The following is a 72,089-nucleotide window of genomic DNA, read 5'->3' on the forward strand; positions in this document are numbered from 1 at the left end:
ATGATTATTAAGTCTGGTTCCAGTGCATTGTCAGGCCCTTGCCACCTACTTTATGGTAATCCGCTTTATTGACCATGAAAGGATGTATTAAATTTTGTGTATCATCATAAAATGAAGTGAAAAGCCAAGGCTATTGAGGTATGGTGTTTTGATTTTCTCATGGATGCCTTTCCCGTTCAAGAATGCGTCTTCACACTTGAGTTACCGTGTTTGGGAAAATCACATGCTGTTACAAATCCTCTCCTGGCTTCAGAGCTTGTTCTGAAAATTTTGTTGAGCACAGTATCTTGTGAGAACACATGAGCACAGTCAGGTGCCTCCGAGTCTCGGCCCATCCCAACCCTCACCCGAATGACAGAGATATCACTGATGTTCTCATCTGTGAATTTATAGGAAGTTATGAGTCACTAGAAAAAAAAGGTATTGATTTTCAGTAAAGCTAAGTTAAGCTGAATACACTAGATATTCTCACAATTAATCTATATTGCCTGTAAATTAGAGCATCAATTGTTACCATCTGCTAGTTACAAGTGAGGTCAAACAGCCAACAAACAGTACCAAGCAACACTGTGGATAGTCCTCAATAGCAGGCATGGCTGGGCTGCTGATGACCAGTCAGAATAAAGGTAGTAACAGTTCCCAGCAAATTGTTAAAACGAAAGAGTAGTTATTTTGTATGATCTTTAACAAAATAAATTTGTAGAAATAATATAGACACTATTAGGTCACTTGGAGCCACACTGACCCTTCCTTCCTTCTTCCCTCCCTCTCTCTCCCTCCTTTTCTTCCTCCCTTCCTACCATGCTCCCTTCCCTTCCCTTCCCTTCCCTTCCCTTCCCTTCCCTTCCCTTCCCTTCCCTTCCCTTCCCTTCCCTTCCCTTCCCTTCTTCCCTTCCCTTCTTCCCTTCCCTTCCCTTCCCTTCCCTTCCCTTCCCTTCCCTTCCCTTCCCTTCCCTTCCCTTCCCTTCCCTTCCCTTCCCTTCCCTTCCCTTCCCTTCCCTTCCCTTCCCTTCCCTTCCCTTCCCTTCCCTTCCCTTCTTCCCTTCCCTTCTTCCCTTCCCTTCCCTTCCCTTCCCTTCCCTTCCTTCCCTCCTTCCCTATCCTTCTCTTCCCTCCCTCCCTTCCCTCCCTCCCTCCCTCCCTCCCTCCCTCCTCTTCCCTCCCTCCCTCCTCTTCCCTCCCTCCCTCCTTCCTTCCTTCCTTCCTTCCTCCCTTCCTTCCTTCTTCCCTCCCTCCCTCCCTCCCTCCCCATCCCTCCCTCCCTCCCTCCCTCCCTCCCCATCCCTTCCTCCCTCCCTCCCTTCCTTCCTTCCCTCCTTCCCTCCTTCCCTCCTTCCTTCCCCTCCCTTGGAGACAATGTCTTACTGTATTGCTGAGGTTAACCTTAAGCTTGCCATCCTCCTGCATCAGGATTTGACATGCAGAGATTACAGAAGTGTGCCTTTGTGGCTAGAAGTATAATGTGCTTGAGTCAAGTGTTCGGGAGGTTGTTTGTGAGATATGCAGGAGGCCTAAAGCACAAGGAAAACTTCAAACACAATTATCCCCCTATTATGCATCACAACAATGTGCGCTTTTGTGTGTATTCTATGAGCTGATCTAAAGTTCCCATAATGTAAGCCATATCACTGCAGTAGGTACTGCATGGTGGTGGGGAGGTCCGATCTCTTCCCTTTACACATGAAGGAGAAGCTTATGATGATTAAGTGATGCTCACAGTGTTGATGGCTCGACACAAGCCCAGAGGAATGAGTCCTCCCATGACACCGTGACTATAACCACAAGAAAGGATGATTTAGAAACCCAACGTCCCCACAGCTCATTCTTCAAAATGAGGTCTGAGGTAAAAGAGTATGGAAAAGTTAACGACTCGGAGCTTTTTAACTTTTTTAAGTCATAGTATCTTTTTAACAATTGCATGTGTCAGTTAAAAAAAAAATCACAGGAGCCTGACTGCATTTGTACCCATCTTGTGTCAGCTTAAGTTCGCCAGCAATGTCACCTCCATAATAATCTACAGCCATCTCTTGGCTTTCTTCTAGAAAACATGGCTCCAGGCAGGGAAAATGATTTGTAGTCCCAGGAGGCGACTGCAGAGGAATAGATTTCTCTTACAATAGCCCCATGACAAGTACTATGTGTTAATTTCACAAAACACCTTGCTGACATAAATGACCTGGTCTCAGGGGCCCTTTTAAATGGCCCTCTCTTGGTACAGTACCACTGCTCAGAGCATACAGCTGAAAGCAGGAAGAAAAATGCTGCTCAGAGGTAGTTGAATGTACTCGTGTGGAAAAAAAAAATACTGGTGACATGGTTTCTTATTCCTTCAAAAAGGTCTGGCCACTGGCAGAGCTTCATCACCAGTGATATCTGTAAAGCACTGCAGAAAGACATGTGTACTGCTTCTTCATCATGGAATGACTTCCTCCAGTAACAAGACAAGCGCTCGTCTTACAGTGCTCAAATCAATGCTGATGGTCTGATGTATCACACAGAAGTTTCCCTGGCAGCTCTACACAAATGCTGTCAGCAGTAGGGACTATTAGTACCACGTGTAAGTCCATGTCACATGTAAATGGCCGTGACAAACCTGTGTATCTTCCACAAATGTAAATACCAACGACGTTGCAACAGAGCTGTCGACCAAGGCCTTCCAATTCAGAAATTGTAGGTGGCACAGAAAAATGGAGAGGTTTTAATTAGAAATATAAAGTAATTACAGTGTCAGAAAGTGGGAAGCAGAAGGACTGTGGGATCCACTTCAGGATGCTGTAGCGTTCAGAAGCAAGCTGGCAAGCCAGAAGAGTGATTTAAGAGCTACACTCATGTAGCGTGTCCTTGCCTGATAAATATAATGACAGCACACGTAAAGGACGACATTTTTCCAGGCTTCTGAACAGATGCAAGCACCTTTTCATGTAACTCGGCGTAAGTCTTGCTGCGCATGCGCAAGAGTGAGCATGGGCTTCTTTTGCTTTGGAACGAAGACACAAACTTCAGCAGATCTTTTAAATTAAGCTTCTCTGCTTTTTCCAATCCACGTCTTGGTGAGTCTTCTGTGCATGGAGGAGGTTACCAACGTGGTTGATACATCACGTGCTGTCCTGTAAATGTAAACGCACAGTGAAATGTCTATAGAAGCCATTTGGCTTCTCCGGCTGCCGCCTTGTTTTACGCATGGGTCTCCCTCCTGCTTCCAATTTGGCAGTGAATGTCAGAAGATGAAAGGGCCTGAGTCTCCTAGCAACAGGTAGGGTTTGCATGTATCAATCCTTAGAGGTTATTTTAGGATTCTGTCTGCTCTATTGAGTATTGATGACTGTGGCCAGGGCATAAGCAGAGGGGTGTGTGTGTGTGCCTGTCTGTCTGTCTGTATGTATGTATGTATGTATGTATGTGTGTCTCTGTGTTTATAAACTCATGTATATATATATATATATATATATATATGATATATATATTTATATATATAATTTCATATATAATGTATGAAGTTGAGTTTACATAGTATATAAATATATACATAAATATATGCACAGACACACACACAGAGATACACAGACACATATAAAGAGACACACAGAGACAGACACATATAAAGAGACACAGAGACACACACACATATACACACACACAGACTCACAGACACACAGAGAGACATACAGACACACAGACACATACACACACAGAGACTCACAGACACACAGACAGAGACACACAGATACACACAGAGAGGCACAGACTCACAGACACACAGATGCACAGAGACACAAAGACACACAAAGACACACAGACACACACACACATAGGCACACACACAGACACAGACACAGACACATACACAGACACACAGACATATACTCAAAGACATAGACACTCAGACACACAGAGACACATAGATACACACACAGGCACACACACAGACACCCACACAGACACACAGACATATACCCACAGACACAGATACACAGACACTCAGACACATACCCTCAGACAGACAGACAGACAGACAGACACACACACACACACACACACATACACACACACACACACACACACGAGAATGCCCTGAAAAGGTAAGAGCATATCCTTGAACTCCCGACTGTTCTAAAATGCTAGGTTTGCAGACCTTGTTTTGTGTGGAGTTGGATCTAGCCAGCTATCTACCTTTCAGGTTTGCCTCTCTGAAGGGCTCCACAATCTCCTTTCCACTGGTTATCACCGCACTGAACCAAAGGGCCAGACAGACAAGTCGACGTCATGCAATCTGACTTGAATATCATTGAATATATTCAATCTCACCTTGGATATCATTTCACTGTTACTTCACCCCGAACTTGAGCCCCCTCAAAATTCAGCACAAACATAGCAAATCTGAGCTTAAGGAACTTCCCCAAAGAATAGAATGTTTCACCTCCTCTTAGAATATCCTACATCTCGAAGAGCTTTCTTCTAAGACAGAAGATTTGTTTACAAGAGGAAACTGCTGAACCACAAGATCCCGCATGAGAAGTTTGAAGCCTGTCATGCGTGCCTACTTTGCTTGTCTGTGCGATAGCTACTGTTCCGACATCTTATAACCCAAACCTCACACGCTCTGCTGCTCCTGACCACAGCAGAACCTCATAGTCCACAGTGGAGCAATAAAGCAAGTTCTCCCTTGTGCTTGTCTTTCCATTCCACAGCTCCATGGCAAAGCCTGGGGTATAACACCATGACATTCATGTCCATAAAGGCTTGGCTTCATGGGTCTTTCCTGACTCTCCACTGCCCAGCATTCCCACTGGGGAAGCTCCTGTTCCCCCTTAGTTTCATGGTGATCTCCTGCATGCTCCTGTCCTCTCCAGAGCCTGTGAGGTGCTGATGCCATCTCTTTCATGCACTTTGGTTTCACTTTCGTGTCATATCTCACCTGTCACCCCTGGGACCTCACCTTCCTATCATGGTTGTCCTAGAGCGTGGCCTCTGCCTGAAGCTATTTTCTGGAGTTGATACCTCAAGTTCAAAACAGAAAGAGATCACATGGTAAAAATTATTATATGCCACACACAGGAAAAGAATTCACAAGGATAGATAAGCCTTTAAATGGTTCTTTTCAAGGGGATAATTCTATAGTGTACAAACTTTGTTTTCTGTCTTATTCTGTTTATGAAAGTATTTTTATTATTTCTTTGGATGTGTCTATATTATGTATATGGATGTATACTATATAGAAGTAAGTCACATAATGCCATGGTGTGCTTATGCATATCAGATATATGGGTAGGGCAAACAAAAGCCATGGTGTGCCTATGGAGATCAGAGGATAATATTTTTCAGCTCTCTCCCTTCACCTTGTGTGAGGCACGGTCACTCTTGTTTCCGCCACACTCAAGCTTAGTTCACCCATGAGCATCTGCGCTGGGGCTGAGTTGTCTCTACATCCTATCATCACGGTACGAGTGCTGGGATTACAGTTGTATACCACATCCATCTTTTTATGGAGATTGGACTCAGGTTGTCAGGCTTGCCTGGCAGCTAGTGTTCTTATCTGTTGAGCCATCTGGCTGGCCTTTGTTTATGAAAATTCTAAATCTATCAAGAATGGTTATTTCTCAATGAACAAGTTTCAAGTGACTTTTATATTTATATTCATATATAGTGAAATACATTGTCTATAACTGAACCATTAAAATGTTTCACTGCCGCTATTTAACGGCATTCATAAGCATTGCACATTTTTAACTTATAAAGACACCAGTAAAATTTTATAAGCCCATCAACCCAACTCAACAATTGTCAATTTGCTTTACTGAGGCTCATTTCATCTTTACCAAAGCACTTAAAGATATGGTGTTATTCTTCCCCTAAATCCTCAATTTTTCAAGTGCAAATATGGTGGATTTTTTTTTGCATAACTGTAATGCAATCAGAAATTTTAAAGAAAGAGCAAGTAATCCTTCAATGTCATCTATTATACACAAACATAATTTATCAATTCTGTTAAAATTGTCTCTTCAGCTGATTCTCTTGAAATAGGATCAAAACAAGATCCACACTTGACAATTAATTGATGCATCCTTCAAACCTGCTTTAAATAAATCCATCTCCCATTCATCTCTTTTTTTTTTTTCAATTCCTTCTAATAATGTACTTGTTACAAGAACAAAACCCTGACTCTGGAGAACGTTCAGTGCTCAGGATTAGTTGATTCTCCTGGGCTCACTTTCTTCTCCATCACCTATAATTTTTTTTTTATATATGAAAGTAACTTCTGGAATTATAATTAAGTTTAGGCTCAGTGTTTCTGGTAAGAATGGTATTTTCGATAGTGCTGCATACTCCAAATGTGTCCTATCAGAGACCTAAAATGTCTGGCTATTCCACGTTGAGACACACAGAGACTCACAAGTGGTTTCAGGTGGCGACAGTCTGCTTCTGTGTGCCAATGCTTTGCACACTCTGTGACCTGACGTCTAGACCTGCTAACGATACTGGAAGTTAAAATGTAACACCACAGGGCTTCTAATGTTAATTTTATACTGACACAAATGCTCCCGTTTGCAGGCGGCCATGTCAACTAAAAATAAGTCAGTTATGCACTACTCTTACTTATCCCTGCCAACGCTTGACAGCGGAGCACACTACATGACATCCGTGTCCTTCCGCCTGATCCCGTGGCTGGTTGGGAGTTTTGACCTCAGGCTGCATCCAGCATGGTGAGAATATCATGTAGCATGCCGTTAGCTTGGGAAAAACACCAAAATTCAAACCCTGAACTATAGTATCTACTGAATTCAAAGTTTTTCTGCAGGAATGTAAAATTCAAAAAAAAAATGTTAGTTGAACCATTCTAGTTGGTGGAAATCTGTGCCTCTTTTCCTGTTACTCTACAAACTTTGATCTCTAAAGTGCTAATGCCATTTGTAGTTCCATTGTTCTATCATATGTAAGATGGCTTACCATAGGGAATTATTGGTATTAACACTTATACCACTAAGTCAAGTTCAGTATGGGTTTGCAGCTCTATGTGGCTTTAGAAAGAATGATTTCACAAACTGGATACCCAGAGTCACTCACTTTACTTAAAATGCTAAGTTAATCTTAATCTTCTTCATTTTTGTCAACTTTAAACTTCATTTTATCTGATATTTAAAACATAGAGGTATGTAGTTATGGTGTATCACATAACATTTTTAATTCATGTAAATATTGTGTAATATCAAATGGGGTTAATACCTATCCTTTCAAGTATTATCATGTACTTATGAAAGTAACCTCCAAATTTAGTTTTTCTAATTTATTGGAATATTGTTGCTTTTTGTTAACTATAGCTAACCTACTGACAATAGATTAAGCTTATTACTCCTGACCACAACCTGATACCCATTGATCAAACTTCTCCATCCCCGTCCATCCTCCCAGCCTCTGTAACAATCATCATGTGACTGCCTGATTCTATGAAGTCAATTTTCTCAGATTTCACATATGAATGTCATGTGACTGTCTGATTCTATGAAGTCAATTTTCTCAGATTTCACATATGAATGTAATTAACCAGTATTTGCTTTTCTACACCTGGCTTATTTCACTTAGCGTGATGATTTTCAGTTCTATTTATACTTTCATAAGTGGCAGGACCTCATCTGTCATGGCTAAATATCATTTTATTGTGTATACATATGTACTGTATTTTCTTCATAAATTGATGAAAATTTATTTTGATTGTATATCTTGGCAACTGTGGATAATCACTTCAACAAACATGAGGATATAGATACTTCTTAAACGTATGAAAAATTTTAATTACATGTATTTGTTTAGAGGGGCAGGTGTATGCCACAGTGAATGTGGGGATGGTGAAGGACAGCTCACAGGAGTCGTACCTCTCCATCCTATGGGTCTTGTGGATCAAATTCAGGTCATTGGACTTGCTGAAAAATGTCTTTACTTGCCGAGCTATTACACCATCCCATACAGTTTCCCCCAGCCCCCACCTTGGATATATATCCAAGCTTGGAGTTGACTGTGACTAGCAAAGAGGTTCTCTCAGCTTGTTGCCCTGGGAAGGCCGTGAAGAATGTCAGGACATCTATAACTCTGGGTGACCAGCATGAGTTTGGTTTGGGGGTAGTTTTTCTTCAACATGTTTTTTCGTATTGTTTTGTCTGAGACAGGGTCTCACAATGTAACACAAGCTGGCCTCCAAACTCACAATCCTCCTGTCTAAGTCTCTATCTGTGTATCTTTGATTAGAAGCAGTCATAACCACCCCTCACGTCACAATGTGAAGAAATAACAGGCTCTTTCTCAGAAGTGTCAGCTCATCTGACGTTATGTCCTCTACGGGTTGGGTGTAGATGTTAAGATCAGTCGTAGGCAGAAAACCATCAAAATACAAGAAGCAGCTCAGTTTTCACAGCAGCAGCCGACAAGACTCGTAGATCCTCGTTGCTACAAGGCCATCCTTGGTTTCTCTGCCTTCCACCTCATTGCTCTGTGGTCTGTCAGGTTACTGTCATCAGCTGCCACATTGCCAGCCACAGACAGCATGCACCATATTCTCATATTTCTGTACACAAGAACTTTTAAAAATTATTTTATTTATTTACATTCCAAATGTTGAACCTTCTCCCTCTCCTCCTCCTGGAGTTCTTTACCCTATCCCTCATACCCTTTGCCTCTGAGAGAGTGCTCCCCAATCCACTGACATACCCCTTGCACATCCCCCTTCTTTGGTGACCCTGGTGCATCAAGTTTCTATAGAACTAAGCATATCCTCTCCCACTGAGGCCTGGCAAGGCAGTCCTCTGTTACATATGTGCCATGGGGCCATGGACCAGCATACTCTTTGGTTGGTGGCTTAGTCTCTGGAATTTCTGAGGGGTCCAGGCTGATTGATATTGTTGTTCTTCCTTTGGGGTTGTCATCCCCTTCATCTCCTTCAGTCCTTCCCCTAACTCTTCCATGAGGTACCCTGGCTCAGCCCAGTGCCTGATTGTGAGTATCTGCATCTGTTTCAGTCAGCTGCTGGTAGAGCCTCTCAGAGGACAGCCCTGCTATGCTCCTGTCTGCAAGCGCAACATAGCACCAGTAATAGTGTCAGGGTTTGGTTCTCCCCTATGGGATAGACCCCAAGTTGGGCCGGTCACCAGATGGCCTTCCCTTCAGTCTCTGCTCCATTTTTGTCCCTGCATTTCCTTTAGACAGGAACAATTCTGGGTCAAAAATTTTGAAGGTAGGTTGGTGACACCATTCCTCAACTGGGGGCCATGTCTATCTAATGAAGGTGGTTTCTTCAGGTTCCATCTCTTCACTTTACTTAAAATGCTAAGTTAATCTTAATTATTTCATTTTTGTCAACTTTAAACTTCATTTTATCTGATATCTAAAACATAAAGGTACATAGTTATGTTACGGGCATTTCGGCTAAGGTCATTCCCATTAAGTCCTTGGAGCCTCTCACATCCCAGGTCTCTGAGATTTTATAGAGGTTCCCCACCCCCACCCCCACTCCCTGAAGCTACATATTTTCATTCATTCTTCTGGCCCTCTGGGCTTACTTTCAAAAGCAAATTCAGAAGGAAAGTAGCTTTATCTTTAAGAAACCAACAAATTACCCTTTCCTGTTACCAGGAGTTAATAAGGTTATGCCCTGACAGCAAGTGGCACACCATCTTTGGCCTTGTAGCCTGTGTGCAGTGACAGTTCAAGGATTCTGTTTGGGGAAGGAAAGGAGAGAAACGTGATGACGTTGGTAGCCCGCCCATTGCCATTAAGAGAAAAGACTCAAGCCAACAGAAGGAAGTCAATGTAGATTCTCCTTCTTTGAAGCTTTCAGTTAGGAAAACCAGAAAGGACTCCAAGTCTCAGGGTTTGAGTGCACATTGGCCAACTTGTCATATTTTGCCACCAGCTCTCTGGAGTTCTTGGACGTCTGCTCCTCATTAGTCTTTTAAATTCAGGTGAATCTCCACACAGTCCAAAGAATCCCTTCCAGAAGAGAGAGACCATTTCCTGCAATGCAATCATCTCAAGTGTCACAACACTTCTGGTCTTACAAGAAGGTGCATTCTATCATTTTAGAGCCATCATCACCTTGATTCTCTGATATGGAAAGACACCCACACGTCTGCTCCATCCTAGGCAAATATTTTCTCCATCCCAGAGAAAACGTTTTGAAGATTTTTTTTCCTAAATCAGTACATTCTGAGCTAGTGATGTAAAGGGATGCCAAATGACAACTTATACAAGAAGAGGCAGGTAACGAGAGAGTTACGACAGCAGTTACCAAAATCTCCAGTGAGGGATGTGAGCCAAAGCAGAGCTGATTTTGGTGAGAGACTCAAGAGACCAGGTGTTTCCTGCTTCCAGGCAGAGAGCTGAGCCAAAATGACACCAAGAACCAGGGCAGCCTTCTGAAGGTATGAATGTGTCATTTAACTTAACCATCAAGATGGGTTCACATTGTTGGATTAAGTCATGCTGACACTCTTGTAAAAGAAGACACTCTCAATCAACTATGGGAAGGCAAAATTATAAACATTCTCTGTTGTGGCAACATGGTGTTGAGATAAATGAACTGTGAGAGTCACATGACAGGACATGATTGTGGAAGGTAAATTCACCTGAAACTTCTTACCTCATTTACCTAGGAAGAAAATTAGAGTGTAAGAGATCAAACAAAGGAGTGTCAACCCAACATCCTTCTCACTAAAATACTTATTTAAGGCTATTTCCTGGAGGCTAAAAAGAGATTGGCTCTTTGGTTAGTTTCTTGCAGCTCTTGTTTTTGACATGAAGTGATGTCCTGGCCCAAAGGATGGTCTCAATGTCCACCCAAGAAGTCTGGAGTATTGTGCCCTTACGGGTTGCTTCCCTCATTCATAGCAGAGGTGGCTAATAGGAATGAAGTATGTTTAAGTTGTGCTACTATTTATATCCATGTAAGCCCACAGGTAATGGGGATAAAAAGGAGAATTTGTATATTAAACCCGATATGTAGTGTGAGCTATGTCTGGCTCCTTCATCTGTTTTAAGAACACCGATAGTAGTTTCAGTGCAGAATCAAATTATCCATCAACTGATGGCATGAATATCACTTACCTTGGCTTTGACACAAATTTAATTTTTTAAACTAAAATACATAGGAAATTAAGCGCACAAAGGATCATTCTGGTGAGAGCAAAGTCTTTGTTTCCTGCAGTCGTGGTGGCAGCCCTTGCAGCGGACGGACAAGCTATGGTTTTCAGACTGAAATACTACAGATCTCATGATCGCAAGTGGTCTGCAGATGTCAGCTGTTTGGTACATGATGCCTCCTGAAGACTATTTTCAGATCATTGAGTTCAAGAGCTTCTTGATAGATACAGCAAGTGGTGTTGAGTGTGCTGATACTGAGTTTAATTATACATGCGATGTCTGAACATACCCGGGATTCACGTAAGAAACTGTAGCTCTGTAGAGTATCCACACTGCACTCTCCCTGAAGCCTTTGTGTGCCGCCGCGAAAACTCCCTGAGGTCCATGACTAATGTTCTGTTGCCCCTCGTGATGACTGAAATGTGCGAGGTAATGCCAAGAACAAATGAATGACTCTCGGCCAACCTTACTACAAAGGAGAGATTCTGAGAAGTCACGTGATGGCCAGAGTATTGCTCACAGCTGTTTTCTCACGTGGTGCTGCTAGACTTGTCCCTGGAAGACTGGAGCGGCACCTCCCAGACGGTGACTACTCCATCTTACCGTGGGGCTCTAACAAACCGATCTCATACTTCGTGATTTAGATTGAGGTCAGCTGACCCATGGCACCCTCTTGGACACAGGGCTAGCACAGAGGAGAGAGGTTCAAAACTAAGGCTTGACAGTGATAGAGATGAAGCTTCCTACCCTCCCGTCTGGGATCTGAAACAATTCCTCAACGTCTCTAAGGTTCCAGTCCTTTAAAGGCAGAAGACAAGAATAATGATAGCATGTGTTCCACGAAGAGTTTATAAACCAAAATGGTTTAGTATGAGAAAGTACCAAGTACTGTGCTTCTTCTAGTACTTGGTGCTTGGTAAATGTTTACTAAAAGATAGCTACCACTCAGTGTTGCATATTGGAGGCTAAAGAGCAGGGTCAGTTTGGGTTCTGCTTGAGACTTAGTTATCTGATTTGAATAGAGAAGATGCACATTGCCCCAACCCAAGGGACAGTCAAACAGGGTCTGGAGATCTCCTGTGGAGAGAATGGGGGATAAGAAATGCAAAGAACAGACAGAGTCAAGAGGTCTGATCAAGCTGACAAATTTTTATTATTCCCACACAGGTTATATACCCACAGCAGCAGGGTATTGGGTAAGGGAGGAGGGGGGGTTGCTTTGTTTCTGGGGAATGCACCTGTTCCCAAAAGCAGGGTATCCACTAGCTAAAAAGTTCAGCAGGAGGAACAGAACAGAACGGGTTGCTAGGTACCTGTCCACAAGGCCTATAGCTATTTGTTCTTAACTGGGGGTCGTACTTTCCCACAGAGGCCAAGACTTTGTAAGTAAGCACTTATGGCTGACAAGGCAGTTAACATTCAAGCAAGATTGCTCCCAACATCTCTAGGTTGCTCCCAACAGCACAAGTACAAATTCTAAAACAAAGTGAGAAAATCCTGTGTTGTAGCATAGAGGAAGTTATGATACAAATGTAGACAAAGGAAAGACCAAAGAATAAACACATGAGCAAAGAAAGAATAAACAAGGCAGAGGGTAAGGTGAAGAGTGAAGAATGAACAAGTGAGCAGAGAAAGCCAGGTTCAAACCTTGGTACTGAGCAAAGAGCAGTGTGCGAGTAAGGGAAGCTGCAGAGTCTTTCCTGAGCGAGAACAGGGAGCAAGGAGAAGGTGTGTGTGGGGGGGTGGGGTGGGGGGGAGAGACAGAGACACAGAGAGACACCCAGAAAGACAGAGACAGAGACACAGAGACACCCAGAAAGACATAGAGACAGAGAGACAGACACCCAGAAAGACAAGACAGAGACACAGAGAGACACCCAGAAAGACAGAGACACAGAGAGACACCCAGAAATTCAGAGACACAGAGAGACACCCAGAAAGACACAGAGACAGAGAGACAGACACCCAGAAAGACAAGACAGAGACACAGAGAGACACCCAGAAAGACAGAGACAGAGACACAGAGACAGAGACACAGAGAGACACCCAGAAAGACACAGAGACAGAGAGACAGACACCTAGAAAGACACGGAGACAGAGAGAGACAGGAAGAGAGAGAGAGAGAGAGAGAGAGACAGAGACAGACAGAGACAGACAGAGACAGAGACACACAGAGAGACAGAGAGATAGAGAGAGAAGCCAGCTCAGTCTCCTCTGACTCCAAACAGATGAGAACAAGAAAGATGAGAACAGAGAGAGCAAATGTTTCTTTTACTTTTCCTGTGAAAGTTGCTGTTGCATGTTAGAATAAAACAACAACGGCAGGAAAATGTCTACAGAAAATTAAACCGTTTACACTACAGTCCTATGAACACCCATTTGTGACGCTTGGGCAGTGGATGAAGCTAGCGAGAAGATTCTGTCCACCCTAGAAGACATTGAAGCAGGAAGACACAGTAGAGTTGTCCCCAGTGAGGTGTTGGGAATACGTTTTGTCTCACATTCGAAGAACCAGTACATAGAGCCCATGGGAAAGAAGCACGGTGGGAGCTGGCTGTCTTAGCTGAGAGACTCTGAAGGGAGCTGACAGTGGAGAGACATTTAGCTGCAGAAATAAAGCCTCCAACCCCAAAGGAGAATTTCCACACAGCCTGGCATCCGCTGGGATTGTCTATACTGTCACAAGAGACAAACATCAGAGGGATACTAAGAACCGTGACTGGAGTCCCCCACTTCCACGGTCCGTGTTCTCAACGCTACACTCTTCCTTGTGTGTGTATAATGGGAAAAGACATGATGACAAATTTCAGGTAACTAAAACTGATTAAAACTCACAACAGCAAAGCTATGGGTTCTGGAAAACAACAGATGAAATGTTGATGCATAAGATTAAGATTCTATAAAGGGGCTGAAGAGATGTCTCAACAGTCAAGGTCACATACTGCACTTCCAGAGGACCCAAGTTTGGTTACCAGCACCCGCAGCTGGTAGCCCACAACAGCCTGTAGCACTAGCTTCAGAGAATCCATACTCTCTTCTCACCTCCACAGGTACATTCACATACATGGCATTGATACACACACGATTGTGCACATGTATACACATGTAAATGTACAGAAATGCATGCACATGCATATGCACATGCATGCACACATGTACACATATACACAAATGTATACACATGCACAAAAATGTACACATGTGCATACACACATGCACATGCACACAAACAGAAATGAAGGATAAAATATATGTTTAGAAAGATTCCACTTACATATTTCTTTCTCCTTTCCATATCAGCACTAGCTCCTTTGTTCCATGTCCCTATGCTGACCAGGATTCAAGGTCAGTTTTATGCTGTTGTCTCATTACCACTCTTTGTAAATTGGTTCCAGTCTTCCCCATTGGAACCTCTACTTGCTATGCTCCTCCCTCATTCCCTGGCTGTGCTCCTCACTCCCTAGCTGTGCTCCTCTCTCCCTCCCTAGCTGTGCTCCTCTCTCCCTCCCTAGCTGTGCTCCTCTCTCCCTAGTTGTGCTCCTCTCTCTCTCTCCCTAGCTGTGCTCCTCCCTCCCTAGCTGTGCTCCTCTCTCCCTCCCTAGCTGTGCTTCTCTCTCCCTCCCTAGCTGTGCTCCTCTCTCCCTCCCTAGCTGTGCTCCTCACTCACTCCCTAGTTGTGCTCCTCTCACTCCCTAGGTGCTCCTCTTTCCCTAGCTGTGCTCCTCTCTCTCCCTAGCTCTGCTCCTCTCTTTTCCTAGCTGTACTCCTCTCACCACCTAGCTGTGCTCCACTCTCTCCCTAGCTCTGCTCCTCTCTTTCCCTAGCTGTGCTCCTCTCTTTCCCTAGCTGTGCTCCTCTCTCACCCCCTAGCTGTGCTCCTCTGTTGTTTAACTCCATTACCTGACATTCCATGGAAAGCCCCTTTCTGTGACACAACCTTACAATGAAGAGGCTTCCTCTCACACACTGTTAGTGGAATGGACTGTTTGTATTTTCCCTCACTGTCTTCCGTGCAGTACCACTCACAGAAGGTATTAAGTGGACAAAGCGTACGTCTCCAGATGCCATTCACTATGGCTATTCCTTTGGTGTCAATCTTTGCACAGGAATAAACAGACCCTCTTCTGCTACATGTGGTGTCTCTTTTTAACAGTCCCTCACCTCTCTAACAGGAGAGTCTTCCTCAATGAAGGGCATATTAATTGATTATCCAATGCCAAATGATCAGCCCTGAGAACATACACGCAACCAACATTATGTAGACTGAGCAGAGTTTCTTAGTGTATCTGTATGTACATGTATATATACACATATATCATAGATACATATGTAACAATAATGAACACTGTCAGCATTTCTTAGTTGCTTATGGTTCTTTGTGTAGGGTCTCCCTCTCTGTCTCTCCCTGTCTCCCTGTCCCCCTCCACATGTAGACAAGAAAGAGACAGATCTCTCCCTTACAAGGCCTCTACAAACCCTGATAATCTCGGTGTAAGAGGAATCATGGCTTCTCCTTTTACTGGACTTTCAGTGACAGACTTCAGAAGCGAAATACACGGAACTATGGAAACTCCTGCGATTCTGATAAACCTTTAATTTTGAGCACTTGTATAGAAAATACAAGCTTTCTGTTGATAAGAAAACCTTATAAAATTTTTATAGCCCCAGTACTCTCTTTATATTGGTCATTTAAAGAGGCTTCATTTCAAGTCTTTGAAATAGGCACTGGGTGAGAATGTCACCTACATTCGAAACTGCGCCTCTTAATGCCATAAGATTTGATGCTGTGTCCCGGGGCAACCACCTGTTCCTCTATTCCACGCTTATGTTTATTTACACAACTTCCCGCAAATCCTTTCCTAGGCACTGTTTTAGAACAGTGAATTAAAAATGAAAAAAAAAAACAGAATAAAGTATTTTCAAAAGTACATGATAAAATCAACTTATTTAATATTGTTAATTTGCTGTATATTCAGCAAAGCTGAGAGGTGTAAATGGAATTGTAGGTTTCTGTGAGTATCACGTTAGAAGGAAGATGCTCTATCTTGCCTTTGACCAATCCTCGGACATGACAATTGCTCCAGGTGGAGCCACAGCCCTCACAGAGATCCTTCCACCATGGTAAAATCCCACAACAATTCTCGAGCAGAGGAGATTTAAGGAGACTTTCTCTTTGCTTTCTGCTGCAGTTGCTCAGCATTCCTCCCTATGGCTTCTGCTTGAGTTGCTTGGGGCTTTCATTGTTGCTCTGCCTCGGGATAAAAGGTTTCTTCCTCCTCCATGTCTCTCTTCTTTCCTCTTCACCTCACTATGCTTTTGAAGAAGAGCAGACAGAAACAGGGATTTCAATAAAGATCGGCATTGTGTGACATCTCTCCCACTTAGAGAATGGCTTTACATCAGTGGTTCTCAACCTGTGGGTCACGACTCCTTTGTCAAACCTCTATCTTCAAAAATATTCACATTAGGATTCATAGCAGTAACACAATTACAGTTATGAAGTAGCAGCAAAAATAATTTTATGGTTTTTTGGGGGGGCATCACCACAACACAAGGAACTGTGTTAGAGGGTCTTAGCATTAGGAAGGTTGAGAATCACTGCTTTAAATATTTGTGTATTCTCTGTATTCTGAAAGATTAGGGTTTAAATAAGCCTTGGTTCAAGAAAGGGCTGAAGTAGCCGGTGGACTGAGGAGTAAAGGTGGGTAGAATGGCTCTCTGGAAAGATGGGGAGAGTGGCTCTCTGGAAAGGTGGAAAGAAGGGCTCTCTGGAAAGGTGGGAAGAGTGGCTCTCTGGAAAGGTGGGAAGAGTGGCTCTCTGGAGCAGGTACGTACTGTAACAAAGCAACAAGTAACAAAGCAGCCTGGCTGCTGGGAGGTGCCAGAGGCCACAAAAGACAGGGTTGCTCCCATGTTACCTGCTCTTATGCAGCTGCTCCAAGAAGTTACCTAGAACAGAAGGCGGTTTAGAAACTCAATTCCAACCTACACCAAAGAAAGTATAATGCGTCTCAGCAATCACTTGCATGTCAACAGTGACACAGAAAATGGAATAAATAAAATAACCAGGCTTTGATGTGGTGGGCCCTAGTAAACCTTTGTCATAAAATCACAACAGGGATTATCATGTCTGTCTGTCTGTCTGTCTGTCTGTCTGTCTCTCTGTCTGTCTGTCTCTCTCTCTATATATATATATATGCACACACACATACATATATATCTATACATACATATATGTATATATATATATATATTTCACACACATACATACATATATACATATATATGCATGTGTATATGTGTGTGCATATATGTGTGTGTTCTTTGAATAAAGAGCCCTAGTGTCTTCCATTTAACCATTTTTCACATCTATCTATCTATTGTATCTATCAGTCATATCTGTCATATCTAGCTGTATATCTCTCATCTATCTATCCTATCTCTCTATCTATAGTGGCTATTCCTAGTTGTCAACTTGACTATATCTGGCGTGAACTACAATCCAGAATTGGAAGGTTCACCAGTGATCTTAATCTGGAGGCTGGGAGATATAAGTTTCTGACCTGGATCTTGGCATGAAGAGGCATAGTGGCTATGAATCCCAGAAGATTAAGACAAGGAGATCTCCAAATTCAAGGACATCTGGGATTAAAGGCATGGTGGCACACATCTTTAATCTGGGCTACACCTTCTGCTGGAGGCATACATAAGGACATTGGGAGAGGGAAGATTTACTCACTCTTCTCTCTCTCTCTCTCTCTCTCTCTCTCTCTCTCTCTCTCTCTCTCTCTCTCTCTCTCTCTCTCTCTCCCTCTCTCTCCCTCTCTCTCTCCTTCACCTGCTTGCCTTGTGGGACTGAGCAACTGCTAGATCCTTGGACTTCCATTCATAGCTGCTGCTGACCATTGTTGGGAGTTGACTACTAAGTCATCAATAAATTCCCTCCTTCCTATATAGAGACTACCCATAAGTTCTATAACTCTAGAGAACCCTGACTAATTATCCATCTATCTATCTATCTATCTATCTATCTATCTATCTATCTATCTATCTATCTATCTATCTATCTATCTATGGGCACACAAGCACCATGATGCATGTGTTAGAGGTCAGAGGACAACATGTGGGGATCAGTTCTTCTACACTGTAGGCTCTGGACCAAACTCAGGTGGCCAGGATTGCTAGCAAGGGCCTTTAACCACTGAACCTCTCTCTCTCTCTAGCACTCATTATCCTCTTCTCCCACCTTTATCCTTCAGCCAAACTCCTTCATCTTCCTAGTGTTCTGCCTACATTTATGTTGTTTCTGTGTGTGCAACCCACTGCATTTACACAGGGTTGCCTTCGTGACCATGGTGGAGGGCTAGTTGTTTGAGTGGGGGGCACTAATTTTGGTTTTGTTCTTGTATTGTCAATGATGGTTGTCAAACCTACCAGCTTGCCTTATAAGCAGTTGTTCTGCTACTGAGATATGCGTCCCAGTAAACCCAAACAACTATCAAAACATTTATAAAGCTAAGACAAAGTTAATTCTAAAACCAAAAATGTTCCATCAAAACTTCCAAAATTTAAGGTTTTCACAGTAAAAACAAACTATCCCCTTCATGATTAAAATTTTATTCCTGCATTAATGCAAAAACAATAGTTATCAAACACCTGTTTCATGCCTGACAGGAGAGTGGTTTATTGGATGATTCCCTATGTCTTAGAAAGATATACAGTCTTGACATAGGTTGTGTGTATGTGAATATTAGAAATTTTATCTTAAACCCAAATAGTGGAGGATATTATTTCAAGAAATTCTGAGGGATTATGATGAAATACTCATGTGAAGCTAACAAACAGTAAAGTCCTATACCACACAGGTATAGGACTACATTCTCTGTGACCAACTATGAATCAAACCCTGGCCCTTGGAAACCTCCATCAAACTCTGCCTGTATGAGTTTGACTATTTTTATTTTCTGATGTGAGAGGCATCAGGTAGTATTTGCCCTTCCACCTCTGATTTATTGCACTTAGCACAATCTTCTGGGTGGTCAGCAAACATCTAAATGTAGTTCTACTATTTCTCTCTGTCTCAAATCCCTCAAAGTTGTCCATAGAATTGCAACGAGGAGCTTCTAATCTCCTGACATTAGTGACAGTTTTGCCCCTTCTACTGAAAAACAAATGTGCAGGGAGTGTGTATGTGTGCATATGTATGTGTATGTGTGTGAGTGTATGCATGTACATCTGTGGTGTGTGCATATATCTGCCTGTGTGTATATGTGCATGTGTGTATGAATGTGTATGTTTGTATGTGTACATGTGTGATGTGTATATACATATGCATATGTGTGTGCATGTAGGTGTACATGTGTGTACATATACATGTGTGAGTAGGATATGTGTGTGTGTAAAATGAAGGCAAGATGTCAACTACAGTGTCATTCCTCAAAAGCTATCCATCCTACTCCTTGTTTTTAAGCAGGGCCTCTCACTAGGATCTGAGGCCCACTAGATAGGTAGATTGTCAGACTACTGAATTCTGCACACTGCCTGTCTCTGCCTCCCTGTTACTATAATTACAAATGGGCTTTGGCATACCCAGTTCTTTAAGTGGATGCCAGGGATCAAACTCAAGTCTTCATGGCTTGTACCAACTGTACTGTACCAACTGAGCCATTTTTCAGCCCCTTAAATGTCCTGAAAGCATGTGGAGTGGTGAACTCTCTTTAGAAAGATTACAACTTAATGTCACTCATACAGTCCACGGCATCTTTAGCCATGGAAAGTGCACAAGTTGAGATGATTCCTTGAGCTGCAGAATGGATGCTGTGTTAGGAAGTATGAAAACAATACTGACATCTCTGTTGAACACACACCATGGTTCTGGCATACCCGCATACTGTCAAGGAGCAGACCTACAAGGAAATGAATCTCTTTTGAGAGGGAGATCTCAACAATATTCATTAGGTCATGTTGTGAGCAGATGTGTGTCGTGGTTCTACTTACAGAACACAAGCAAATTATATTTAGTAGGATTCTTAAGGGTCTTGGGATGTTTTTGAAATGGCGAACAAGTGCTGACTTCACAGTAAGGCCACAGCTGTGTGATCCCTCCTGAAAGACTCTGTCCTTTGAAACTCTGAAGGCCGGCACTGACTTCTGCCCAGTGGCTCTAAAAATCTTAAGTGTCATCTTCATCAGCTGTGAGGCTGGCTCACCCATATTTAGAGCTGTCCTCTGCATGGTCTCCCCACCACTGATCTCAGATGCTAGAGCTGGCTTGCCCCAATTACCCTTCAGCACTTCCTGCTTCACAGTCATGCTTGTGATATAGTTTGAATCTTCATTGTCCCCAGATTTTATTTAAAGTGGAGACATGTGGTAGTTTTCTTTTGCTGGGCTGCTGAGAGGTTATGTTAGTAACTGACATAATTTCAGTATTGTCATGTCTCAGGTTGTAGTGAGGCAGAAAGAAAGGGATAGCAGTAGCCACAGACAGTTGCTAGAGCGGGCAGAACACAAGGCACTTGTTGGGTGAGCTTGTCCTCCTGTGTTGGGCATGGGTACCTCCAGGTAATGACAGTAGTAATAATACCACGAAGATGATTACATTAATAAAAGATTAAGTCTTGTGAGCTACCAGAGTGTACCACAGGGGCACACTAAGCATTAGCTGCTTGAGAAATGATGGCTAGACACTTGCTTCAGCCTCAGATCCCCAGGAAAAATAACATCTACAAAGCAGACTGACACAATCATAATGAAGTGAACTATCCCAAAATATTGTTCCTTTTTCTTTAGACTTCTGCACTAGCTATAGATTTTCCTTCCTTGTGGTGACCACAAGTCCAGCATAAAACACCAGGAGCAGTCTATTTAAACCCAATAAACTCAGTCATATACGAAACTTCTATATTTTTCTCTCCCTTTACTTTTAATGTCAATGACAGAATTTGCTTCTTTTAATACTATTTACCCATTAATAAAATTTTATGATTGTACTTATTCTTAATGCCTTCTCTTTAAACTTTTCTGCTAAGTGATTTTATGCAGAGACTTCTATGTGGCCATTTTATTCTTTTCTGTATTTGTCTGTGTATTTAATACTTTTACTGGTGGGATTAATCAGGTTATATATAACATAGTGTTCCTGTTTGGTGCCTTTCTTTTGTAACTTGATCTTCAACCCCCTTTAGGACCTCTAAAACTGTCAGGCAAATTGACGACAATTTTTTTTTTTGTTGTTGTTTCTATGTCTGGGAATATCTTTACTTCTCATTTGCTTTAAAAAAATTGTTCCATTCATTTCTGAGATTATAACATAATTACATCATTTCCCCTTTCCTGCCTCCAAACCCTCCCATACACCCCCTTGCTTTTTCAAATTCATGCCCTCTTTTTTTCATTAATTATTATTACATGTATAAAGATAGGTAGATAGATAGACAGACAGACAGACAGACAGACAGACAGACAGATAGATAGACAGACAGACAGACAGATACTCCCAAATATAATCTTCTCGGTCTGTATAATCCTACGGGTATGGACACTTTCAGAGTTGGCTCTATTGGTATTTAGTAACCAATTGGTGTTCTCTTCCCTGTGGAAGATTCTGTCTCCCACTCTGTATTCTTCGGTTGCCTGTAGTTGTCCATGTAGGGTAGAGAGCTCCTGCTCTCCCCCCTCCATCCACACTACCTTCTCTATTGCTGCCTCTGCTCAGCTCCTGCCTACACAGTCCTGGGGTAAAGACAGTTCTGCTCTCCCTTTCTCTTCCTCTTTGACACATTGTATCTCAGTTTACATCTTTTTAATGCTTCCTCTTTGGAATCCCATCACGCATCATAAAGCCGTCTATCTTCCTTTTCAGATTTAGGAATTCTTTAGGCCTCTTTAAGCGTTTTGTTTCTTTCATATCTCTCTTTCATTCCTTTTGTGAAATTCTGTAGCATATGTCCTGGCTCATTGGCGCTGTCCCATAAGTCCCACAGCTTTCTGTGTTCTTACCTTTTCCTTCTGTCCCCTTGGGTGGATCTGGTTGCTTTTCTCTTTTTCTGTGGCTCCAGAACTTGGAGATGTTTTTTATCATTTGACATGTTTAACGGCCTTTTTCTCTTGGTTGAGCTTGGTCAGTTTGTTCATCACAATCTTCCCCATTGGTTTTCTCCATCTCCTTGTAGCTCATGGACTCCTCTGGGCTTTCAGTCATGACGTAGACTGACAATCTTTGAAGTCAATTGTGAGAACTTTGCTACTTCCATGGTGCCATGTTTTCCCAATTCTTTATAGAACCTTACATTATCTAGGCAATACATTCGCTAATCTGCAGTCTGTCTTGGAAAGACAAAGGCCTTCAGCAGAGTAGCCAGATGTTTTGCAAGGGTCTGTAAAGGGGCATATATATGAAAAAATATGAGAACAAAATTCTCATGATACATATATATATATATATATATATATATATATATATATATCCATATATGTCTATATATGCATGTTTATATATAGTTTTGTTTATATGTTTATATATAAATGCATGTGTGTATACATATATATACTTATACACACACACATAGATATGTTTCAGAGGATTCAAGGCTGGGACCTAATGTTCCACTATTTTGCTGATATAATCCTTTTATGAACTATTAGTGTCTTCCAACTAGGAGTTTGAAAATCCTATCTGGACTCATTGAGTGGGATTGCTATAAAGGGCTTTAGAGCTTCACTCTTCATTACTATATGGACAAGTAAATGTAAATAATTTACCTCGGTGAATTGAGAGCTAATATTTAGGGAAATGTACAATTGTGTGTTGCCTGAGAGGTCAAAGACGGGCCATGTGATGTCAAAAATCCTGATAGCTTCTTAAGATCTTCTTTCTCTCTCTAATGTAGAACACCCACTTGATTATTTTATTTTATTATTATTATTATTTTGCTGATGATATCTGCTGGGAGAGGGAAAATTGAAACAAATTAAATACAAATTAATAAAACTATAATTCCAATAATTAGGAACTTAGAATTATAATAAGCAAGACACTGCTAAATATTATGTATTTATAGGAAACCCAACTTTTATGATAGCTTCAGTTCTCACTTGTGCAATTTTGCATGGAAACACTAAATTTTACAGTCTCTGTCTAGCACTGTTGTTTAAATGGCAGAGATCTGGGTTTCAAAACTTGGCCTCGGGAATCTTCAAAATAGTCACCTGCCTGGGTCTCACACGTCAAGGTCACGAGCAGGCGACCAGTCAGTTTCAACTGTGATGTCATGCCTTTCCTCTCCACTCTGGTCTTTACATTTTCTTTTCTTAATAAGTAAATAGTCAATCTTAAATTCATGGCCTCTTCCTACAGAAGACCTCTATGTTAAATCGGATCTTCTCTGTCCTCTCAGACAGAGACGTCAGCATAGCAGTCACTGTGGCGGAGCCTTCATTTTTTCCTTGATCAAGTCTCACCACAATCCTTCAAATTAAATGATAGCAAGGATGCTAAAAGGACTATAAAATATTTATGTTCATATACTTATTTATTGAAAATGAAAGCAAGGTAAATTTGAAATTTAATGTGAACTGTGGAACCATAACGAACTTAGAAGTGTTAGGAAGAGGTCTATTGCTTACTTTATTTTTGTAGCTTTTAAGTTTAAGTAATTGACGACCATGCAGAGACACTCGGGGTGCTTTGCCATTCACAATGGAGTCTTGGCAAACAATATCCCTTATAACTGCTTTAGTCCTGTTGATGGCTCCCTAGAACATCATACTGAATTTGGGATTTCTATCATTCCCCTTACGACATGGTGCCAAATTAGACCTTGGAATGCACATCCTCCAATAAAATGGTCTGGAAATACATTTGCTGTTGGCCTCTGTAATTTGCATCTCTATTGATATTACTCAAGTTTCTGTGACAGGCACACATTGCTTCTCATCGTGATTTACCAATGTAACGGTGGTGACCTTTCTCACGGTGGATTCTGCAATAATTTCCAATTTGCATTTCGTAAATGTGTTTTCACAACAGTTCAATATTTCGCTGAAACCAAGGGGTGAAGTGATCATAAAGTCCTTGGATAACGTTCCAAACTCAGTGACAAGAAGAGTTTTGTTGGAGTTGCTGTTTATAACCAAGCTCAAAGAATATAAAACCCAAAATCTAGAGTGCTTTAGAGTTATTTTCTCAAGGGTATTTTGAACATATGATTATATTTGGATCCTAACTTTTTGGCTTAGATTTATTCTATTATTAACCTCCCCCAAATAGGATATGCTGCTGCAATATTAAATTTTGTCAGTATTTATATTTTGCACAAAATTTTTCTATTATGCCATCTCATCTGACTGTGTCTTTCTGCTAAATGCATACAGTTCCTGTTGTCAGGCACACAGTTTCCTGAGTGACTTTCTGTACAGTTGACCTTTATCTCCTTACCAAAACCTGAATCATACATCTTAGGTTTGAAAACCACATTCCAATGCTTATCATAGTGTATGGTGTCTTCATTGCCTCATGGGCTACCATAGCTGTGACATTATTTCAATTTATTAACAATAATCTTAATGAGCACATTTTGCTTTGCTTGTGTTCAGTGGTAAGCTATAATCACTACCAATGTGTGTTCAATTTCTGTCTTGGCTTGAATTTTAGAAGCCCAAGTAATTGATGCTTAACAAGTTCAGAATCACTGTAGATAACAACAAGCAGATCTAGCTATAACAAGCTTTTCATCACTTTTAGGGCTTTTTGTGCCTTTATGTGCAGTAACTTTGTGCAAACTCCTCATTAGTGCAGTTTTTGGCACAACAAAAATTTTATCCTGGCTCAGCAGACAGGGATTTTTATATCAAATCTTTCAGAGTTCGGGGAGGTTCTTTGTTTTCACATAAGGTGACATCAGGTTCACCCAAGTTTCACACATAGTCTGACTGTGGTTGCATTTTGTGTTTACCAGGGTCTACAGAGCTGCTCTTTATTGACTTTCCATTGTGGTTTGAACCTAGAACACCCTCCATATGTTGATTTATTTGAACACCTGGTCCACAGCTGGTGGTTCTGTTTGAGAAGGTCTTATGTCCTTGTTGGTGAAGACGAGCCAACAGGGCTTTGTGAGTTGTGGTCTGCTCTTCTGTGGTCCTGCTTTCTGTTTCCCGGTCTGGAGAGACACAACAGCCAGAGAGTCCAGTACGACAGAGCCTCCATACAATGCCATCCTTGAAATGATGCCATACACAAACCACAGTCCAGACACATTTCTCCTCTCTCAAGTTGATGGTATCAGGTACTTAGTGTGAAGACAAGAGTGACTGATTCTGAACAATGGTACCAAGAGGTGAGGATCCTTCTGTGATAAACCTGACCCTGTAGCTCTTAGGTCTTCAGAACTGATTTCTGGAAGGACTGTGGAAGAATTTGAAGCTGAAGACTAGAGGAGCCCAAGAATGTTGTAAAAGAGCCTAATGAGCCAATCTGGTGGAACTTGGAAGGCCAGAACACAGATGGAAATGTGGATAGTAAGTTCTTAGCAATGAAACTGGCTACAACTGTAAAATGTAGCAACTGGCTACATTTTGCCCTGAAAATCTGAGCATGCTTGAATTCAAAAGAAATAGTCTAATTATTTTGACAAAGGAGACTTCAAGACAGGGAGGGAGCCACAATTGGCCAGGATTATCTTGCAAATGAAGCAGAAATAGAGAGTAAAATATAAAACAAAATCCTTTGGTTTGGCAAGGTATAAAGCGTGAACGAATTAAAGTTGGGGATAGTGTAACTGTAATTATCAGAGATGAGCAGCAGTAGAGTGTAACTGAGTGCCTTGCCCTCAGCAGTGGGAAGGTACACACTCCCTATCCCAACCCTCTACCCCACTCCCTACTTCCCTGTCAAAGGCCCCCCATGAAAACGAATTTCAGAGATATACTTTTCAAACACTGGGTCTGAAACATAGTGTCATGGGGCTGTCTTTCTGTTTCCAGAGATATTTCTTCTCTTCAGCTGAGCAGGCTGCTGAAACCTGTTCTAACGGGGCTTGGATAGGTCTCAAATTTGTTTTCATCCACGTCGCTGACTTTGCCAGCATGCAGAATACAAGGATGACATTCTTCTGAAGATTTGCATAGAGGTTCAGGGGCTGGCGGGAGCCTATGAGACCTGGCAGTGTGTGACAAGGCCAGACTCCCTGCCAGAATGCCCAGAGAGGCCAGCATGCATACCTAAACTGCAGTGGAGACACGAAGACACCAGGAATACGAGGCATCTGCCGTACAGGTGAGAAGTCTGCATGAGGGAGACCTCATGTGTGCTAAAGACGACAAAACCTAGAAGCCTGCTGCAGCCAAGGTAATGTCCTGGGTTCCAGACATGGGGCTACAGGCTGGTTTTGTCTGGTTGGATTTGGGGATTGCTTTGGTTGGACCTTTCATTGATATGACCCAATCTATCTCCCATGAAATGGGCGTGTGCACTGTGCCCTTTTTTAAAAAATAAAATTGGATATTTAATTTATTTACATTCTAAATGTTATCCCCTTTCCCCTCTGAAAACCCCCTATCCCATCTGCTGCAGTTAATCTCCAACCCAAATAAGCCTGGGCAAAGACAATACAACTCAGTTGATATGTATACAAGCTGCCCGCCTAGACTGGGCAGCTCTACCACTACACTACTCTTCTCCCCATCTACTCGATCCCTTGTAACTTGCAGTTTCTCCAGGCCACGTGCTCTGCTCCACTTTCCTTCCACCTCCATTTCCATCATTCTCTCTTCCCCTATCCAACCTGGAAGTCCTGCCTACTTGCCCAGTGATTGACAGGCTCCTTTATTCATTAGGGGATTGGTTCACAAGCTGTCACCTGGGTATGACTCACTCCTTGTCACAGCCCCTCTCAGGAGAGTGGAATTAGCATCAACATACAAACAGCATCAGGCCCATCTACGACACCCATCCCCCCTTACCCTACTCCTATGAGGGTCCCTACCTCCACCAACTACCCACTCCCACCTTACCACCCTAGCATTTCTCTGTACTGGGGCATCAAGCCTTCACAGGACCAAGGGCCTCCCCTCCCACTAATGCCAGATAAGGCCCCTTCAGCTCCTTCAGTCCTTCCCCTAACTCCTCCATTGGGGTCCCTGTGCTCAGTCCAATAGTTGGCTGCGAGCACCCACATCTGTATTGGTCAGGATATGGCAGAGACTCTCAGGAGAAAGCTTTGTCAGGCTCTTGTCAGCAAGCACTTCTTGGCATCAGCAATAGTGTCTGTGTTTTGTGTCTGCATGTGGGATGGATCCCCAGGTGAGGCAGTCTCTGGATGGCCTTTCCTTCAGTCTCTGCTCCACTCTTTGTCCCTGAGTACCGTGCCTTTTATGTGACTTGTTTTCTGATCTTACAGGTGCTCACAGTTAAAAATGTGCTTTAAGTCTTAGAAGAAACTCAGGACCTTTGTACAGCATTAGAATTGTCAGGACCATGAGGACTCTTGAATTTGGACTGATGCATGTTGAATTATGAGGTGGCCATGAGCCTGTGGAGGTTAAGGGAAGTGTATTATGGCTTGAATCTGAAATGTCCCTTGGCTATCACAATTCAGTATCTGGTCTGCTGCTGTTGGGGGGGGGGGGGGTTGAGGTGCCAGGTTGATAGAGGTGTGTCACTGGCAGGAGGCCTCAGAGTTACAGTCTCACCATGCATCTGTTCCTACTGTATCTGCTTCTGACCCTCCATGATACACGAAGCTTCTGCTACATCATCCTTCCACCAGCCCCGCCTCACCATCTACATTGTGATGTACTGAAACCAGGAGCCAAAATAAATCTCCCTAACTTGTCATGGCAACAAGAAAGGAAGTTAATAAACAAGCCATTCATTTTTTTTCTACAATTTCACTCAATGGTTTCAGTAGATTAGCCATACATTTTTAAAATTATAATGCTTCCTATTGTCTGACAGTGACCACATATATATATATCTTTTTATTTTATTACTTCACTTCAAATATGTCTAGGAAATAATTTGCTAAATTGTATGGGAAATTAAGTTTGTGTAAAATCGTTTGCAGCTATCATTTAACATATATTTCCCATGTCTATATCTTACAGTACTTGTAGAACTTTAAAGGTTATTGATTGCATGTGGATATTGATTATTGCATAGCACTTGTAACATGCATGTATAATATGTCTGCTTTTGTGCACGTCATGCGCATGCAGGTCATGCGGAGGCATTGGACACCTGCAGCTGGAGTTACAGGCAATTGTGAGCTGCCCAACATGTATGCTGAGAACTAAGTTCATGTCCTTTGCAAAAGCAGTAAGTACTTGTAACAACAGAGCCATCTCTCCAGCCCTGCAAGGGGCTTATAGTGGAGTGAAATAGCTGTGCATCCAGATCAAGACCTCACCAATATTATCAGGTAATATAAAGAAATGCCAGATGCAATAATCTAGAACATAAAACATTAGGTTTAAACATGGACTAATATTAAATAGAGGTTCAAATTTTATATAGATAGCCAAAGGGTAGATCACCTGACAAAATAACTTCTTAAGTAGAGGCAGTGTATATTTTAAATATAGTGTGTTGGTCTTCTATGTGATTATAATCCTGTTTAATCCTGTCAAATTGATAATCAGCGCCAACCATTAGACATAGTATGTACACATGTGTGAGCCAAAGGACTTGATTCTCCTCAGGGATCATAACATTGCTACATTGTATTCATTTTTCTACTCTAACATTGCCACATTGTATTCATCTTTCTAATGCAGGACTCTACAACTATCAGGAAACCATAAATAGATAGCCTAACTTTAAAGCCAATAATTATAGTAGAAATGTTGATGCTGTCACACAGTAATGAAGACATTTGTGTAGAATAAGCTGATGTGATGCTCTTTGGGGACCAACCTGAACACCCAAACATGACAGCCCTATGGATTTGTATTGGAAACCTAACTGAAAGCTGGAAATAATGGACTTGTATCTTACACAGTGAATCCTTGACTCTGAACAAAGCAAACCGAAACTCAGAAACAGTGTTGATATCGCCCATAGGCCTGGCTGCACCTCTATTGCCGGAAACTAGAGTCAACCTTCTAATTGCTGATAAAAGGACCTGAAAAGACAGAGTGCACACACACCATGCACACAATATACATAAACACACATACATACACAATATATACACAGAACATGCACATCACACACACTAACACACATAAATATTATACCTACATACATGCACACTCCACATACATTCTCTCTCACACACACATCATTTGATTGCTTATAACTAACATGCATTGGTAGTCACAACCTTTTTCAGCAGATAAAGAGGGACATTTTTTTTCCCGACTTTTCTCAAAATACTTGAGTATTGATACTTTTGCTGTGTTTTCTTGCCAATGTTGTTTCCTTTGGGTGTTGTTGTTGTTGTTGCTTTGAGACAGTTTTAATTTGTAGCATTAGCTGGCCTTGAACTCATTATCCTCGGTATCTTAAGTAGTGGGCATATGCTACCACTCCTAGCTAGCGCATGGACTCTTAATTACCAGGATATAACACCACTTGAGAACTGCAAACTCATGTGTGATCCAGTCAAAGCAGTCTGCCTTCAATGTTTTCTCTGGTAGGCCAGGGGTGGGCTAAGGTTCAGGGACAAGCGACACACGAAAGGAACCAGACTACAGTGGCTCCTTTCCTGAGGTCTCACATAACTACTACTTTCCTGGCCAGCTTCACTGGTGTCTGGAGACAGAGCTGAGCTCTGGGGACTGGAGGTGGAGGCCCAGTGGTAGAGAAGGCATTTCCTTCAAGGAAAGAGCTGGACTTACTGATGTAGGCAGGGACAGACAGACAACTCAACTGAAAAGTCAGAGGCATATCTTTGATCAGACTGCAAGAAGTTCAGGTATGTCAAGATCCTGACCCATTTCTATTTCGGACTAAGTTACGCAGTCGTCTTTGTTAGAGAGGCCAAGAATACTCCCATTAGTATAGAAAAGTTGTATCTAGGGTATCTAAACCTCTCAGTTGCCTTTTCTGTCTGAGAATTATATCCCCAACTCTGAATGCTTTGCACGTCTGTAAACTGAGTCTTACATTCAGCAATGTACTAACAAAATACGAAATGTAAAGCCCTGAGCTGCATGTAAGCCCCTTGGAAACCGAGAGCCAACTAGAACAGCTCCTGTTAGCAGCCGGAAATGATTTCAACTTCAGCAGCATGGTCACACACTTGGTTTATGTGCAGGCTGTAAAACGAGCTGACAGCAACACCGTGTCTGGAAAGTTGTTGTTTAAAACCTACTCCGAGATTTATTCAATGATTTCTCAATAAATCAACAGCCTTCCCCAGGCAGGAGAGGAATTCTGTTAAGTACCAGGTCGATTGGCTAAGCATCGCTATTTTGTTGTTCTCTGTAAAACGTTACAGTGAATAAAATTATATCTTTATGGTTACCTAGTTAAAAAAAAACACTGGAGGAGTCGCTCTGATTTACTAACCTAATTTAGACTCATATGAACTGCTGCATCTTCTCCCTTAGTCATCTCTGTCATCTCTAAATACCCACAGCTATAGCTTCCTGTAAAACCATTCTTTTTCTTTAATCTTGAAGGGGATACAGATAACTTCAGAAATAAGGGGTGTTTGTTTGTTTGTTTGTTCTGTTATATATCCAGAAGGTTGTGAGCTGTTCACATAGTATCTCAAGGCTGTTGTTCAGAACCATGTGCTTGTTTCCTGGGCTAATGAGAGAGAGTCTCTTCAACAGCATGGCTTCCCCCATAAGTGCACACTCAGACAGCTTGTGTGGAGTTTTAATTTCAAACATGAGGTCATTCTTTGTTGGCCTCTCTGTAGAAAGCGAACTGTTAGGAAGGTCACTGTGAGTAAGGTAGATATTTGCATAAGCAGCAGATATAATGACATTTATCTTGTCGCTTTAGTTCTTTCCCAAGAGGAGTGGGTGCTTCCCATACGGACATGAAATTCTGCTGTCCTGAGCTACTTGCTATAGAATATCTTGGTTTGGTTCTACTAAAATGAGGAAATGTTTCTGGGTCAAGATACCCAAGTTGCATTTTTTTCTAGCGTCCAGATGCCACCTATTGGTGGGAGATTCTCTGCAAAGTGTAATTAAAGAACCAAAACAGAAAGGAGTCACATGCAGGGCAAGTTACCTACTGCCTTTTACCAGGCTGTAAGCCTTACGAGGTCAGAGATGCTTGCTACCTTATCTTCAGCATCCAGAAGCGTAGTTGATATGAAGAAGGTGATCAATATGTATCTATGGAATAAGTAAATAAGAACGTTTCATTTGTTGTCCAGGTTTGCAGTTAACAGATATTTATGACGGACCCATTCTGTACTAAGTTCTCCTTCACCCAATTACCAATCTGCAAGACTTCATCTGCTGTGACCAAATACCTAGCAAGAAAAGGCTTAAGGGCGAGACAGTTTATTTGGGTTCATGGTTTAAGGGGATACAAACCATGATGTTGTGGCAGACATGGCAGTCGATTCTTTGGAGGCTGGGATGTGAGGCAACTAGTGACATTGTTTTGACAGTCGGAAGCAAATTGACCTAAAGCTAGGTCGGCTGTAGCCTTAAGCCCCACCCCTATTACCCAGTTCCTTTGTAGACCCTAACTTCCGATGTGCTATAGCCCTAAGCCCCACCCATATTACCCAGTTCCTCCATGTAAGCTCTAACTTCCTAAGGTCCCATAGCCTCTAGAACCAGCAGCACTAGCTAGAGACCAAGTGTTCAAGCATGTGAGCCTGCAGGCTACATTTCCCATCCAAACGATAACAGCAACGCCTGGCTGACGTCCAGCGCAGGGTGAGCTCTTCCGTTCCTTTAGTTCATTGTGTATGGTTTCTCATCTACTTCCCAGCTGGTATCCTGCAGGTGATGTTGCATTTCTTCTTGCCTTCGGTTCTCTTCCTTGCTCTTCAAAACAGAGATACAGAGTGACTTAAGCAAGCAGTTTTGGTTCTAGCAGAGAGACATGGCCATGGGGTTTAGGTTGAACTTGGAGTTAAAGGAAGCACCTCCTATGACTTCTAATGCTTGTGCCTGTCCACATCCTTTTTAGATCGTGAATCGGTTTCCACTCATTGCCTTTAACCTGGTTTGTGAGCCATTTCATCCAACATATTTCATCCAACATAGGCACATATGAAAAACATTTCTACCCATTGAATTATACCATATTGCCCACTTTAGTAGACTATATTGTAATATATTGGTTTTTATTATATTTGTGTGTGTGTGTGTAAAAATTGACTCTGGTTGTCTCCTGGAGACATGTTACTTTAGTGCACCTTATAACTTGTTTACTATTTAAAGATCTGCATTTTTAAGCTCTACCCCAATCAACCATCACTTTCTTAGGCTTCTTCACCTATGTGGCCAGTGACACATGTGAGGTATGTGATTTAGTTTCCATATTTCTTTTGTCACTGGTGAATCATCTGCATTCAGTACAGGGCTAAGATCATGGTAGGTATCCAGTAGCCACATGATGAAAGTGCAGATAAGCAATAGATATGAAGTAGAAATGGATTAAATACTTACACAAGATGGCCTGGTGAGTATAATTTCATTTACAGGCATACACCTCAAAGACAAGATCCCCATATTTGCACAATAAGTACTTACTCACAGGATGAGTTCAGAATGCATATAAAAAGTCACGCACAGCAGCGTATGCCTGTAACCTTAGTCCTGGGACCAGAGACAGGCAGATCCTGCAAGCTCATTGACCAAACATTTTAGCCAAATGTATGGGCTTCAAGTGTCCTCACAAAAGAGCATAGAGATTGAGCAAAGAAAGACACTCAATGCTGGCCTATAGCCTACACATATATAAATGTATGTGTATAAGCACCTACACACATACATGTATAACCTCATGAAAATACACATAACATACCCAGCACACACAATAAGGTGTATAAATCCTTAAGTAGAAGAAGTTACTAGACTTTTCAGATCTTTTAAAAAATAAAAAAAATTTTTTGAGGATCACATAATTTTCTATTGACCTCTTTAAATATGGAAAGTCAAGAGCAGCAACAAACAAAGAAACAAAGAAACAACAACAACAACAAAAAAAACCCTCATAGAACAAAAAACCCTGTAAGACCATGGTAAATTTGAAAAGGCCATTAAAAAATCATAATTCTTTTATCCTAATTGAGTACAATGTGACATGCAAACAAATATGGTCATGAGAAATAAATTAAATTAGATAGCCTATTATTCATAGCTGGAGTTAAGTAAATATTTAGCCATAGCTGTTCTTACAGAAGCCTGCAAACTCTCTCCCTCCCTGTATTATTTTTTTCTTCTATTTTCACAAAATCTGTGCTGACCTCAAATTTGCAATGAAGGTAAGGATAACCATGAACTTCCAACATTTCTACCTCTACCCCATAACACAGAATACAGGCTCATGCCATTGTGCCTGGGTCACACATACAGAATCATTTCATAAGTGGAGAGATACTTACCATGGTAGATAGACCCTCAATTGTAACTATAATTATATATGGCAAACACAAGGGCACTATCCTTTGAAGTTTAGACTTGGAAAAACACTTTTCTACGGGTGGTAGTTTGATTATGCAGGGAGTGACACTATTTGGAGGTTTGGCCTTGTTGGAGGAAGTGTATCACTGTGGGTGTAGGCTTTAAGACCTTTGTCCTAGCTTTCTGGAAGCCAGTCTTTTTCTAGCAGCCTTCAGATAAGACATAGAACTCTCAGCTCCTCCTGCACCATGCCTGCCTGGATGCTGCCATGCTCCCGTCTTGATGATAATGGACTGAACCTCCACCTGTAAGCCAGCCCTAACTAAATGTTGCCCTCATTAAGAGTTGCCTCAGTCATGGTGTCTGTTCACAGCAGGAAAACCCTAAGACAGCCTGTCAACCAGAGAAAAAAATTTTTCAAACTTTACGTGATAGCCAGCTTGTAAATTTGGCAGCCTATGCAATCTGCACAGGAAAGGCAACTTCACACATACTCCAAAAGAACAAGAAATCATATATCTTTTTTACCCTCTAAAGACTGGGTCTTGAAACAGAGGCCTCTTGGACAGCACACTAGACTCATGTAAAGGTATTGTGCTCTTTGGGAAACTTCCAGTGAAATCACAGGGCAAAGAGTAGTAGGAGACTGTACTCTGAGCATTGCTACCCCAGGACCTGTTGCCATGCAGCCTGCTGAAGGAACACGAACATGGAACTGCAGGAAGACAGGAGCTGGTTCCTGGGAATGGCGTCACTATTCATTTTCCCTAATCCCTGTCCTGGGAGGCACCCACAGGGCAGAGCACCAAGCTACTGTCTCTGTTACTTATCACACTGTTCAAGGCAGCTCTTCATTTGTGTCTGGACCCTTCCCTATATACTTTCAACTAGGAACAGTGTGATAATGAGAGGGTATGCTGTATTTTAGACACCATAATTCTGCCCACACATCCAACTAGCAATTTGCTCGCCACAAATGTGTTCGGCCTATATATTACATCTGTACATTCTCTGCCAATCTCTAAAGTTGTGATGTTAATGCAAACCTACAGGTAGTGGTAAGTCTTTCCTTGAGAGACATCACTGGTGAGACCATTCGCCACGAGGAAACAGGCATCCCAGAGGTGAATCACACCCTGGATGTAATTGTTTGATTTCTCTGGTCCTCCCTCTCTACACACTAAGTCTTGTGCTGTGGTTGCATGTGGAGGCCACTGACTGCAGGGCTCTCAGCATCGTCAGAAGAGAGTATTTCCACACTGCCTCAAGGAAGTAAGACTAGAATAAAGTAAAAGTCAGTATCTCAATATTATTATATAAATATGATTTCATATTTCACGTGGCTGAAATATTTAAGCTTCCAATTTTCACCTGAATACATCCATTGACTTTGCCTTTTTAATAAGAATATGGAGCTTAACATACAATCAACAGCAGTTATATGTTGGCCTTTGGGTTGACTAATTACTAATTAAATGGTTAATGGGCTTATGCCAAAGAAGATACGTATTTTCTTCTAATCCATAGATGCCTGAAGGTCCTAAAAGCATTTCATGTACTGACAAGCTTGGGAGGCAATGTTGACAGCCAGATGTGGGTATTTCCTAATACATTTGTTTGCTATGTCTAGTATTTTAATCTTGCTTCTGAGGCCGCCCTGTGAAATTTTGTCCGCCACTGGGTCACTGACACGGGTTCGCTCGTTCATCCTCTTTATCCATTCGTTTCCTTTTGCTTCAGCTGGCAGAAATCAACCTCAGCAGAGTACACCGAAATTAATGAGTTAAACACTGAGTAGCCTAGGAAAGATGAGCCATTGCTTTTTAATTTTTTCATTAAAACCAAACCAACCCAAACCAAACCAAAACAAATAAACAAAAAATACCCCAGAGTCTCCTACATGCTCTAGGAAGAAACAGAGCGTTGGGTGTTCTCTGTGAGGTGTCATGGTACTGCAACATGGGAGGGGGAGGGGAGGGTGAGCATACTGGGGAGCAAGCCCACTCCCCCACTCAGTCATGTAGGTAAGTGCTCCTTAAGGCTGTGTCTAGAAGGAAAGCAAACCCTCAAAGAAACTGTGGGATGCACCTGACAGGAGGATCAGTGCAGCCTAAAGAAAACATCAAGTTTTTGTTTCTTTTGTTTTGTTTTGTTTTTGTTTTGTTTTTGCTAACATCTACTTATTAGTGAGTACATACCATGCATGTCCTCTTGGGTCTGACTTACCTCACTTAGATGATATTTTCTAATTCCATCCTTTTGCCTGCAAAACCCTCATTCTTAATAACTGAGTAGTACTCCATCTGTCTAAAAGAACTGCATAGACAAAAATGGAGATGAAACGGAGAGAAAGGAGGTCCAGTGACCGGCCCAACTTGGGATCCAACTCAATGGGAGGTCCCAAGGCCTGACACTATTGCTGATGCTATGGTGTGTTTACAGACAGGAGCCTAGCCTGGCTGCCCTCTGAGAAGCCCAACAAGCAGCTGATCAAGACAGATACAGATACTGACACCCAACCAATGAACTAAAGTCAGGGACCCTTGTGGTTGACATAGAGAACGACTGGAAGAAGCTGAGGAGGAGGCAAACCCCATAGGAAGACCAGCAGTCTCAACTAACCTGAACCCCTGACATCTCTCAGACTCTGAGCTGCCAACCAGGCAGCATACACCAGCTGATACGAGTCCCCTGACACATATATAGCACAGGATGCCTGGTCTGGCCTCACTGAGAGAAGAAACACCTAACCTTCTCCAAAGACCTGAAGCCCCAGGGAGTGGGGAGACCTGGTGGGAGGCAGGGTGGAGAGCCATCCTCTTGGAAACTGGGGGAAAAGAAAGAAAGAAAACATCAAGTGGCCACACGAGTCAGAGCTTTCAGCATCCGTGCTGTATTCAGACGTGCACTGGGGTAACTGCAATCCCTTCTTCCTACAGGCTCGTTGGCACACAGAAGAGCTCACTGTAGTTTTATCATCTCTCCTCACCTCAGTGTGTGCTTTCCTACTTGCTGCTGGGAGCCATGTTGGGGTAACCTGACAAGACAGGCTTCCAGATGGGTCAGTCTTAACTTGTGGTCGCTCTTTACTTGTGGTTACATCTTGGATTGACCCACACTAACAGTCTTATGCTCATAGGGTCCGGTGTGATATTTGATGTATATGTATATACTTGGTATGATGAGCACATGCGCTTAGCACATCCATCACCATGAGCTCCGATCACTTCTCCAGCGGGGCATCTTCAGCTCCCCCTCCTCATCATCTGAAACGTGAAGTACGTGAGCATCAGCCACGTCCTATTGGGAAACAGGATCTTAGATCCCCTTGTTTTACAGACTCCCATTGGCCAATCTCTCCCTATATGCCCGCCCCTTCATCATCTCTTATAACTAACTACTGTTTTACTCTAGATCTCTAGCTTTTAGATTCTACGGTGAGTTAGGAAATGTGACGCTTTTGTGGATTGCCCTGGTGCTGTTGGTATTTTGATATTAACTCTGCTTCCTCAAGAGGGGCTGCCCCTCCCATCCCTAAAGAAGTGAATCGCCTACTCAGGTGATTTCATGTGAACCTTCTCCCCATTTTAACTGGTCAAATAAAGGCTAGAGCTTGTGGTTGGGCAGTGGAAGGGAAAGGTGGCGCTGGAGGTTTTAGAGACAAGGAAGAGAGGAAGGAGAAGATGATGGAGGAGAGAGAGGAAGATGGAGGAAGGGGAGGTGGAAAGGAGATGGAGGAAAACTACATGGCCCAGAGAAGCCACAAATAACAAGGGATCTCATAGCTGGGGAATAGAGTAGTGTAGTGGGAAATCTGCCTAATCTAGGTGTATAGCTTAAAAAATAAATAAATCTCATTAAAACAAAATTGCAGATTTGTTATAACTGACTTGTGTGTCTTTTGCATGGGCTTATTGGGGTTGGAAATTTACTACAACATGCTGCCCACTTTTTTTTTTTTTGGCCTGGCTTATTTGCTTAACAAACATCCTCTAGGCCCACCCATGTGGTTGCGATTATAAGATCATATCCTTTTAGAGAAGGAGTAGTGCTTCGTTCAGAAAAAGGTACTGCATTTTCCTCATTCATTGATACACGTTTTCAGTAACTTGTTATATGGTGTGTCCTTTAGTCAAAAGATCTTTAGATTTTACATCTTCGATGTGTTAGTATGATAATATTTTTTTAAATCTAGAAGGATCTACTAAAACATGAACAGTAACTACTTCAGTTCAGATTTTCTACTTGCAAAAATGACTCTCATTAAAACAAAGCTACAAATGTATTAGAGGAAGACTGTTGCTTCCCTACAAGGAATCTCACAAATCTCAAAGAGAAATTTTTAAGTGACTTTGGCAGTTCCTTAAAATCAGAAAGAAAAAGAAAGTATCTTAAGTGTAAGACACACAGAAACGTTCTGAAAATACTTCAAAAATCTATACATTGTCTTCCTCTAGCTCCTTAAATGTTAACATTGTATATGGTTGTCTCCTCAGAGTACTGGTTAACTTGTTCTTTTCTCTTTTTTCTTGTCTCCTTTTTCTTTTTGGGTCTATCTGAGACTAAGCTGCACAGTACTCCTTCAGCCCCGAAATGAGCCCAGCTCCACTTTCTGAGCTCTGGATTTTATCACTTAACCAACCCCTGTCCCCTGGAACCCGCCATCCCCCAAGTTCCACCCCCACTCCCCACCCCCACCCTACCCCTGCTTCCAGATGCTTCATCTCACAACAGGTTAGAAAGCCATAGCTCCTTTTGCTGTTGCCTGGAGATTCCAAGTAGGCAAGCCCCTTCCTCAGCAATAGCACTCCCTTTTAGCCCGACCCCCACTGCCACAAGGAGCCACATACCAGTCTCTCAATGCTTGCTCTTCCCAACCTGTGTGCTAGGTCTGCCCTGCTTTCCCAGACTTCTCAGTCACACCAACAGCGAACGATTTCTTATGCTCCTTACACTAATAGCAACATAACCCTGACCATCAGAACAGGATTCTGGCCGATGATCCATCCCGCACAGGCAGAGAGTTCCCAGTAGTAGCCCCAGGAGACTTCCTTTCACCATCTCTGTATAATTGTCAAAATTGTCAAATGGACAGAACATTGAGACACCATTATTATCTAACTAGTACACCTTATTTTGATGTCTCCAGCAGGTTCCCCCAAACAAGATCTAGGCTGTGACTTTCAGTCCGATGCCCTATAATTTTAGCATCCCTTGTCTGAGATAGTCCCAGCATCTGCCCTTGGCTTTTGTGCAGGCTAGTCTTATATCCACGTGACACAAGCTAGAGTCATATGAGAGGAGGGAACCTCAGTTGAGAGCAGGTCTCTATAAGATGAGTCTGTAATCAAGCCTGTGGAGTATTGTAAATTCCTGATTGGTAGGGGAGGGTCCAGCCCATTGTGGGTGGTGTTATCCCTGGGCCTGCGGTGGTCCTGGGTTCTATAAGAAAGCAGACTGAGTAAGCCATGAGGACTAAGCCAGTAAGCAGCATCCCTCCATGCTTTCTATATCAGCTCCTCTTCGGGTTCCCGCTCTGTTTGGTTTTCTGTCAATGATGAACAGTAATATAGCTAAATAATAACTCCTTTCCTCCCCAATTTGCTTTTTGGTCATGATGCTTCATTGTATCAATAGAAACATAGACTGAGACAGCTTCCCTGACGCCAACATTTCTGAAGATCTCTGCTGGCTATTGTACAGGAGCTGTCTCTGTCCAGGCCTCTTGTTTCTGAGTTATTAACTCTGGGTTGTGTTACATTGGAGGCTCTCTTAGTCCCTCTTCCTTGGATCTCTGTGCTTCTTTCCCTAACCTAACAGCTTTCGATGTTTCTACTTATCTCCAAGGAATCAGTTCCTATTACAAATCTAGACTGAACTGAAGATGCTGCAAGGCCCAGGCAAGTCACTACGCATCTATGTTACACTGATTTTTGGGTTAGAAGACACTGTCACATAAGAAGTGATGCACAAAGCTTTGTCTTATTTGTGTTTTGGAAACTGGAAAGTTCTCTCTAGAGTCAGGCTTACTTGTGATCTTGCATAAGAGATACCAAGTTTACATCTCCCCTTGAACAAATCTGCTCCTGCCTCTTGGTTAAGTTGCAACATAGCCTCAAGTGCTTATCAAAGGCCATAACTACAGATGTGGTTTCCAGTGACAGTGATGTCATCACAAACGTTTGAGGTAATAAATGGCTTTCCCGTTGCCATGGGAAAATATCATATCATTTATCCCATATCATTGGGATTTTTAAAAGCAAACATATACTCCTTTCATGATCATAAAATAAACAGAATAAAGTTATGCCCATTAAAACACTACCCTTGATCGGTCTTGACACTGAGACCCGTACATGTTTTTGGCATGGTTGGCAAGCACTCTACCACTGAGCTACATCACCAGTCTGAAGCTGGTGTCTTGAAAGAACGGAGGACACTTGATGTCCTTATCTCCCATTCAGGGCTATGATAACTGCGATGGCATTTCTCCACCCTCTCTCTCCTTCCTTGGAGTCTCATTGAACACAGCCCTTGTCTAAATGCCTAGCATACAGTAATGAACGTTACCGTTCCTCAGGCTTGGTGGCTAACATTCATGCAGGCCCTGCTCATACTTCATGCGGGTGTTTAGCTGCGTCCTGCCTTTGTGGCTCTTCCATGTTTCTTCTTGAGGCTGAGGGTCACACTGGGGTTCCGTGGGGGAAAACCCCAATAGCAACAAGCACCCTCCATTTTACAGCCTTCAGTTTTTAAATTTAATAAGATCTTGGTCAAAACTTGTTTTCTTTTTATACCCATTTAAGTAAGTTTGTATCCAATTTTTTTTTCAACTGGGTATATACAAATTTGATTAAAAACAAAACGTTTTTCAGGCAGGACCTATGTAATGTTTCAGTGGGTAAAGAAATTTGTCATGCAAGCTTAGAGACCTGAGTCTAATCCCTAGAATCTATATGAAGGTGGAAGGAGACTCCACAAAGTTGTCCTTTGGCCTATGTGTGTCACTGTGTGCATGCATGCACACATGCACACATTATTGGTGTGTGTACTAAAAACTTCCCATAAATTTTGATGTCCGGGGGCATTATTTGCTTTACCTATGCTGTTTGCTTATTGTGGCACATACCTGTAACAGTGCTGTCTGGAGCATTATTTGCTTTACCTATGCTGTTTGCTTATTGTGGCACATACCTGTAACAGTGCTGTCTGGAGGTTGGAGGGCAACTTAGAGGACTTCGTTCTTTTCTCCTGCCATGTGGATCTGGGGAATCAAACTTACAACCTCGGGGTTGGTACATAAGTGCCTTTACCTGCGGGACCCCAGCTATAAAGATTTAGGACTGGTTGTGACGACTCATGCCTGTAACCCCAATACTCAGCAGTCTTACAGTTCAAGAGCAATCTAGGAATCATAGTCTGAGCCTGCACAGCCATCTTAGGCCTAGCCAGAAGTTTTGTACCAGTGTATAAAGAAATCATTTTATATACTTCAGAAGTTCCGGTGCTAGCTGCTGCTCTTGAATTTCCTCAGATAGAACCATAACCATATCCATCCCATGTTCAAATTAGATTTGGTGGGATGTTCAAAGTTGACTTTCCACACACAGTTAGGAGAACAGTCAGTGAAGATTGCTGTACTCACTTACCTGACTCTGGATTTACTGTCTGGTCCCCAAAGAAGGTCCAGGCATTCCAGTGCTGCCCGTGGGATTTCTACTTGTGGCAACACACTATCCTTTCACACAGGACTCCTCTTTTTGTGTAAATCCTATATCCTGGCATTTTGCTCTCCACCAGCCTGTTCCTATAAGCAAGCTGGTGTGGGGTATACACGTGGTGGTATCTCATTACATGTGGCTCAGCCATCCTTTGAAAATATGCCCCTGCCTGTCGGTCTATTATCTTTATCTGAAACTTCAATGCTCCAATATAACAGGGCAGAAAAAGGAAATTCCCACTTTCAGAGCAGAGCATAGTGTAGGCTGGCCTCCTAAGATCCCATCTCTGGTATATTACCTGCCATCTCAGAGGCTGATGTCAGAGCTCTTCTCAGTATGTCCAAGGTGTCCTGGGAGTCCTGCTTCTCTAGGAAAGCCTCTGAGAGTGTGTCTTCAGTCTGCAACACAGCCAGCATGCAAGACCAGAGACATCGATAACTTGTCCTCAAAGTCCCAAAAGATGTCACCCCTAAAGCAGTTCTGCCACCAGAATGGTTTCAGCAAGAGTTCAGAGGATGTTTGATGATTCATGACTCTCAGAAAGAAACCCAAATGGATTGCGTAACGTTTCTCTGAGCACATGCAAATCCTGAGACTGAAGTTACATAATTATTCCCTCAATATTGAGCATGATTAACATTTTTAAGACATGCAAATGTTAATGAATGTTGAAGATACCTAAGATAGAAAGAGCACATTTACACTGAGGAGAATGAAAAGCCAGGACTAAGGACAGGCCAAGTAAGGATGTGCTGTCCTCTGAAAAGATAAGGGTGTTAGTAAAAGAGGGAGGGAAGAAGGGGAGAGGGGAAGGAAGGAGGGAGGGAGGGAAGCACAGTAAAGACCAAGAACATGATGTGTAATATAGATCAGTGATATTTTAATGTGTTCTGATATGGTTGCTTGGTTAGCACTGCATCCAGATGATTTGAGAACTAATTTGGTTAAGAAATTAAATGAACCTATTCCTATTAAAGATGAACTTTTCTGTAATTTAATAATAAGAAAAAATAGTGAGGCAGGCAGACAGGGGACAGGTCCTCATGGTATCGACATCTTTGCCAAATGACCAACATTTAAAAAAAAGAAATACACACACACACACACACACACACACACACACACACACACACACATGTATGGGACACACACACACACACATATATATATGGGGACACACACACATATGTGCTTCCTTTGGACTGCACACAGTCTGCAGATATAATGAGGAGAAAGCCAGACAGCTAGCTTTATGAACAGCCTTAGGAATATGGAGATTAAATCCTCAGGTCCCAGAGGAGGAGCCATCTGAATGTTTCCTTCCAATCCTTAGACAAAAGGGAGGGTCAGGAAGGGTGATGAGCTCAAAGAAGAACTGCCAATCATGTCTGCCATGGGCAAGTGACTCCAGAGGAAGACAGCAGACACTTTGCACAGTTTTCCTTCTGTGGTCACAGGGAGGATACCTCATGAGAAAGAAATGGAAATCTTAGAGCTTCTGCAGTTACTGTCAAATTATAAGCAGACTGGAAAGAACATTTTGTTAAAATTAAACATGTTATCCCATCTGAAGACGATTAATTTTATACTCTTCTCTCAAGACCATCTTTTGGAAAACTTAATCAGTGATAAAAAAATAATAGTGATATTTTAAAGACAGTGTTTTAATTATTTGATAATTAAGCTAGCAATATGGGATTGGACTGTCAAGTTCCATATCCAAGGGTCAGAGATTTTTCAAATTAACTTTCATTATTCTTGAGAATTTCATACAGGTATACAATGAAATGTGATCAAATGAACTCCAATTTACCCCTTCACTTCCTCCCCCAGACTCTCCAACATGCTCCACTACCAACCTCTTGCCCTCATTTTGGGAAGGGAGGGGAGGACAACCCCCTAAAGTCCAATCAATTTTGCTCACATATGTGTGGGTAGGGAGCACCAACTGAAGCACGGAGAGCCTACCAGCAGCCATAGCGATGGATAGAAAAAAATGATGATAAATTTGGCCGAGATTCCTTAAAACCCCAATTCTCTATAAATACCAGCTATCTCCATACTGTTTCTGTTAACAGCTTTCAAATGTCTGGGTTCAAACTAATTCCATGAAATACCTTCATCAGAAAACTCATTAATTTCTTGTTATTTACTGAAAAACGTTTTGGATTTTCTTTTCCTTCTTCAGAAAACAATCTACGTGTGACACTATGCGATCCATTGTCTTAGAGCAAATGACTGTAACAGCTGGAGCAGGCATTCAAATATCTATTGTTTTTCTTTTATTTGAGAGCTTCGGTAACTTGATGTTTCTTGCTCACAAGAGGATCCAAGTCTGCATTTTTTTTTTTAAAAAAATTCAGAATCCCCACAAAAAATATTTTAAAAAATTCAGATTTCTGATGGTTTCCTGCAGATCGCTAGAACGTTTGCCAAGTTCCTGCAAAAACAAAAACCACAGAAACTTATTCAGAATTCTTGGTATTCACCCCCCAAAATCTGCACTGAGTTTTTTTTTTAAATAATAAAAGAAATTATAATAAGATGCAACAAGAAGTAGCACAGTATCAACAGTGGACAAGGAAAACAGCAGAGGAGCCGGGTGTGGTGGCGCACGCCTTTGGTCCCAGCGCTCGGGAGCCAGAGGCAGGCAGATTTCTGGGTTCGAGGCCAGTCTGGTCTACAAAGTGAGTTCCAGGACACCCAGGGCTACACAGAGAAACCCTGTCTCGTAAAACAAACAAAGGAAAAAAAGAAAAAAAGAAAGAAAGGAAGGAAGGAAGGAAGGAAGGAAGGAAGGAAGGAAGGAAGGAAACGGCCAAGGGAACAGATCTATTCATTCACGAGCTCAAGAATCCCATAATAACACTAAACGGAACCATTCTATATGCACAGGGGACCTTGGGCAGACCTGTGCAGGCCCCGTGCATCCATCCTGGCCAGGACCCTCTGAGAGTTCACGTGAGCTTTGCTGATCTGGATGACCTTGCTTTCCTGCTGTCCTCCATCCCCTTGGGTTCTTTCTTCCCACCTCCTCTTCTTTGGTATTCCCTGAGCCCTGAGGGGAGGGATTTGATGGGCACATCCATTTAGGGCTGAGTGTTCCAGGATCTTTCACTTTCTGTATTATGTCTGGGCTATGTTTGTTCCCATCTGCCCCAGGAGGAAACTTCTCTGTTGTAATCTGAGCAAGACACTGATCTATGATTATAGCAAAATGCCCTTGTACTGAGATTTTTTTGTTGTTTTTTTACTACACTGAACTAATAGGCCGTGTGAATAACTTATCTGCTAAAAACCAAGTAAATTGTGATAAAAGCAAACCCTTGGAGAGATAGAACGTAAGCAACATCGCTTATACTGTTGTTGGAATGGTCCAGTCTTTTACTCTTTACTTTTAAGACAATTTAAGCATAGATCTCATAAACTTAAAATATATTTAATATTTATAATAGATATTGCAAATCCCCTAAAATTTCTCATGTATCAGGTAAAATTATCTAAAACAGCTAAGAAGTTCTTCATAATAGTAAAAATAATTGTTATATTTACAATTTTAAGAAATTAAAATTTCCTAGGGTTTCTTTCCTAGGGTTCCGACCCTTCCCTTAGTTCTCTGAGAATTCTTGGGAAGGTTGTAGTATAAAATAGGATTGGAAACAGAACCTTTTGTGGTCCAGAGAGATCTACCAAAAGGGTCAGACCCTTGTAACAGGCATCCGTGTTGATGCATTCACTGGTTTTGTGTGTCAACTTGACACAAGCTCGAGTCATCAGAGAGGAAGGATCCTCAGTTGAGAAATGTCTCCATAGTATCAGGCTATAGAGCATTTTATCAATTAGTGATCAGTGGTGGAGCTCCCAGCCCATTGTGGGTGGAGCCATCCCTGGGCTGATGGTCTTGGGTTCAATAAGAAAGCAGGCTGAGCAAGCCACAGTTAGCAACACCCCTCCATGGCCTCTGCATCAACTCCTTCCTACAGGTCCTGTTCTGTTTGAGTTCCTATCCTGACTTCCTTCCGGTGATGAACAGCAGTGTGGAAGTGTAAGCCAAATAAACCCTTTCCTCTCCAAGTTGCTTTTTGGTCATGGTGTTTCGTTGTAGCAATAGAAACACAAAGAGAGCTGATGTGTTCCAAGGGGAGAATGGAATGGAGGGGGCAGAGTTGCACCTTGTGAGGGAAACCTGTTAGCCCTGTCAGGCTCCCATCATCTCTGCCTGAAAGGAGGGAGCAGGAGAGGCAGCATAGTTGGAGAGCAGGCATGTCCAGTGACCTCTTAAGAGAGCTTTCTGGTATGTGCTGGGTAACCTTGGTGCTTAGGGACAACCTGACACTCTGTCACCTTAGCCTGAGAGTTCCCTGAAGGAAAGCGCCTGAAGTTTATAGGTAAGCAAAGTTTGGGTAGATGTCACAGGGCATGGGAGAAAAGCATCGATGGCAATAACGGGTATGAGTTAGCCACATGTGTCGCTGATGTCACAGTCTTATGCCCACTGTCCACGACTTTGGAGTATACATGATGTAATGCCTAGATTGTGGTAGCAGTGTCCTGGCATGTAATAAGTATTCTAGAAAGGAGAGAGACTATAATTATAACTCCTTGCTATTTTATTTATTCCTTCTTTATTTCCTTTCTTTTTTCCTCCCTCCCTCCTTTCCTCCAAACCCCCCTCTCCTTGAAGGGAAGTATTTTAACTACTAGCTTAATTGTTTCTCATTGACTACAGAAATGAAGTTTTGTTTTGTTTTTTTTATTCTTGAATTTTCTAGGTAAGACTGTGCAAACAGGAGAGAAACGCAGAGGCGTTTACTAATATCGGAAGATCACAAACAGTAAGCAGATGGGAGAGAGACCAGCCTGAGACAGCGACCAACACAATGTGTGTGGCTGTGTGTGGTGATGGTGACCACCCTGTTCTGCAGCAGAGTCACCCCAGGCTGCTCTGTGGCTTCTCTTTCCATTTCCAATTTTGAGCCTGCAGTGCTGGAGATATTTCAAGCAACCAAGTTACTCTCAAAGGGAAAAAACAGGCAATGGAGAGACGGGCTGGGTCGGGATGTTAAGAAACAGTCACCACAGCGGGCGATGGCTTGACGTGAACTTTTCTAAGTCTGTCTCTCTTCTTGTCTTTGTTCACCTTTCTCTCTGTCTCTGAAGCTGAAGAAAGACTTCAAATACTGGGCAAAGTCTGAGTGTCATGGAACAAGAAGTCCCAGAGCTGTTGGATCTTCATTCCATTGGCTCTGAAATACAACATGGATCTGCAAGCCGGACCTGTAGGAGTCACATGTTAGCCGAGTCAAAATCGAAGATGAGACTGGTTTGAACATCTGAGAAAATGCACTTAAGTCACAATCAACTCGCTCATGTGAGCACCATACAGCTTTATTGTGGATTAAAAGCCCCATATTATTGCAGCACCCTTGTATGCTAATAATAAAGTCATTTTTTTTATTCCCAAAGTCCTGCTATACAATGGAAATGTTTTGTTTAGTTTTGTTTTTCGAGACAGGGTTTCTCTGTATAGCCCTGGCTGTCCTGGAACTCACTTTGTAGACCAGGCTAGCCTCGAACTCAGAAATCTGCCTGCCTCTGCCTCCCGAATGCTGGGATTAAAGGCGTGCGCCACCATGCCCGGCCAATGGAAATGTAAGATGTCGTTCCAACTATAAAAGACAAAGGCACAGGGACCTAGGAAGCTCTGTTTTGTTTGTCCCTCAGCTATTTACTGGAATTACCAAAAGCTATGGGAGGTGAGGGAGACACACAACGCTCTGGATTTGAATGGACACCCTAGTGTGTTTATCGAAACCCACGTGCAGACCGTGCATCCATCATTCCGGGCAAGTTACTGCAAAGAGAGCTGCGAGCCTTGCTGTAGCCTCATGCAGCTGTGCACACTAAAGGCAACAGACGTGACTTCATCAGGCCTCTGATTACCTGATCTCTTTCTACCACCTGCGCTAGAGAACGCAGGTCAAATTTTACATGCATGCGGTCACCTTAGCGCTTTCTGTCTGTAACTAGATGAAGGGCCAGCCAACCCTGGGTGGGAACTGACCTCAAGGTTTCGTCATTTTTCCTGTGGCCACCTGCATTTAAACTAATCCATCTCTATCAAGTTTAATACGCTGAGGGAAGGGGGGGGGCATTGATGAATAGAACTGAGAGTTTTGTCTTCGAAAAAGAACCTGTTAAGGAAACAAAGCGATCTTGAAACACACATGCACACGCAGATGCAAGGTTTGGCACAAAATAAAATATAATGAGGCTGGGAATGTTTTTCTTCAGACTAGAGTGCTTATTAAACATTCCAAATAAATCCAATGAAAAGAGTTCAGGTGTGACTTGGTGCCTGAGTGGCATGGGCTGTTTTTAAGTTTATGATGTGAAATATTGGAAGGCATTTTTCATAACACATTTAGTCTCTGGACAGTGAGACCAGCGAGGAATTATCCAACTAAGATGGATTCTGCTTTAGAAAAAAAAAAATGTCTGTATTTACATTTAATTCGGGATAGTGAAATCCACTCTTCTGGGCACACATTTAGTGTTTTGCAAAGGAGAAGAGTCATTGCCACAAGCAAGATGCAGGTGATTCCAATAACTCAATACTCTCTCACATCGTTCCTTACAGTCTGCCCCTTCCCTGCCCAGAGCTGTGGATTAACCCCATAATACTATCTTAATGAAACATCCTTGAGTAAATTACTAAGTGTGACATCACAGGGCCATATGTTAAATAGATTTTTTTTTACTTGATATAAAAAACAAACCCACCAACCTACATTCTACCATGGTCCCAACCTTTGTGTCTATGTTAGGGATTTATTAAAACTTCAGGTTTCCCTTCATCTTCACCAGGACCAGATGGCAGCCTATTTCATTATTATTTTAAATTTAAAAATAAATTAACTAAAAATAATACATAAAATATTTTTCCATCAGAAATACTATTAGTAAAAAGTAGGAATTGCCCGAAGTGACTGAGACTTTTACCCCAAAACCTGTGCCTATGGACCTCCCCCCAAACCCCCAGCACGTTGGCAGTGCAGCAACGGGCCTATGTACACTCCCATAGTGCAGCAATGGGCCTATGTACACTCCCATAGTGCAGCAATGGGCCTATGTACACTCCCATAGTGCAGCAACGGGCCTATGTACACTCCCATAGTGCAGCAACGGGCCTATGTACACTCCCATAGTGCAGCAACGGGCCCATGGACACTCCCATAGTGCAGCAACAGGCCCATGGACACTCCCATAGTGCAGCAACAGGCCCATGGACACTCCCATAGTGCAGCAATGGGCCTATGGACACTCCCATAGCTAAAGAGTAAATGCACGAGTGTGCACATGAGCCTGCACATAAGGAATAAGAATACCTGAAGTGAATCCCTTAGCTGAGTGGTTCATGGCTCCTGCAGCCTGGGTGTTGAAACAAGGCAGCTCTAAATAATCCAAGAGAGGAGAGGAGAGGAGAGGAGAGGAGAGGAGAGGAGAGGAGAGGAGAGGAGAGGAGAGGAGAGGAGAGGAGAGGAGAAGAGAAGAGAAGAGAAGAGAAGAGAAGAGAAGAGAAGAGAAGAGAAGAGAAGAGAAGAGAAGAGAAGAGAAGAGAAGAGAAGAGAAGAGAAGAGAAGAAAAAGTGAATATGAAAAAAATAATGTGCATAAAATGGGATCTGGGCTTATAGAAAATAAGCTTTATTTTCTTTAACTTTTTTGCCTAAGAATAGCTGAATACCACAGATACAGACCATAATCTTACTCCTGTGGAGTCTTGGTTTTGGGGTAGCACATCGTTCATCCACCACGATCTAGATTAGTGGTTCTTATCCTGTGGGTTATGACCCCTTTGGCGGTCACATTTCAGATGTCCTGAATATCAGATATTTACATCACAATCCATAACAGTAGCAAAATTACAGTTATGAAGTAGCAATGAAATAATTTATTAATGGGGGTCACCACAGCATGAGGCACTGTATTAAAGGGTCACAGCAATAGGAAAGTTAAGGAACACTGTTCTAGATGAATCTGTGTTAAATAATAAGGCTACATACACTGTTTCTCCAAACAGTAAATTTCAGGCTTTGTTTGGAGTTCTGTCCCAAGACAATGGTGGTACTTCATCATGACCCATGAAAACTTTCCATTCCTAGCCTTTCTCCCTAGGAACCAATCAATGCAATTGCTGGCCCAACAGTCTAATGAAGAAAAGCAAACACTTAAGTTGAATTTGATTTGGTAACAATGTAGGCATCTGTCAGTAGATCAGCCAAAGTCTCGCCTACCACACATTGACTTTGCTTAGGACACTGGGTGGACAGTCTGAACTTGAGGCAACAGTCTGTCTTGACCACCCACTTCTGCAGTAACAGCTATGCTATCCCAGCCTACCCTAAGCACAGCGTGATCCTTTAGAATCTATTTTTTTCTTCATGTACCAAGCATTCATTCTGTTTACTAAGGTTTGAAAATAAAATCTAAAAATTCATTGAACCTCAGTTTAAAACATGGCCATTAAGGCAACGGCAGCAGAAATCTTCAAAGTATATTCCCGAGGAACAATCTCTACTTTCGCACTTAGCTACCTCACTATTCTAGGCTGGACATTCATTTCTGTCATGATAGAAGGGAGAAGACATAAGCAATGCCCTACTCTACACGTTCTTGCCTGTGTTTCTGGGAAACAGAAATCCCAGCATCCCAGCATCACTCAGGATGGGATATTCAATGCCAGATGTGTTTCAGGTTTGTTGTATGTCAAAGATTCCATGACAATACAATTTATCTCCTGGCACAGAGGACCTTGGGGAAAGAAATGAAAACTCTGGTGTATCTGGCAGACCAGGAACTTTCTAGACTCTATCCAAAGTCCCCTGAGTCAGAAACTGTGGTGGGTGTCCTGGGAACGGAGCCATGTAAACTTTTGTGGGTTAGAGACTGCGCCTTGCTGTCATTTTTATTCCCGGTGCTAAGCACAAATCTTGGGACAGAGCAGACATTCAATACCGATTTGCTAAATTCAATCATTCCACAAATATTTGAGTTCCTTCTACGGGCCAGATGTTGTTCCAGGCACTTGTATCCAAGAACAAAAACGGGCAAAAGTTCTGATTTTTCGGAACGTGGAAGCGGAAGGGAGAGCAATTAAACTGTAACAACGGGGCAAACTAAACAGCAAGGTAAGAGCTCAACAGCTGCAGGGGGAGAAGCTGTGAGGGATGAAGGTGAGGGGAGCCACGTGCAGCAGGAGCCCTCATGCAGCAGCTTTGTTAATTCAGTTCCAGGGTAGGTTTCCCCTGAAAAGGTAGCTTTTGAAAAGTGAGGAAAACAGACTACAGGATATCTAGCAACAAACTTCAGACTACTCGGGCAAAAGAGGGTTGTGCCTGGCACATCTGACTATACAAAAGACTCTCCCAAGCCTGGGCCAGAGAACAAGCCAATATTGTGGAACTCTGCCCTCTGGGAGTGAGGTGGCCACGGCCCTCTAAAAATCCTACAAATCGGTGTATTCGGGGTTACCCTACAAACCCTCAGGAGACCAGCACCATTGGTGTCCCCTCACAGAAGGAAAGGAGAGGGCTCAACCAAACCCTCAACTGAGAGTCCGGGGCACTTCTCCTCTCTCTGGCTCCCTGCACAAGTGGTGCTTGGTCTAAGGCTTCTAGAGGACTTAGGGTATAGACTGATGTCGGGGCTCCATCTTTGGTACTGTGGGGGGCACCAAACGCTGGCGCGATGGTTGTGCTTTTTGGTTATGCCTGGGACTGAGTCACTTGTGCTCCTAATTCGTTGATTTACCAAGCTGGGACTTTATATTTCTTCCCATCTCCCCGGGAAAAGAAAAGGGAGCAGGGTAAAAGCTCTAAGTCAGCTCTGCAAGCCAAGAATTCCTTCCTTTTATTGTGCATCGTCTCAAGCTCCAGGGAACATCAGAAAAATCAGTTCTGTGAATACAAGACCCAGAAACAACTGGATCCGTAGGACAGCTGCCCTCGCGTTCACTCTCTCCAGTTTTAAAGCGGCTTCGCAATGCACAGGGTTCAGCACATCGGCGTGCTCTGTGATTCCAGCACAAATTCTTCCTCTGGGATGAGCTATTAATCTGCAGGAGACTCGGCCGTGTCCGGGAATATCACTCAGTGTGATCAGTTTATATAAATTCCTCTAGCTGTACAAAAGCTGGTGCCAAACAATCAAATAAGCCAAAACACTAGAAGAACGAAAGCAAAACCACATACAAAAATATCAAATATAATAACTGCAAAGAGTCAGAGTTTGAGAACATGGTTAACAGACAGGCAGAAAGTAAGCACGGTTGATGTTTTTTAGGCTGTCCCCTCCAGCCCCCTGGGAAATCATTTCAGACTATTTCAGAACCTATACATATTTTCACACTATGTGCAGTTGTGAATTTTTATAGTTTGTGGTACTATAATTGCGTTAGAATTACTGAAGTTGCACCTGAACTGTGGTATATTCATAAGAATCACCTTTTGATATTTGGCACTAGCTTATTGAAGGAACTCAGCTACATTTTTTTTTTAATTCTCTGAGCTTCAATTTTTGAGGATACAGTTCAAAAGTAGTTTGGACTATTTTGCAAACATAATCACTCGTGTTTATTTCACTTACACCAGTCTCTCCGCGGTCTTCACTTTGTTCTCTGTCCATGAGCAGTATCCTCCAGTATTTAAATAACCTTATTTAAATATTTACACAGCCTGCATCCTCATAAAATAATTTCTTGATGGTACTGAGCCAAGGAAGTGTACCAGTTTGACCAACTGTAAAGCCATCTACATCATTATAATATGTATAAAATGATCGTAAATATGTAACCGTGAAACCTGTTGTCCTGCATTAATTATCCTACACATTATTAATCTCATTGCACTATGTTAATACAATAAATATTATATAACAGTGAGTACATACACCTTGTGTATTTGAAGCTTACGTGTTGTCAGAATTACTGGTAATTCTGGAAAAACGTACCACCCAAACTCCACATTCATAATAAGAACGCATCTTGTTTCTTTTATGTGTTTTGGATTTCGGCTACCGGCCCTGAGAACTTCCTAAATGAGAGGTAGGAACTCTGGCAGAGGGAGCAGACACAGGGAGTCTCCGCAGTCTGGAGCTGGCCGCACAACCTGTGGAGTCAGAGTTTCCTGAGCATGCGCAGTTCATCAGCTGTGCCTGGCGAAGCTCCTGTGTGATACACCAGCTTTTAACTTACAAACACTATGAGGTCAGAGAAGACTGTGGACAAAAACAAAGAATCTTAATAACGACATTTTAAAATGCTAGTTTTAAAGGTGACCTTTTAAAATGAAACTGATTTATTTATATCCGACAGATTGGTCGATCTCATAGAAATCAAGGTTTTAGAAGACAGACTGCAGGCTGCTGGTTTGAAACTTAGGCTGTTGGTGGTGGGGATGCGGTGCATGGCTGCTAGAGCAGCAGAGAAATTTTCTTTGAGGGTGTAGTCAATGTTGCAGGCTGCTCCACTAAATAACGCCATCCGTGTTCATGAAAGCAACCCTAATTAAACTCAGTGGATCACAAACAAGCAGAACAAACAGATAAACACACGTGAAAATTGGAGTGGAGTTTGTCACGGAGAAAGATGGATGAGAAGGGGCCATGAGGTGAAATGACTGACTGGCGGTATTATATACACAAGTGCGATTTTCAAAGAATAATCAGTTTTTAAATAATGACAGCAGATCCAGGAGACAATGTTTTCTTTCTTAGGGGCTGCTCTTCCCACCCTTCTAGGAACTCCTACATCCCCACTCTTTCTCCTTTCTCTTCCCCCTTTCCACAGGATATGTATGGCTTTCCTCGCTTCCCATGACTTCTCTCCTCTTCCCTTTCCCCCTGGCCACCATTCTCTGCACCACAGCATCGCTCACTCCCTTAAATGACCGTCCTGCTCTCTCTTGCTCGCTTTCGTTTGCTTATATGAAAATGCCTCTTGGCAAAGTCTCTCCTCCAGATACCCCCGGCCCTCGCGCAAAATGCCTGGAAAATTAATTCCATGTACATTTTAGGAAATATCGCTCACAGCTGCATTTTTCCATTAGAAATGGTTTCAAAGGCTACAGAAAGAAACCACAGCCAAATGAGGCAAAGTTTAAGTGAGAAAACATGTGCGGACCATTAAGCCGAGTGACAGGAAAGAGGTTACATTTCCAGAGCTACGGAGTTCTGCAAATGCCCTTCAAGCAAACAAGAGCATTTTTTTTAAAACTTAAAAAAGAATCAGACTGTCAAGGCAGAATTTACAAAAATAAAATTCACATTTAGACTGAAGGATAATTAAGGCTCAACTTCGTAAGCAACTCGTAATCAGGGGCCACATATATGAAAGTAACTTGAGGAGTGTGCTAACGATGAAAGAGAGTGCACCAATAGTTCACCTCATGAATTACGATGACCCTTTTGACTGACATAGATGTCACTCCCCATTTTCTGATTTTTTAACATGTCATCTATATACACATAATAACAAGATTAATAGCAGTGAACTATTGAAGCATTACCTAATCTACTGTGTTTGAGAAGAAATAATAGAAAAAACAGCTCTTTTTACAGCATTCCCAGTTTCAGAAGAATCTGCATACATAGTCTTGTTCCATAGGGGGCTAGCACTGTGTGTCTTTGAGAGAAATGAAGTGGCGTGCTCTGTTGCTTAAATACCTTGAAAAGAAAGTGGGATGTAGACAGGGTTTGGCTGTGATAGTAAGCGGCCATTTTGACTTTGTGAGGCTGAATGTCCATTGTAACCATGGGTTTTCTAAATCAATCATGAAGGACCTGATGTGAAATATTAACTCGATGGCCAAGGATGTCTATGAGTTAGAAAGACCTCTAAGAGGAGGGGTAACAGGGAAAATTGGAGGCTTAATTTACCCCGTGGCTGACATCTTGCTTCTCTGCCACCCTACAAAGGTCAGCTCTGAAACACAGCTTGGTTTAGAGGAGCCATTGCAAACTCCACCTACCAGCCAGTCAGCTGACTTGGAAACTGATGACAGCTCAGGGGACAGCTCAGGGGAGCATTTCCTCAGCAGTGGCTTCTGCTGAGAGAGCTCCATTACAACTGTGTCCTGAAATGCCACAGGGCTGGAGATGTTGAGTCAGGCTCCAGTAGCAATATATACATTCATGCATACATACGTACATACGTACATACACACATACACACACACATACACATGCATACATACGTACATTTATATATACATACATGCATGCATACACGTACACACATGCATACATACACACATACATGCACACACACACATGCACACATATAATTTATCTTAACAATGTTTCTAGAGTGGAGCTAAAATTCTTTGCAGAATCAGAACACTTTTTTGTTTGTTTGTTTTGAGACAAGGTTTCTCTTTGTAGCTCTAGCTGTCCTGGAACTCACTCTGTAGACCAGGCTGGCCAGGAACTCTCAGAGATCCACCTGACTCTGTCTACTGAGTACTGGGATTAAAGGCATGTGCCACCAAGCCACAACACTCTTAAGAGTGCACAGGCTGTGTAGGGACTAACTAAGAGTTCAAGGCTGAGTTTCATTTCAGGGTAAGAATGAGCACATTATCCCCCCCCCCCCACCTCCCCAGATAACAGTGTCATATACCAAGCTCTGTGGAATTGGTACCAACAGCCCTTGGCTCTATTTACATAAGGTCTTCAACAGTCACTCCTATTTTTTACTTATTTTATTTTAAATTATATTTCAAAGGATTGATTACTTAAAAATCAAATAATATTATAAAGCCCTCAAACCTAAAACAAGCAAACACTCGATTCTGACCTTGTCTTGTCTTGTCTTGTCTCGTCACCAGGAGCAAAAACCTTGAACTTGTTTAATGGGTAGGGTTTTCTCCATACTAATAATAGTTATATACTAGTTTTTAAAGTTTGACCTAATCAATCATTTTTATTCAGAACATCTGAAAATCTTTGGTGATTTCCCATGCCTCCTCTATTCTCCAGGTGTGGTTTTATTTCAGTTTTTTAAATAAGTTTTTTTCAGTTTTTTAAATCTAGTCTCTCATATACTTTGCACCTAAACTTATGTATTTATAGTGGGGTTTTAAGACTCACTCAGATTTCAGCTTGACTGACTTGGAAATCAGAGTGACTGTGGGTGATATATATCCCTCTGGCTCGATATTACCATCCACTGATGATCAAAGATATACCTATTCACAGAACTTTACCAAGTAGTGACATAATTCTACAATTTTTTATCTCAAATATATTTGTAAAGATAAACATATTCCCATCAACTACTATTTCTCTATAGCCCAGTTTAAACATGAAACTCATAATTTCTTATTTATATAATTAAGCAACACTTAATTGCATTTTGTTGTATAATTAATCTAAGACATTTACTTGGTTGTCTTGTTATAATTGAAAATTAATTCCCTGTGTTTACAACTTTTAATTTAATGTGTTAAGTTTTTCCCCCCCATATAATCAATAAAATACCCTTGGTATCATTACGAACACAGAGTTAAATCTATTTAGTGAGTTTGAGCTATGTTCTATAATGCCATGGGGAACAAGAACAAAATTCAAACTTGGAAATTTGACAGGGAAAAAACTTCTACCTTCTATAAAAACATGTTCAAATAAATAAAAAGAACACAAAAGAAATTGAGGGCAAACCTACAGAATTGGGAAAAATAGGTAAATGGCTACATTGAAATGAATGGTTATTGTTTAAAATCTTACTTTTGAAAATATAGAAAGCAACAAAGGAAATAATGGAGAAACATGTAACAAATGAGTGACTAATACGTCAAGAAATTACTGTCAAGGCTGAGGGTTTAGGGGAGTGCTTGCCTAGTGTACCCAAGGCACTAGGTTCAAACTCAGCCCCACCCAGGAGAAAAGAGGGAAGGGGGAAAGAGGGAGAGTGAGGGATATGGAAAGAGGGGAAATGGATGAGGGAGGGGTGGGGAAGGGAAGGGAAGGGAAGGGAAGAGAGAGAGAGAGAGAGAGAGAGAGAGAGAGAGAGAGAGAGAGAGAGAGAGAGAGAATTTGTGAACTTGGAGAATAGAATGATAGAAATGTGCCCCTACCCCAGGAATTATATTTTTTAAGAGGTCGACAGTGACTGAAGTTGGGCCACTATATATATTATTTTTCTAATTTTATAAATGTTTGGCATTTTACTTAATAAAGACTTTAAAATTACACTCTGTGATTATTTTCAGTTATGGCTGTGTAAATTTGTCTGAAAATATCTTTATTCTTTCTTCATACCAGACCAATAGTTAAGCTAAATACAGTTTTCTAGTTTGGCAATCCTTTTCTCATAGCTGGATCCCTCCTGGTAGGGTCTTGCCATGTAGAACAGGAAAGCTTGAGTTTTCTTTCCTTTGCCTCTGTCTCCTGAGTGTTGAGATAACAGGTGTATATACAACCATACCTCAAATCTATTCGGATTCTTACCCTTTAAGAGGTTTTTCTTTCATATTTCTGTATTTGTGTATAGAAAGGGTGCATGCCTATGTGCCACAGTGTGTGTGTGTGTGTGTGTGTGTGTGTGTGTGTGTGTGTGTGTGTGTAGATCAGAGGACAGTGTACAGAGTCAATTCTCTCCTTCCACCATGTAGGTCTTAGGACTTCAGCCTCTGGCTTGGCCTGCTGCAGACACTTTTACCTACTGAGCCATCTTACAGGACTTCTTATTCCAGTTCTTTGTTATTATTTTTTTTTGTTTTTTGTTTTTCATTTTTTCATTCCAGCTCTTAATATACAGATCATTCATTCATTCATTCATTTTTAAGAAATAGCATGGGCTGGAGAGATGACTCAGAGGTTGAGAGCACTGATTGCTCTTCCAGTGGTCCTGAGTTCAATTCCCAGCAACCATATGGTGGCTCACAATCATCTGTAATGAGCTCGGATGTCCTCTTCTGGTGTGTCTGAAGAGAGCAACAGTGTACTCATACACATAAAATAAATAAATCTTTAAAAAAACAACGAAAGAAAGAAAGAAAAAGAAAAGGAAAGGAAAGGAAAGGAAAGGAAAGGAAAGAAAAGAAAAGAAAAGAAAAGAAAAGAAAAGAAAAGAAAAGGAAAGAAAGAAATTGAATGTTCAGAGACCACAGCCAAATTGGAAACCTCCACCTGGTTCTCCCCTTGAAGCTCAGGGAACCCCAACAAAGAAGGGGGAGGAGGAATTTAGGAGCCAGATGGGTGGAGAACATCAGGAGAACACAGCCCACATAATCAACTAAACAGGGCTCATGGGAGCTCACAGAGACTGAAATGACAGTCACAGAGCCTGCATGGGTCTGACCAAGGTCATGTGCATCTATGCTGTCCTTGTGTAGCTTGGTGTTTTTATGGGACTCCTAACAGTATGGGTGGGGACTGTCTCTGACTCCTTTGCCTGCTCTTGGGACCATTTTCCTCCTCCCGAGTTGCCTTGCCAAGCCCTGAGATGAGGGTTCATGCCTAGTCGTCCTGTATCTTGCTATGCCCTGTTGGGTTGATATTCCTGGGAGGCCTTCTCGTTTCTGAAAGGAAATGAAGGAACAGTGAATCAGAGGGAGAGAGGAAGTGAAGCAACAGGAGAAGTACAGAGAGAGGGAACTGAGGTCAGGATGCATTGCAGGAGAGAAGAATAAATAGAAAGCAATAAAACAACGGCCAAAAAAAAAAAAAAACAAAAAAACAAAAAAACCAAAAAAACCCTCAAATAAAAAACCCTCACATAAGGAAGAGAAGAGAAGAGAAGAGAAGAGAAGAGAAGAGAAGAGAAGAGAAGAGAAGAGAAGAGAAGAGAAGAGAAGAGAAGAGAGAGGAGAGAGAGAGAGAGAGCATGGACATGTTTAGATTCCTCATGGCTAATCAGGAAATTGGCAACAATTGATTGTACTTCCTTGTGAAGTTATTGTAAAGCCTATACTAGGCGTCCTTAGTATGATTTTAGCACTTACAATCTGGTTATGTCCATACATACATCTTAAATGCTTCCTGGGAGTTTATTTTCAATTATTTGTCTTTCCTATGCCAGTGTCTTTCCTCAGACACTGGGTAACCTTTGGCTGTCATTCATTTCTGCTCTGCAAAGCAGACAGGGAAATTGTCTCCAGGAAAACAGAACTGTTAGTTTTCATTTCAAGCTGATGAAATGGAGGTGGGGGGGGGGGGTTCCCTGGTGAGGCTCAGATACAAGCATCAGCAAAGCTTTAGTCTCTGGGAGGAAAAAAAAACTGTCTCTTGCCAGGGATGGGAGTGAAAAGGGCGCCCCCAGCCTCAGTAGCATCCTTCTGGTGAGGAGCACAGCAAGGCCAGGCTTCCTGCTCAACATGCAAACTTCCACTCTTTCCTCTCTGTCAACCCCGTATCTCACCCGTAAAATATAGTACTCTTAATCTCCTTCAGTCACATTTGGCTATATAATTGGTAACAGGCCACACACTGCTCTTGATGGGGGTTGCTCTAATGCTCACCTACCAGTGACCTTCATTCCAGGACTCATGTACTTGACCGTTTGGTTCTCGGTTGGTGGCACAGTTTGGAGAACTTTATGGAATTTTTGAACAAGAAGCCACAGAGCAGACTTACAGCCAGGAAGCTGAGCTTGAAGGTTACAGGCTGATTCAGGATCCAGCTCACCACTTCAGCTTCCTGACCCTCTGAGATGCAACAGGCTGAGAAGCCAGTGAGCTCCAGCTGTCAGGAATGAGTATCTGGTGGGCCATACCTTCCCCATCATGCTGGGTGGCATCCCCTGAATCTGAGCTATGCTGTCTTCACCCCTTGTTTCATGTTGTCTCAGGCACAGGAAAAAAAATCCCTACTGCATCATCCTGTCTCTGCGCTCAAACTGCACTCATAATATAACCAGGGAAAAAAATAACTGTTTCTTCTCAGATAAATATTCAGACACTAGTCTGCTAAGTGATGGGAAATACCACAACGCTTTAGAGTTTAAAAGCTTTGCTGTAGGTTTGGTTGTGAAACTGACGATTGAATTCAAATAATATTCACCTTTGTAGTGGGCAACAATGGTACTTGACAGATTAAAACTTTTTTAATAATGTGAAAGTCAATGTGAGAGCTAGAACAGCATAGGACGTTGCTTTACAACACTTAAGCCAAGGGAGCTCGCTGACGTTAGAAGCACTCTTCATCGGCATCGAAATACTGCATTAATCTAGGTAGCTCCTGTGAAGACAGTACAGAGGAGCCTGAGAGAGTTTGGCTTTCCAGCCACTGAACTTCACCAAGACACAAGGAAGGTAAGATGGTAAGAAGAGCTGAGTGCTCTTGGCTTAGGTAGGGACTGGATTGCAAAACCAACCAACCAACCAACCAACCAAACAACCAAACAACCAAACAAACAGTGTGGCTTAGCTTAGTGGCATTGAAGAGCACACAGTGAAGGTGGTAGAGCTGTTCACTCAGAAGAGAACTGGATAGGAAAATTAGTGAGCGACTTGAGATCCTAACTGCTTCTTAAGAGCTGTGCACATCTGTTCTCTTGTGTGATCTCTCTGTATGTCTTTGAAACAAGGTAACAGCAACAACAAAGGCTTATTTAAACAACTCCTTTCATGGGACACCATCATTTTTACCACCAATTTAAGGCATTAGAGTGGAAAAACAAAACAAGCATACTATTTGGAATATCATTCTGCTATGGCTTATAAATGGATAAGGCATCGGACATAGGGTCTCTGGTTCCCAGTAAATGCAATTGAAATGAATCTCCAGATGCACTCGAGTATTTAGCAAAAACCATGAGTGCACTCACCCATGAGATACTTTTACCATTGCTAATAAGAGTCCTCATTATTTTCTTTTGTGAAATCATCTGATAACTGACTGGATTTCCAACTGGGAATGTCAAGAATCAATCCAAGTGTCACTGTGTGGACCAGTGACTCAAAGACTAGCACATTCCGCTCATCCCAGCAGGGCTCAATTTATTCCAGAATATGATTCCAGTCCTTTTACAGGGCACTGAACTATAGACAAGACAATTGCAGCTGTAAAATTCCATATTTCTCTTGGCTTTAAATAACAGCGGGGTTTAGTATAAAAATTGAAATCACTCTAACACTAGATAATGTATTCCACATCTCTAAATAAAAAAAAAATTTCTATGATCAAAATGAAGAATGAGAAGGAAGTGTTATTTATCAGGGGTTTATTTACTTAATTCATATGTGCTACTGTGTTCTTTGAAAAATTTATTTAATGTATATGCATATATGTGTGTGTGCACCAGTTCATTCCTGGTACTTGGAGCCCAGAAGGAGGGGCCAGAGCCTCTGAAAGCAGAGTGAAAGACAGTTGTAAGGTACCGTGTGGGTGCTGGGGATCAAACTGGAGTTCTCTGCGAGAACAGCAAGTGTCAACTTCTGGTCCCTTTCTCCCATGTCTAAATTATGGTATCTAAACTTTCATATATTGTATATCCCCATGGCAAGTAATTTGGACATATTCATCTTTTCCTCTTATAAAAATAAAACCAATATTTAGCATATGCCAACAAACTACCCCTGGGGTGTAGTAATGAGGAAGATAAACCCAACCCTTGCTTTAGAGAATTTATAATCAAAAGGATGAAGATACTAAAACCCGTCAGAGTAGTGTGCTGTAGAAGAAAACAAGGTCAAAACCCACAGTGTAGAAGGAACGTTGGGGGTGGGCGCAGGTTCTGCCACACTCATCCCTGTTTAGCTCCTGACATCAGAATTTATTAACAAGCTACAAACCTAAATTGGGCAGGTTCTGAGACTATTATAACTGGAGTATTAATAACCGGATAAATGCCCCCATTACTTTCCAACTGCTTGGTTTCATGTGGGTCCTCAACACGCGCTTCTATTGCCACATGCTCATGGTTCATTTGGCCTCCTGATGGCTGCCTCCTTCCCCTCCCATTTTCCTTCTCCTCGTGGTCCCAACCTGAACCTCCTACTGGATCTCAAGTCCAGCCTTCCTCCCCCTCCTGCCCAGTCACAGGTTCTAGCCTTTATTATCCTGGAAGAGGTTGCTGGGGAGCATTCCTTATAGCACGTTGGTCAATACAATGCCCAGACTTAGACTGCAACCTGATCTTGGGGCTCAGAACTCAGCATCTGCATACAGAGCGCATAGGGCCGACCCCAGCTCCTCGGTGCAGTCCCTGGCAGGTGAGAGCAACTTGCAAAAGGCAGTGTCAGAGCGGGGCATTTACTATGTCTGAAGCACAGAGGGCAAGAGGCACAGTGGTGATGCGAGAAGAGTTGCAACAGTGACAGTTGGATTTAATCAAAGGCAAAAGAAGAGTTTGTAATGGAGAAGAATGTGATCTGTGTACACTGCCGACAAGTCACATAGGCTGACTGAAAGCCTGTTAAGAGTGACGTGGGCCTGAGCAGGCACAAGAGTGACAATTGACTGGGCAGTGAAGATTCTCAGTAGCAAAGGTAGAAGGTGGAAGTGGTTGGTGGTTGTACCACAGCAAGTCTGTTGGGGGATGGAAAGAAGAAATGTTTAAAATGCTTAGCCATTGTATGTGTACACACACACACACACACATACATACATATATATATATATATATATATATATATATATATATATATATATACATATATATGTGTGTGTGTATGTATGTATGTATATGTGTGTATATATATATATGTATATATATGTATATACATATATATATATATGAAAGAAAATGATGTAATTATACTATAATCTCAAAGTTAAAAGAAATAACTTAAAACATTTAAGTGGAGGATTCTTGTGATTTTACAAGAGAGGAGATGACAGGGATGGAGAAGGTGCCGATGTTTCTGGTTTCAGCTGGAAAAAGAGAGAATGGTAAGCACACAGCCATCCCTTCCATCAACTAGGAAGTGAAGTTAAGTTCGGGGAAAGGAATGTTGGTACTAACCACTTGATGGTGCTGGTAGAGTGGATCTGGGAGTAGGTGTTGAGCATTGCCCCGCATCCCATCTTTAGCAAGTCTAGAAGGCCGGAAGTGTAAGACCTACTGACTACCCGGAGCAAGGGTGCAGAGAAACCCTGGAGAAACACATATGCTAAGAGATGGGAGGAGGGAAAACAGCCAAAGAAAAGAGGCTCAGAGCTTCCAGAGGGGTGGAGACAGACAGGAAGGCACTGGGGCTTAGAGCCAGAGGTGAGGAATGTTGGGCCGGGTGAGTGTTAAATGCTACTGAGAGTGGAAGGCCAATGAGCCCGGGAAACTGTTGGGTTCTGTGGGCTCCGCTCAGGGCAGGGCAGGAAGAGAGAGGTGAGAGAAGGAGGTGAGCGCAGACACTTCCTGAGACTGAACTGAAAGAGACTGAGGTGTTAGCGCCATTGCTGCTGCAAAAGGTCTTCTGTCTGTGTGTTTCCAGGTGAGAGATACAAAAAGGATCATTTTAAATGCTAGGAGAGGAAATCCAAGGGAGCAGAAGCAGACAGACTGAAGAATAAAAAGAATAAAAGTAAGTGAGGAAAATGGAAAAGGAGCCAGCGCCAAGTGAAGATGTGCGCACCTCAGCGCCACTCGGGCATCACCACGGAAAAAATCCCGAATTTACTTGGTTCTGAAGGAACACGAAAAGAGAGATCATTGGTATGGGGGCGGGGGCAGTTTAGGGGTATGTGAATAAATCAAAAGGTATAAAACAGTTACTGAAGCTGGACACAGCAAAAACGGGATTCATTATTAAATGAAAGGGAAGACTTCTAATTTACTATAATCGTCCTGCTTGCTCTTCGCCTAAAGTTTCTGCGAAGTCATTTGGCACTTTTATGACCATTGCCTGCTGAATCTGAAGCCATAAGCAAGTCGGTGTTCTCTTGGTTTTCTTTTCCAGAGGGCTGACGACTTATCTGGAGGCAGAACTTGTTGCTTAGCCAGATTCCGTTCTCAAACATCCACAGAAAAACGGCCCACTGAGCTCACTTCTAGTCACCACATGTTGCTGCCAGGAAAAGTTCCAAAGCCAAGAACACAAGGGATGGAGAGGGGCCACTCTCCCTATCCCCAGTGCAGACTTCCTGCATTCCTTCATATACATGCTTTGAAATTATCAGTGCATGCAATGCTAAGACCATGATAAAAGGAACATGCCCTTGACCGAAGCTGGAAGCTCACCCAGTGTTGAGTGCTAAGAAGAGAGAACCTTGGGAAGAGGAAGGCAATGTGGTCCAGCTCGGGTACATAGACTGTGAGGTCTTTACCCCAAGGAATCAGATTGACAATTTCATGAAAGTTTTTGATCAAACTATTCCTTTATAAAAACAAAACAAACAAACACCCCCCCCCCAAACAAACAAACAAACAAAAAGAACACTTTCAAGGAGGGCAAGTGATGAAAGATACTGAGAGGTCAAAAGGTTTCTTTCAAGGTCATATTAATTTATCATAGAGAAAATAAGAACAATGCCAATAGACAAGGTAAGCCATTTGATCCTTCTGGTCATAGTGACAAACTTTAAGTAAAGATCATATAGGGAAAAGGCTCCCAATCAGCTGTTGACCAACTTGCCTATGAAGGATGTCTTTATTGTTCTGACTGGAAAGAGTGCACTGACACCTAAGCCCAGTGAAGATTCCGTTCAGGTGAGGTGTGGGGAGAGGAATCAATTGGATGAAAATGAGTTAGTATCTTGGTTCACCTAGCATATAAAAAAATCTCTAAGGGTACAGGAGTCTGATGCATACAGAACAACAAAAAAAAAAAAGGCCACTTAAAGGTATCCTGGTCACAGCCAACAGTTCCAAGTCCAGTTAGCAAATGCACTGGGGATGGAGTGAGAATTCTGGAGTGGCTTCTAACCTAGCTGGGATAGCTAATGTGTGAGAGTAGGAGCATGCCATTTATGTGGATTTGTGTGTGCAATGTGTATTGGAATAAATGCAGTGTCTCAAGACAAAATTGCAGAGTGGTTGAGGGCTTCAAATGAGAATCCAAACCTTAAGGCACTTTGTAAGCTGGAAACCGCTTCAGAAGGTATGTTTTGTTTAAAGTGACCATTATGAAACTTAAATATATACCAGCCTCAGAAAAATGGAATTTTTAAAAAGACAATAACGAAGACATTGTCAACATAGCTGAAAGGTAATGGGCACAAATTCAAAAGAAAGAAAGAAAAGAAAAAGGAAAAGAAAAGAAAAAAGAACGGAGGAAGAAATCAATTTACGAAAAACCTTGCTGGCAATCCAGAGGCTGATGTTGTGAGACATTCTAAAAGATAGGATAGATAAAGCAGAAAAGGGCAAAGCCAAGTCAGGGCTTCCAATCTAATCATTGCCGACTTGATACGGCAAACTGCTGACGCCTCTCGGGTTCACCTTGGGGTTCTGTTTCAAGGGTGTGGTAGGATGCTCTTGTTATTCCTTCTAGTGTATGCAGTTCAAACATACAGTTTGTCTCACTTACATGACATTGATATTATAAATTGGCATGCAGTTTCACTCAGAACAAGGGTTAAGCACATGAAAACCCTATCATTTTCTACCCACCTAATCAGTAAAGGCAGAAACGTCCAGGAACATACTGTGTTCCCAGTGAAGAGAGGGCTTGAGTTCCTCGGGATGCTGGCAAGGCACATGCTTGGAGGAGGCTTGCCATTGGGGCACCACAGCTGGTCAAGAGCTGCTGAATACACCCTCCTCAGCTATGTTTACTGGGAATACTGGGAATCCATCCTAGGCTTACACACATGTGCTGAGGAAATGGCCTATGCAGAACATCATGTAGCTTGTAGAAAAGACAGAAATTTAAATGTCTCAAGTTTGGAAAATTAATGATAGACTATCAAGACAGTGAAAATGTAACTATATATCTAAAAACTAAGAGTTTAAGTGTTGATATAGGAAAGTCTCAAAGATGTGACATGGTGTGAAAAACATTAATGTGTATGTATACATGTGCATGTATATGTATGCATGTATATGGGTGTATATGTGTGCATGAGTGTCTGTGTGTGTATGTGAGTATATGTATATGTGTATTTGTGTGTACATATGTGTGTGTGTATAAATGTGTATATGTGTGTCCATGTGTGGGTATCTGTGTATCTGTGTGTGTCTATGTGTCTGTGTGTGCATATGTGTATGTACATGTGTGTGTGTGTGTATAGGTGAATGTATATGTTTATATGTGTGTGTGTGCATGTGTGCATATGTGTATGCATGTGTATGTGTGTATATGTGTATATGTTTTTGCATGTGTGTTTGCATATATGTGTATATATGTGTGCATGTGCTTGTGTGCATATGTGTGCCTATGTGTGTCTGTGTGTGTGAGTGTAAGAATTTAATGCCTGTGAAAAGGAAGCCAATAAATAAACATGGAGATGTAAGAATACCCTGAAAGGACCAAGAGATGAAGGGCAGTTTCCTAGGGACAAGAGTAGGCAGGAGACCCTGCCTTCGGAGATTTTGGTTTTTAAACTATGTAAATGTACCATTGTTTCTAAAGTGAAGAAGTCAGCCTGTTATGAAATTATTCTCTTGGAAGTATATTTTCATCCCCAAGTGCAAACTGAGTCATGACCATGTCCACAGCTTTGGCAACCAGCCCAGGGCAGAGCACAGAGCTGTGGATCACCAGTACTTGCTGAATAAACAGAGCAATCAAGTCCCACACATTAAGCATAGCTGACAGAGGAGCAACACCATGCTTTGGTGCTTCAGCAGAGTTCCTTGTGTGATAAACGGCAGAACGATTTGCGAGAAGGGTGTGGTAGAAAAGAAAGGCACAGAAGCCAGGGAGATGGGAGCTGAGGTGAATCCAGACTCCAGACAGCAAATCCCCATGCTAGCAGGTTCTCATTCACCAGAGCTTTCTAGAGTCGGCCCACTAAGATTGGGTAGACAGACTGAAGACAGGGAGGGAAAGGCAAAAGCAGAGAGAGCTGCCCGATGCAGATTTCAAGTAGAATCAGTTGATTTTTCTCTCAAAAAACAAAGATGATTTGAGATTTATTTGGTTTTAAGTAAGCCATTTGGCTTATGGTTTTTTTTAAACTGGTTGCAGATTTTAAGTCTTTCTTTTATGGTTTCTTTTAAATATTTATTTGATGCTGTTTTCATCTCAAAGGTCCAAAGTAACCAGCCCACTTAGACTCATTTGAATTAGTAAGCGATTAACGGTTGTTATATCCCGTGGCTTAGAGAGCTGACGTGGCTGCACATGGGGTCTCTGAGGATCTGTAAAACTCCAGTGGACACTGGAAACCCAGTCATACTTTGCCTGATTTAACTGACCCTCAGAGCGATGTGGGGATCAATCCTTCAAAATCTGCCCCCAAGTGTGGCTAAGCTGCATGAGAATTAAAGAGAACTTTCCCTCTTTTAACATTTTTTAGCTTTTCCGTGGGGGAAACTATTTTCAAAATCAAATGAATACAGAATCTATTTGAATAGCTTTCCTACTGAAGACGGTAACAAAAAGCCATATCAGCTACTTCTTTTCCTTTGGAAGGGTAGCCTGCAAGGCACTCTCCCTATTCCCTTAAACTAGAAGCTGCATGTTATAAGAAAGTTCAACTTGCTTCATGGGAAGGCTCAACAAAGGAGGAAAACACCAAGACAAAGATAACTTACTGCTGGGGTCCAAGGCACCCAACATCTGCTCAGAAAGACTTGTAGGCTATTCACTTTGCTCCAGAAATTATAAGCTAGTCACATGATCAAGCATAGGACAATGGATAATTTGCATTATATAACATAGGCAGGCATGGTACCCTGCAGTCTCATACACTAGCAATGCCAATAATTCACTGTAACTATGTGTGAATGATATTGCCTGGCCTTAGGAACATCATCAAAAGTGCAAACAGAAGTTCTTAATAAAACTACACAGCTTGATGTTCATTTTTAAACATAATTTTTCCAAACAAAGATACATACTATTTCATTTACACACACACACACACACACACACACACACACACACACACACACACACACACTCACATACATGGATGCAAACATGCACAGACACATGTACACATGCAAACAGGCACATGCACATACATACATACATACATACATACATACATACATACATACATACATGCGCACACACCATGAAACCGCAGCAAAAATCAAAAGAAAGCTCATCATGGAACTCAGGATGGCCATGGCCCCTGAAAAAGGAGTAGGGGAGAGGCGATTGCACACAAGTAAAAGGGAGTGGATGTTTAAGTTCCAGCCCAATGTCTGGGACACACAGTTCTGGTATTTATTCATCATAGTATTAAAATAAAAGTATTTAAATCTAAACCAGAGGTGAGCATACCAACCAAAGTAAAATATGTATGGAAATTCTATCATAAAATATGTTACTTTGTATGTTAATTAAAGAAAAAACAAAAACAAAAAACAAAATCCTAAATATCCGTGATGATGCCCGTATCCCAAACTCAAATAAGATGGGAACAGAAGCTCGTAGTGGCCATGTTTAGGACGTGCTGAGAAGGGCTGAGGAAGCTGGTGAGCGTTTCCTTCATGAGCAGATATACTCTGACTTTTACATAAGCGTTTCTATGGTGGTGGAGTTTAATGTGCCAGTGGCTTGTGTTTCTGGTTCATACGTAGCCTGAGACTGAAGTTATGACCTCACTGATGCAGAAACATCTTCTGCTCATCCATCGAACAAGACTTTGATAATGAGTAGACAGCCATGAATGACAGCTTCTTAGGATAGCTTTGGTCTTGTTCTTCTCTGTGAAGCCTATGAGTAAACTCAGCTCTCCAGAGCTTTCTCCAGTGAAGGGCTCTCCCCTAGATTTCTTCTGGCCTCACCCCTTCACCTGATGACTCCTCTAACCAAAACAAACAAATTAACCAACAAACAAAAACAAAACAAAAACCATAACAAACAAACAAATAACAACACACACCCCCCAAAAAAACCCAGTACAACCAGTAACCATTCGCTCCCCAGGGAGCCTCTTACTCCATAAGAACAGCTTACATCTGTCCCCTGTTTAACTCAACAACACGGTGAAGAGTGCAGGACAAAGACGAGCTCAACAGACGACCGCAGAGGATTCTAAAAGACGAAAATTGGTTCCAAAACGTGGCAAGTGCATAGACATGTGCTCAAAATATATGCAGATTGTTTAATATTAATGCCCATGCATAATTCTTAATATTCGCATACTGCTTTTAATTTGTATCAATCTGTGGTAATATTTATAACAAACACTGCTCTTTTGCTTACAGTAGTGGCACAGATTTGCCTTTTCAAATGACTAATTTTTTTTTTAAATTGAATGCAGCTTTAAAAATTTGAAAATAGTCTCATGCATGCTGGTTAATGTAAAGCAGTCAGAGGTTATGGGGGTAATACACGTGAATAACTTAATGTAGAAGGAATTCATTCTGGCACCAATGTTCAAGACTGCCTTGGTACCCCTCCCTGCCACAAAAAGGAACTTAAATATGCAAATCACCTACAGCTAAGTTAACTTGATAGTCCTCTTATTAAGAAATAATTACCAGTTCTCCTGTCTTCTACCTTGAGAAATAATCATAAAAAGAATCTTCTGTGTCATCATGAAACTATAAGCTGAAGGACAACTCAAGCAAGGTGAGCAGGTGACTCACGTGTCAATGAAACAAAAACACAGTCATGAAGGTGATGGGAAGATGCCCAGTTGCTCTGGCAACTGCAAAAGCTTCCTGAGGCAGACGTCGTGGACCTAAGGCCTGAGGAGAGTGCACTGGGAGGGAGCAAGGACTAGCAGGTGTGGGTAACTGAAGAGAAAAGTGTGTAGGTAATAAGTGAGCTCCACACAGATAGGACAGAGCTAGACATGAAGAACTGGATGTGGCAAGAAACAAGACTGAAAAGACAGACAACAGATCATGAAAAGGCCTACCTCTGCAGCTCAAACTCCCTGCCAGAGGGAAATGGAAATGGACATTTGGAAGACCTTGAAGGGAAGCAATGCATAGCGAGATACCAGAGCGCACACAAGTCAAGTTCCCAACAAAAGATGGAGGCTGATGCGTAGTCCCTAATGAGACCACAGATGAGATCTTAAAAGAAATAGTCCATACTAAGTGGCCTTGATTCCCTTCTACAAGCAAGCAGGGGATGTGAAGGATATCATGATGCTCATATTTGCATTACAGATGGAGGTGTTTTGGGGGATGCAGGGCAGCTAAGGATGGAGGGAAGAGATTGGACCTGTCTCCATAACAGAGTGTAGAGAAGACAACAGTAAAGGGACAGAAAGCTGGGAGGAAGAACCGCTCTAGGAGCCTGGTTTCCCAACAACAATGGCAGAGGCCAGGTCTCTCCTGACCTCTGAAGCTATTGACCTAGTTTCCCATGGCATCCATGTCTGGGATTCAGGAATGGAGACTGTCCCAGATGTTGGTCCATTTGGAGAATTGGAGATTAGCTACTACCTACTGCATAGCTCTGTATGGTCCCAGAATTCACAAAACAGAACTGCTAACCAATGCCCGTTACCACCAGCAGGAATGCTGTCTGTTTCATTTTCAAACACTTCCCATTTGGCCATGACCTGTGACCTTGACTGTCCTCATAATCGGATGTAAATTTATTAACACCTTTGAGTTGGTTGCCTGCAACTGTATGTCTTGGCCATCACCCAAGCCTTTTGTTCCCTACCATTCATCTCATGCTGTGTGTTGCTTTTCTTTAAAAGCCTTTTGCAGCTCTGAGTTTTTGGATTGCTATCTGTTTCTCTCTCATGCATTCCTTCGTTAAAATTGATTTCTGAATGAGGAAAGACTTTTAGAGAGATACCAGAACCTAAGCACCAGAGGTAGGGATGAGAATAGCCGAGATCTGAGTAACATTATTTTAATTGCAATTTAAAGCCAAAAGGCAAAGACTTAGCAAAGGGTTGGTTTCATTACAGTTGTTCCATGCATGAAATGAACCATTACACACTGGAAAAGGAGAAATCATTCCAGAATGGCTTAGTTATAACAAACACAATGAGTTCCAACAAGCTGTTTTTAGTCCCATGGCCAAAAAATGCATTCAGTCGACATTTAGGATTTTTTTTTTCTTGATGCGGCGTTATATTTTGAAATGTTATTTCATGTTGTGCTCCTTTCTAGAACATCTTTGCATTGAATAATGAGAGAAATGACCAGCTGGTCTCTAGTAGTTACAAAGCTCTTTATAGGAGGCAGCGGGATGCTGGCAGATGGTGATTTTAGGTGGAGGTCTCTCTAAGAATAGGTTTGTGGCACCTTGTTTGTGTAAAATATACAGCCTCGAATTTCTGAGAATCAGGGCATGGTGGTTTATTGAGATAGCAATTTGTATTTTGATCTCAATGCAGTCTTGTATTCCTTCATTAAGATGAGAAAATATTTTGGGCTCAGTGGATTTAAGGTATAAGGCCCAAGACAAAGATACTCAGTAAGAGCCTTTCTTCCTAACTGTTGATTTTAAAATTCAGAATTGAGACTATTCTAGGACCAGGAAAGGAGAGGAATATAAAGAAAGGTCTTCAGGAGCTGGAAAGCAGGAAGAATAGTTGTGCATCTTTAAAGAAACTGAATTACATTAACTTTGTGTTTGTGTGTGTGTTTGTGTGTGTATGCCTGTGTCCATCTGTCTCTCTGTGTGTGTCTGTGGGTATGCCTGTTTGTGTCTCTGTGTGTGTATCTGTGTGTGTGCCTGTGTGTGCATGTGTCTGTGTGTGTATATGTGTGTGTATATGTGTGTGTTCATGCCTGTGTCTGTCTGTCTGTATGTGTGTGTTCATGCCTGTGTCTGTCTGTTTGTCTGTGCCTGTATGAGTCTGTGTGTCTATATGTGTGTGGCTGTGTGTGCCTATGTCTCTGTGTCTGTGCTTGTGTTTGTCTGTCTGTGTCTCTGTGTGTACCTGTGTCTGTCTGTGTCTGTGTGTATCTGTGTGGGTGCCTGTGTCTGTCTGCCTGCCTGTCATGACTCTGTGTGTATATATCTGTGTGTGCGCACGCACGTGCCTGCGCATGTGTCTGTGTGTGTGTCTGTGTGTGCCTGTCTTTTTGTCTGTCTGTCTGTGTGTCTGTGTCTCTTTGTGTGTGCCTATGTGTGTGTCTGTCTGTCTGTCTGTCTGTACACATGCATGTCACAGAGTATGTGTGGAAGTCAGAGGACAGATTGTAGGGGTCATTTCTATCCTTCCACTGTGTGGGACCTGGGAATTGAACTTAGGTCAACAGGCTTAGAGACAAGTGCCTTTAGCCTTGAGTCATCTCAATGGCTCTGAATCTTTTTAAAAAGTGGCTGGGAGTGGACAGTGGTATGTGGTAGAGCAGCAGAATTGACCCTGACTCCTTCAGAAGCCCTGCCATGAAGCTCTAGACTAGGCAGCAGACATCAGGACCCTACTTCTGCTGCTTGGCATAGGTGGATCCAAGTCCCTTAGACTTTAAGAAGACATTAGGAAGGAGTCCTCTGTTAGTCATGGTCATGTATATTGACTTTTTCCCCTGTACTTATCACATTGAAGATAAGAGATTCTAAAAATGTTAGAAACAAATAGACCTCTATTTGCACATGGGCCTTGGAAGTTCTAGACAGCTCCAAAGCTGATTGCTCACTATGCTGCAAATTATCTATTTGTAATCTGGTTCAGAGTGATTTGAAATGGGCCATGCTGTTTGTTACACTGAAGGGTATCA

General features: G+C 42.1%; 1 long non-coding RNA gene across 9 annotated transcripts; it reads left to right on the forward strand.

Annotated features, from left to right (window-relative positions):
- The first annotated feature begins 2,655 nt into the window (after nucleotides 1–2,655).
- On the forward strand, nucleotides 2,656–46,855 carry Gm30041. 9 transcript variants are annotated; one of them, XR_872164.2, is made up of 7 exons: nucleotides 2,659–3,253; nucleotides 6,550–6,701; nucleotides 25,083–25,641; nucleotides 26,107–26,398; nucleotides 28,339–28,541; nucleotides 46,163–46,225; nucleotides 46,551–46,855. It is a non-coding gene; the product is annotated as a predicted gene, 30041 (long non-coding RNA). The 9 variants fall into 9 exon arrangements; XR_872162.2 differs by having other exon boundaries at nucleotides 2,656–3,253; nucleotides 26,107–26,470; nucleotides 46,163–46,855; XR_872163.2 differs by having other exon boundaries at nucleotides 2,658–3,253; nucleotides 25,083–25,460; nucleotides 46,163–46,855.
- Nucleotides 46,856–72,089: the final 25,234 nt, after the last annotated feature.

The sequence above is a fragment of the Mus musculus genome, chromosome 10 (genome assembly GCF_000001635.26).
Source record: "Mus musculus strain C57BL/6J chromosome 10, GRCm38.p6 C57BL/6J".
Lineage (NCBI taxonomy): Eukaryota > Metazoa > Chordata > Mammalia > Rodentia > Muridae > Mus > Mus musculus.